Source organism: Salvelinus namaycush, chromosome 29 (assembly GCF_016432855.1).
Source record: "Salvelinus namaycush isolate Seneca chromosome 29, SaNama_1.0, whole genome shotgun sequence".
NCBI classification, from domain to species: Eukaryota; Metazoa; Chordata; class Actinopteri; order Salmoniformes; family Salmonidae; genus Salvelinus; species Salvelinus namaycush.
This window is the reverse complement of record NC_052335.1, coordinates 7,163,539-7,235,627: the sequence shown is the minus strand read 5'-3', so window position 1 is coordinate 7,235,627 and position 72,089 is coordinate 7,163,539.

Genomic DNA, 72,089 nt, shown 5'->3' with positions numbered 1-72,089 from the left:
CCGGAGCTGCCCCTCCGTCCAGTGGCGCCCTATGGGATGGTATTCAGTCCGGGACTCGCCGTTCCAGAGGCGCCACCAAAGCGGGTAGTGACTATGGTGGAGGGGGGTCCACGTCCCGCACCCGAGCCGCCACCATAGGAAGGCCCACCCGGACCCTCCCCTTCTGTGTCAGGTTTTGCGGCCGGAGTCCCCACCTTTGGGGGGGGGGGGGTACTGTCACACCCTGGCCTTTGTTATATATATTTTCTTGATTAGTTTAGTTAGGTCAGGGTGTGACATGGGGGATGTTTGTGTGTTTTGTCTAGTTTAGGGTGTGTGTATTGTTTAGGGGGTTTTGTAGTATGAATGGGGTTGTGTTCAGTGTAGGTGTTTAGGAAAGTCTATGGTTGCCTGATTTGGTTCTCAATCAGAGACAGCTGTTTATTGTTGTCTCTGATTGGGAGCCATATTTAAGGCAGCCATAGGCTTTAGGTGTTTGTGGGTAATTGTCTATGTTGAACGTTTGTAGCTTGTGTATGCACTAACGTTTGTAGCTTCACGGTCGTTTGTTGTTTTGTTTTTTGTAAAAGTGTTCGTTTCGTCATCTCTAATAAAAGAAGATGTCCTCATATCCCGCTGCGCCTTGGTCCGCTTATTATGACGATCGTGACAGCCATAGATTTTCAAGAAGACTTAAGTCAAAACTGTAACTCGGCAACTCGGGAACATTCACTGTCTTCTTGGTAAGCAACTCCAGTGTAGATTTGGCCTGGTGTTTTAGGTTAGTGTTCTGCTGAAAGGAATGCAGACTGAACCAGGTTTTAGTCTAGGATTTTGCCTGTGCTTAGCTCCATTCCATGTATTTTTTATCCTGAAAAACTCCCCACTCCTTAACAATGATAAGCATACCCATAACATGTGCATCCACCGCTATGCTTGAAAATATGGAGAGTGGTACTCAGTAATGTGTTGTATTGGATTTTCCCGAAACATAACACTTTGTATTCAGGACAAAAGCCAGCCTACACGGTGTGTGCTCCCGAGGCTATGCTCTCAGTCCCAGGGCACACAGCTTGAAAACTCTTAGTTTTTTTAGGGAAACAAATTTTTTCCAAATTAGGCTACAACAACACAATGCAATTGTTTTCAAGTGAGTAGTCCATGAACCCTGCCAATGCCACTCCGACATTGCTCAATCTAATATTTATATATTTTTTAATTCCATTCTTTTACTTGTAGATTTTTGTGTATTGTTGTGAGTTGTTTTTAGATACTACTGCATTGTTTGATACTACTGCACCGCCCGAGCTAGTAACACAAGCATTTTGCTACACCCGCAATAACATCTGCTTAATATGTGTATGTGGCCAATAACATTTTATTTTACTTGGAAGTGTGATTGTGGGTAATGTCAACATATCCATCCTTGCGCGTGTCATTGGGAGGGAGGGTCTTGGTGGACTGGCCATGATTTTAAGAATGTAATTTTATACAACTGTTGATATGTTTTTTTGTTTTGTTATCAAGGTTTGAAATGATTGTGTTTTAGTCAAATATTACATCTGTTTGGGCTTCTCTTGCGGTCAATTTGCAGTGTACAAATTATTTGTAATTATGTTCCAAGTCCCCCGACCATCCGCAAAATAAAAAATTGTCGCGTGGCTGAATGTAGTTTGGGGACCCCTGCTCTAGCCGCTTGGTCAGTGATCGCTTCGCTAATCACTTTTGCATGGAAAGAGCTTAACTATGGTCATTTCACTTCGCAAATGAAAACATGTGGTGGGCCCATGGCCAACCCCACCACGTTTCATGTGCTGCAGCGAGGGATTTCTTGGCTGCCTTACAATTGTATACTGAATCAACGTCTTTTTTTGGTGGTTTTGCTAACTTTCTAAGTTTGGTATAAAGTAGACTGGGCCACAGAGATGTGAAGATCACAGGGTGGCCCATACCATATTATCTGTGATTAGTGTTTTGAGAGATCACAAGACTACCCTGGAACATCCAGAGCCCAGGAAATATGAAGTGAGACTTCCGAAAATGTATTTTAAGCTTTCAGATGGAAGAATTCAATTATGTGGTCTTCGACTTCATTATGTCTGGCAATGGCATTTAGAGATTTCAAAAAGAGGAGAACTTGGTCTGCGTCTCAAATGGCACCCAATTCCCTATATAGTGCAATACTTTAAATCAGAAGTGTACTAAATAGGTAATGCCATTTGGGACAAAGCCTTGGAGACGCAGAGAACAAAGCAGGTCAACGTTCTGAAAGTGACAGGATAGAACGCAGCATAACAAAAGGAAAAACAACAACAAAGGGCAATACATTCGGTTTGTATCTTCCTCAAATTATCCCCAGCCCCAAATCTCGTCTCTTTGACATGATACACTGAATGCACAAACTGGTTTAGGCGACAAATGTTATTTTCACGCCACCCACTGTATCTGGTCTGTTTCCTTTAAAGGCTGTGGCTTATGGATTGAACTAGAACTAAACTTTGAATCCAGGCATATTTATAAGATGCGAAAGAAGAGGCGCCTACCCACACACTTGCAAATGTTTCAACAAGCAAAAGGCAAACGAGGATAAACAGTATCTACAGTTGCAGTTTAAAGTCCAGGTAGAAGGATAGGATAGTGTATGCAGAGGCATTCTAGTTCATCTTGCACAATATCTTTCATATGCTGGTCAAATATGACCGGGCCTGCCAGGTGGATGCCCGGAGGGGGACAAGTTTTTCGCTGCTCAGCACAGAACTACAGGACACTGGGCTTATTGACAGAGAACCTTTGTGTTCTTTTGGAAAACAGCATCAGGTCATCACCTTACCCACCAAGCCCAGGGCTCTACTGTCAGCTTCTGTATATCTGGTGCAGACTACGACTTAACCATACACACATGCACACACACACACACACACACACACACACACACACACACACAGTTTCCCCATCGCCACACTACTCAGATTGGATAGACATAGGCACATTCCTGAAGGTTAATCTAAAAGTCAAATTAGTCATTTTAGCCCTAAAAGCACCAACAGGGGTCAATTTTGACATTAAGAGGTCAAAAACGTTTTTTTTTTTATCCTTCGTAATTTTTAGGACTTTGTCAAGCAACTACTTACTGACAAAATACAACAATTAACCATGATTTCTGTGTTAATATGGAGGAATGAAAAATAATCTATTTTGTGTGCTAGTGGTGTGTTGCTAAACTGAAAATATTGACCCAATAGTAAACTTTGTGATTAATGCACCAAATTTGGCACAGAGGTAGATGTATGTACTCTGTAAAGATATATATATGGAGCCACCCCACATTTTGCCCCTGGGGGCGTGGCAGCGACTGTAACAAAACAAAATAACGCACAAAAACCTTCAAAAATACAATAAAAAATAACAAAAACATTTAAATACATATTTAGATGTTGATGCCTCTATACCAAGTTGAGAGTCTCATCTTTCAGATGCAATTGGAACTGAGTTGATAGCCCCAACTAGCTCTCACAGTCTCGCGTCAGAATTAGACGTTCATCCATGTTTCTCAAATGTCAAATTTATAAGTTGTTGCAAACGTCAAATTCCAAAGTGTTTAAGGTTAAGTTTAGGCATTAGCTCAGAATTTTTAAGGTTAGGATTAAGTTTAGACATTTACTCCGAAATCTTAAGGTTAGGCATTAACTCCGAATGGTTAACCCTTAGTTTCATGTTAATTATTTCTGTGTTCCCGGTCCAAAATGACCGCCCCATTATAGCTGATTATAAATCCATAATAATGCATATATTATCACCTAATGTTGTGTTAGATCTTTTTATCAACTTAAGTTCTTGTGAACATTACAAGTTTTGAACTTCTATTTGCTATTTATGGCCTGTAGACCTCATTGACCTGAGCTCATACAACTCGTTTTTGAGTTTAAAAAAGCATAATGTATGGATTATTTTGACTATAAGAAATACTCAGACGAAACATATTGTGCTATTTATTACAGACTATTTTGTGTCAAAGTTTAACAAGGACTCTCTCCTCATGATCAAAGAAATGATCAAGAGCCTCACATACAGTATATCGTTTGGTCATTGTGCTGCCACAGAACGAATTGTGAGCAAGGCCTCAAAAAAGATTTATATACCAGAGCTGCATGGAAAAGTTCTATATATTATTGAAACAATGTTGCGATTGTTTGTGAGAATGCCAACAGGTGTGGTTCCCATGGGGGAAAGATTCTATTGGGGAAAGGTTCCCGTGGGGGTTGCCATGGAAGCCAAGAAGGGGAGTGACGTGTGTGTGTGTGTGTGTGTGTGTGTGTGTGTGTGTGTGTGTGTGTGTGTGTGTGTGTGTGTGTGTGTGTGTGTGTGTGTGTGTGTGTGTGTGTGTGTGTGTGTGTGTGTGTGTGTGTGTGTGCTCAAACATACATGAATGTGGGGGTCTGGGAGTGGAAGTGTGTCCATCAGATGAATGGGCATGTGCCTGGATTCAATTTTATACACTAATTGTAGTCTCACCCATTCATTTCTAATGACCAGTCATTTTTGACCTGGAACACCACAAAATGTATTTTTCAAACATCAAATTGTACTATAAATATATTAATTTTTTAAAATATATGCTTATTTTGAAGAATTTAAACAGTTTACTTGTGCTACAAAAGGTTAATTATAGAAAAAAGCATTTGATAGTGAGTGTCATTTTGACATTATTTCCAATTTAGGGTAGAAAAAGGACCCCTGTTGGTGCTTTTATGGGTCAAAATACACTATGTTGGTGCTCTTAGGGTTAGTTAAACACTATTATTATTATTTATTTTCAATATATTTTTTTGATTCGTTTATGAAATTAGTGTTTGTGCGCATGTGTTGTGTGTGCGTGTTTGTGTGTGTGTGCTTGTGTTCATGTGTGTGCCTGCTTGTGCACATGTGCATGCATACGCGCATGCGTGCAGTTGAAGTCGGAAGTTTACATACACCTTAGCCAAATACATTTTAACTCAGTTTTTCACAATTCCTGACATTTATTCCCAGTAAAAAATTCCCTGTCTCAGGTCAGTTAGGAGCACTACTTTATTTTAAGAATGTGAAATTTCAGAATAATAGTTGAGAGAATGATTTATTTCAGATTTTATTTCTTTCATCACATTCCCAGTGGGTCAGAAGTTTACATACATTCATTTAGTATTTGGTAGCATTGCCTTTAAATTGTTTAACTTGCTGCGCCACCAGAGACTCTGGATTCGCGCCCAGGCTCTGTCGCAGCCGGCCGTGACCGGGAGGTCCCGTGGGGCGACGCACTATTGACCTAGCGTCGTCCGGGTTAGGGAGGGTTTGGCCGGTAGGGATATCCTTGTCTCATCGCGCACCAGCGACTCCTGTGGCAGGCCGGGCGCAGTGCGCGCTAACCAAGGGAGCCAGGTGCATGGTGTTTCCTCCGACATATTGGTGCGGCTGGCTTCCGGGTTGGAGGCGCGCTGTGTTAAGAAGCAGTACGGCTTGGTTGGGTTGTGTTTCGGAGGACGCATGGCTTTCGACCTTCGTCTCTCCCGAGCCCGTACGGGAGTTGTAGCGATGAGACAAGATAGTAATTACTAACAATTGGATACCACGAAATTGGGGAGAAAAGGGGGTAAATTTTTTTTAAAATAATGGTTTAACTTGGGTCAAACGTTTCAGGTAAACTTCCACAAGCTTCCAACAATAAGTTGGGTGAATTTTGGCCCATTCCTCCTGACAGAACTGGTGTAACTGAGTCAGGTTTGTAGGCCTCCTTGCTCGCATACGCTTTTTCAGTTCTGCCAACACATTTTCTATAGGATTGAGGTCAGGGCTTTGTGATGGCCTCTCCAATACCTTGACTTTGTTGTCCTTAAGCCATTTTGCCACAATTTGGAAGTATGCTTGGGGCCATTGTCCATTTGGAAGACCCATTTGCGACCAAGCTTTAACTTCCTGACTGATGTCTTGAGATATTGCTTCAATATAGCCACATAATTTTCCTCCTTCATGATGCCATCTATTTTGTGAAGTGCACCAGTCCTCCTGCAGCAAAGCACCCCCACAACATGATGCTGCCACCGCCGTGCTTCACAGTTGGGATGGTGGTATTCGGCTTGCAAACCTCCCCCTATTTCCTCCAAACATAACGATGGTCATTATGGCCAAACAGTTCTATTTTTGTTTCATCAGACCAGAGGACATTTCTACAAAAAGTACGATCTTTGTCCCCATGTGCAGTTGCAAACCGTAGTCTGGCTTTTTAATGGCGAATTTGGAGCAGTGGCTTCTTCCTTGCTGAGCGATATAGGACTCGTTTTACTGTGGATATAGATACTTTTGTACCTGTTTCCTCCAGCATCTTCACAAGGTCCGTTGCTGTTGTTTTTGGATTGATTTGCACTTTTCACACCAAAGTACGTTCATCTCTAGGAGACAGAACACGTCTCCTTCCTGAGCGGTATGACGGCTGCGTGGTCCCATGGTGCTTATATTTGTGTACTATTGTGTGTACAGATGAACGTGGTACCTTCAGGCGTTTGGAAATTGCTCCCAAGGATGAACCAGACTTGTGGAGGTCTACCATTTTTTTTCTGAGGTCTTGGCTGATTTCTTTTGATTTTACCATGATGTCAAGCAAAGAGGCACTGAGTTTGAAGGTAGGCCTTGAAAAACATCCACAGGTACACCTCCAATTGACTCAAATGATGTCAATTAGCCTATCAGAAGCTTCTAAAGCCATGACATAATTTCTGGAATTTTCCAATCTGTTTAAAGGCACAGTCAACTTAATGTATGTAAACTTCTGACCCACTGGAATTGTGATACAGTGAATTATATGTGAAATAATCCGTCTGTAAACAATTGTTGGAAAAATTACTTGTCATGCACAAAGTAGATCTCCTAACCGACTTGCCAAAACTATAGTTTGTTAACAAGAAATGTGTGTAGTAGTTGAAAAATGAGTTTTAATGATTCCAACCTAAGTGTATGTTAACTTCCGACTTCAACTGTATGTGTGTGTTTGTGTGTCAGTGGGTATCATACCAACAGTATTTGTATTAGAGTGGAACACACAGCGCTGGAGGATTTCCCAGCCTTGTGGGAAGTAATGAGCTTGTAATTGTTTTGGTGGCATCTGATGACACACTCACACATGCAAAATAATGTGTTATTGACTATTGATGTTAGTTATGAAATACTCTTTTGTCATTGAAAAAGGTAACCTTCAGACTTTAAATTTAGAACTGCACCTCTATGCCACTGTGTGTCAAAAAGGTACCTTTTTAATGTTAATGTGATGGCACATAGTTCTCAGCAGAGTTGGCCTTCTCTGACACAGGGTTCAGGCAAGTTCAGTCGTCTGCCGTAACCTGAAATTGCGTAACAGCATATTAAAGGAAGACCATGGAAGAGAGTCTAAAGGACAAGGTATTGAAGAGTATATTTTCAAAGCATCCATTATACACTGTAGATTAGATTGCCAAATTCAGAATTCTTGCTTATATAATAGTTTAGGAGGCTCATCTATTTCCAATATATATCATGGCTGATTTAACCATTATAAGAAATAGCAAGAAACATCCTGAATTACTCCAGTTGTTCCCTTATGCCCATTTCTACTGGCTGATCAAAGACCTTCCACAAAACAGACATCGTAAACAGCATTACTCTTTGTCATCATTGTGCTTGTATGTGCTCCTAAAACAATTTCCCCTTCCTCTCCCACAACAATTAATAATGAGAGAAAAGGGTCCAATTATTTGATCCCTGTCAAGTTGTACAATAAACCTCTGTCATTAGAGGCTGCATGTTCCAGGTGGAGGACTGTGCTTGGAGGGCAGTGGGGGGTGGACAGTCTCTGGGTGACTGTTAGGGATGGGGTGGAAATTGATACAGTATCGCAATATTATTTTTGAGGATATTATGTTGATTCTATGACTCCAAGTTTGTCTGACGACTCATACTGAATTGAATTCCGCTGCTCTATCTATCGGTACATACTGTACATACTGAGACCGCCATCATAGAAGCAATTTTGGCTGAGTGGTGTTGTAAAAATGTTTTTGTCAGCGATTGGATCATCTCCAACTAATCAGAGTATCTGTCACGGATCCCTCCGGAACTTTCATTACGCACATCTGTTCCCTATTCCCAATGATTAGTACTTGTATAAGTGTGCCGTTTGGTTTCCATTGGGCTGTCGATTATTGTTAAAATGTCCGTTGGAGTACCTGTGCTAGTGTGTTTTGGCTTTCATGCCCTTGTGGATTGCGCAGATGATTACGGGTCTCGTCCCGTGTGTTAATCATTGTGCGCGTGTGTTATTTATTTAAGGTACTCCTCGCTCTTTAACCCTGTGTTTTTGTATAAAGTTTGTTTGGTCTTCGTCCCCGTGCCTTTACATGGCACGCCGTAATTTGGGCTTAATAAAAAACCCTATTACACATTCCTGCGCCTGTCTCCCGATCCTTCATACCAGCGTGAGTGAGTAATTGACCATTAAGGGAGACAGCGGGACTGGCCCATCCCACGACGCTGCGACTGGGTTGCCCATCCGCAACTTCGGCAGCTGCAACTGGGTCGTCCGACGTCGCCACAACGGGTCCGTCCGACGATGCAATTTTAACAGCTACAACCGGCCCGTCCGACGCCACTGCTACTGGTCCGTCAGATGCCGCCGCAACTTGATCGACCCGCTCTGCGTTCCTGCGATCGTCCTCGAGGCGAGAAGTTGTCAGGGACGAGATCAAGTCCAGACTCATCGTGGAGAAGAAACCTTAGTGAAGGTGGTTTCAGGGTTTTCCTCTCAAAATCACGCTTTTGTAATAGAAAAATAACAAAATTGGATGTTCTAACAATGCTTAAACCACATCACGAGATCACTTTTAGGTCTGGGAAAAATCGAATAACTTAAATTTTAGGGTGTGCACCTGCAAGAGACTTGCTTGGTTAGCAGTGTTTCTGTAGCACACGTGATTGCAGAGTTTGCTAAACAAATCACCACTGGATTGTTGCAAATAATCATGATATCATTCTGCTAGGTAGGGATAGACTACTTTGTAGTTAACATTTAATTGAGGAGATTTTTGGGAAAGCATTTCCATCTACCAGAAAACAGTTTTGTTTAGTATCATCACTAATGACTCCACAAAGTGGTAGACAAATGCTCACACACAGAAAGGGTTATTTGTCACGTTCGTCGTTTGGATGAAGAGAGGAGGACCAAGGCGCAGCGTGATAAGAAATCATTCTTCTATTTATTTAACGAAACGAAGAACACTTATACAAACTATGCAAAACAACAAACGAACGTGAAGCTATATATTAAACAAGTGCAGACACAGGCAACTTACATATAGACAATAACCCATGAAATACCCAACGGAATATGGCTGCCTAAATATGGTTCCCAATCAGAGACAACGATTAACAGCTGCCTCTAATTGAGAACCAATCTAGGCAACCATAGACATACAAACACCTAGACTAGAAACACCCCATAAACATACAAAACCCCTAGACAAGAGAAAACACATACATACCCCATGTCACACCCTGACCTAACCAAAATAATAAAGAAAACAAAGATAACTAAGGTCAGGGCGTGACATTATTCCCACTCTGTTGCCTCTATAGAGAGTTTAAGGAAAATACGAATCACTTATGCATTTTGTTCATGTCTTATCATAATCTTGTGCAAATTAATTAGTTCTAATAAATTCAATACATTTAGCTGATTTCCTACGTAGTTGATTACATTTTAGAATATTGTTGAATTCTGTTTTAGTGTCTGGATTCCTTGATTCCGTCCGCGTTCTCCACATCACAGATTTTATGTGGCCCTATACTCCACTCACAATAGTTCTGTGCTGGATGGGCCAAAGCAGAGCAGCAGCCCTCTAATTTCACTGACTCACAGGAATGTCCTATCTGGGTTTTGCATGTGGAAAATGTACACAATAGATGCTTACATTTTTAAAGCCACTGTGCTCTAGTTCCTCTGCACTGACCCTCGGGTCCATGGGCATTCCGAGGCCTCTATTCAAATCAAATCAAATGTTATTTGTCACAGGTGCCGAATACAACAGGTGTAAACTTTACCGTGAAATGCTTACTCTACCGTGAAATGTTTACTCTATTGCCAGCCAGCCCAGGTTCAAGGCAATCCAACATCTAACGACCGGCTGGCTCTTTTTCTGCCACTGAATGCCACTTTTAGAGGGACGTGAGAGAGAACACAGGAGCCTGATTAGAAGAGATGAACTCAGGCGCTCGAGGGACAGGCCAATCCATGCACAAATAGCAAGGCTGATTGACTCTGAATGAGCTTATGCTTTTTGGGGGGTGGGGTAAGAGACCCAGCTGAGTGAACTCAGGGGGCGTTGGAGTCTCGCTGACCTGATTCAACCGCACAGATTTGCTACTCGGTTAGGTTGCCTCTTCAATTCTTCTCAATTTGCCTGTTTTTCCCAATGGCATTCTCACATGCAGAGATTTATTTTGTAAACAGAGCGCCCTGCCAGCAACAAGCTAGGCATTTTCCAGAGGAACCGGTGGGAGGAACTATAGGAAGACTGGCTCATTGTAATGGCTGGAATGGAATAAGTTGAACAGCGTTAAACATGTGGTTTCCATATGTTTGATGTGTTTCATACCGTTCCATTTATACCGTTCCATTTATTCCATTCTAGCCATTACAATGAGCCCGTCCTCCTACAGTTCCTCCCTCCAGCCTCCTCTGGCGCCTTCATATTTCATCGGGAGAAAAGAGCCGCTACCCTGGTCTCATTATGGCAGAAACATGCGGAGCCCGTGAATAGCACAGAGGAGAGGAGGAACAGGACATCAACTGAATAACCTTCCACTTCCTTGTTCCTTCTCATCCTCTCTCCAACCATCCCTCACTCCCTACCTCTGTCAAAAAACAATAACAACAACAGGATGGTAGGAAAAGATATAGAACAGTTTACAGACATGCTCTTCCACAATCAAGTGCAGTGAGAGGATTTGCTTTTCTTAACTTGTGAATGTTGATGTCAAGAGCTGTTGCTGAAGTGATTTCCCTACAGGGTTATAAATAAAACGCAGCCGCTGCTCCACAAACATCTCCCACTAGCCTCTTTTTCTCAGTTTATGACCGAGTTAAGTTTTATTTGCACTTTTACAGGCCGCCAAACACAGAGTTCTCCGTCTGGAGGGCCAAAACGGGGACCTGTGCATCCATGACACACACACATGCATGCACGCACACAGACACATACACCACAATCAGTCCACAGGAAGAAGCAGCAGGCAGATGTATTGGTGACCACCGAACTGTTAACATCTTCGTAAGTCTCCCGACAGACATTCAAGGGCATATGTTTTCTTGGAATCGTGTCCAACATTCAACATGGGATTGGTTAAAGTATAGGCTTACCTCCAGGGCTGTGAGAACACCGGCCAACTGGGTGAAAGATATTGTGTATTACATTCTTCATGGTTTCCAGCAATTCCTGCTAAAAATAAGATAAACTCTATTCCAATATAAGTCAAACCAGGAGTCCTCTTTGGTGTAGCCTACAACTTGAACTGGAAAATATCCCAAATGTAAATGTGTAAATTTATTATTTTGTGTCTTTTTGTTTCCATACGAGAGGGACAGGTGAACAAAAGTTAAAGGTCAACTTGAATGTAATCATCGATGTACTTCGTGTAGGCCAACATACACAATTACATACGCTTAAGGTCACCATGATTGCTTTCTGATCTCAGGGTCCACAAAAGCCAATTCTGAAAGAGAAAGAGCCACTCCTTGAGCCTTGCTTTCTTGTGAAGACCAAGGACTAACAGCAGCATGATTAGAGCTTGAGACCCCTGTTTGTCTGTTAAAAACCTCCTCTAGTTCAGACGGTTCAAACTGAATATTAGACATCAAAGATAAACGTAAGTCCATAGTCTCAGATTAGAAATGAGAAAGTGCTGCTTGCACCCATAGATACAAACATCAGAGGCAGTGGGGCAGAGCGGGCAGACTGACTGATGGAGAGGCTTTTGAAGTGGAGTAGTACTCTGCGCAGTCATGAGTCTCTCTAGTACACACTCAGACTAGGGTTGTAAAATTTGGGTAACTTTCACAAAATTACCAGGTTTTACTGGTTGGAGGATTCTGGATTTCCTGACTATTCCCTCCTGATTCTGGGAAGCTTTCATCCAAGATTTCTGGAAAACCTGGACATTTTTGGAAAAGTTACCGGAATTTTGCAAACATACGTAAGTCAGAAACCACTGTCACTGTCGGGAGACAGCACTTCTATGGTTATAAAGAATCTGTAACTGTATTGCTGTTACATACAGTGCATTTGGAAAGTACTCAGACCCCTTGACTTTTTCCCATTTTGTTACTTCACAGCCTTATTCGAAAATGTATTTATTTAATGTTTTTCCATGAATCTACAAACAATACCTCTTAAAAACAAAGTGAATTAAAAAAAAAAACATTTTTGCAAATGTATTAAAAATAAAAAAGTGAAATACCTCATTTACATAAATATTCAGACCCTTTGCTATGAGACTCGAAATGTAGCTCAGGTGCATCCTGTTTCCATTGATCATCCTTGAAATGTTTTTACAACTTGATTCGAGTCCACCTGCAGTATATTGAATTGATTTGACATGATTTGAAAAGGCACACACCTGTCTATATAAGGTCCCACAGTTGACAGTGCACGTCAGAGCAAAAACCAAGCCATGAGGTCGAAGGAGTTGTCAGTAGTGCTCAGAGACAGGAATGTGTCAAGGCACAGATCTGGGGAAGGGTATCAAAAAATGTCTGCAGCATTGACGGTCCCCAAGAACATCCTTATTAAATGGAAGAAATTTGGAACCACCAAGACTCTTCCTAGAGCTGGCCGCCTGGCCAAACTGAGCAATCAGGGGAGAAGGGCCTTGGTCAGGAAGGTGACCAATAACCCGATGATCACTCTGACAGAGCTCCAGAATTTCTCTGTGGAGATGGGAGAACCATCCAGAAGGACAACCATCTCTGCAGCACTCCACCAATCAGGCCTTTATGGTAGTGGCCAGATGGAAACCACTCTTCAGTAAAAGGCACACGACATCCCGCTTGGAATTTGCCAAAAGGCACCTAAAGGACTCTCAGACCATGAGAAACAAGATTTTCTGGTCTGATGAAACTCTTTGGCCTGAAAGCCAAGCATCACGTCTGGAGGAAACCTGACACCATCCCTACGGTGAAGCATGGTGGTGGAAGCATCATGCTGTGGGGATGTTTTTCAGAAGCAGGGACTGGGAGACTAGTGAGGATCGAGGGAAAGAGATCCTTGAAGAAAACCTGCTCCAGAGCGCTCGGGACATCACACTGGGGTGAAGGTTCACCTTCCAACAGGACAACAACCCTAAGCACACAGGAGTGGCTTCGGGACAAATCTCTGAATGTCCTTGAGTGGCCCAACCAGAGCCCAGTCTTGAACCTGATCGAACAACTCTGGTGACCTGAAAATAGCTGTGCAGCGACGCTCCCCATCCAACCGGACAGAGCTTGAGAGGATCTGCAGAGAAGAATGGGAGAAACTCCCCAAATACAAGTGTAGCTTGTAGCGTCATACCCAAGAAGACTGGACGCTGGAATCGCTACCAAAGCTACTTCAACAAAGTACTGAGTAAAGTGTCTGAATACTTATGTAAATGTCATATTTACATTTTTTTTTAAAAATACATTTGCAACGGTTTTTGCTCTGTCATTATAGGGTATTGTGTGTAGATTGATGAAGAAAAAAATATAATTTAATCCATTTGAGAGTAAGGCTGTAACGTAACAAAATGTGGAAAAAGTCAAGGGATCTGAATACTTTCTAAATGCATTGTATACATTGCAATGTACTGAGCATTGAAGAAGGTAGTTAGAGTCGTGTTCTTGCTTTTAGCAAGTGTGCTAATACCTCTTTAATGATGTTCAATTAAGTGGGTCAAATTTAGCAACTTCTGCCCAGAAATTGATTGGTGAGGATTCTGTAACTATACTTTGGCCACCCAATTTGATGAACTGGTTAAAATAACACATTAATACAACTGTGGATATATGAAGCACTAACATTACACCTAATGGTTATTCCAGCACCTGTTTTATTTATGATGAATATTGAATCGTGTAATGAGATTCATTTTTTGTAAAAGTAATTTATTCTGGAGAGAAGGATATTATTGTTTATAGTCAGGGTTCTGTTTATGTGTCTCTTTGCACCTGTGTTTCATAAATCCCTTTTGTAGTGTAACACATTATGTATGTATGTATATATATACTGTATATATATATATATATATATATATATATATATATATATATATATATATATATATATATATATATATATATATATACAGTTGAAGTCAGAAGTTTACATACACTTAGGTTGGAGTCATTAAACCTCGTTTTTCAACTACTCCACACATTTCTCGTTTACTAACTATAGCTTTGGCAAGTCGGTTAGGACATCTACTTTGTGCGTGACAAGTAATTTTTACAACAGTTGTTAACAGACTGATTATTTTACTTATAATTCACTGCATCACAATTCCAGTGTGTCAGAAGTTTACACTAAGTTTACACTAATTTGACTGTGCCTTTAAACAGATTGGAAAATTCCAGAAAATTGTCTTGGCTTTAGAAGCTTCTGATAGGATTATTGACATAATTTGAGTCAATTGGAGGTGTACCTGTGGATGTATTTCAAGGCCTACCTTCAAACTCAGTGCCTCTTTGCTTGACATCATGGGAAAATCAAAAGAAATCAGCCAAGACCTCAGAAAAAAAATTGTAGACCTCCACAAGTCTGGTTCATCCTTGGGAGCAATTTCCAAGCGGCTGAAGGTACCACATTCATCTGTACAAACAATAGTACACAAGTATAAACACCATGGGACCACACAGCAGTCATACCGCTCAGGAAGGAGACGCGTTCTGTCTCCTAGAGATGAACGTACTTGGTGTGAAAAGTGCAAATCAATCCCAGAACAACAGCAAAGGACCTTGTGAAGATGCTGGAGGAAACAGGTACAAAATAATCTATATCCACAGTAAAACGAGTCCAATATCGACATAACCTGAAAGGCCGCTCAGCAAGGAAGAAGCCACTGCTCAAAAACCGCCATAAAAAAGCCAGACTACGGTTTGCAACTGCACATGAGGACAAATATCATACTTTTTGGAGAAATGTCCTCTGGTCTGATGAAACAAAAATAGAACTGTTTGGCCATAATGACCATTGTTATGGTTAGAGTAAAAAGGGGGAGACTTGCAAGCCGAAAAACACCATCCCAACCGTGGAGCACGGGGGTGGCAGCATCATGTTGTGGGGGTGCTTTGCTGCAGGAGGGACTGGTGCACTTCACAAAATAGATGGCATCATGTGAAAGGAAAATTATGTGTGTATATTGAAGCAACATCTCAAGACATCAGTCAGGAAGTTAAATCTTGGTCGCAAATGGATCTTCCAAATGGATAATGACCCTAAGCATACTTCCAAATTGTGGCAATATGGCTTAAGGACAACAAAGTCAAGGTATTGGAGTGGCCATGACAAAGCCCTGACCTCAATCCCATAGAAAATGTGTGGGCAGAACAGAAAAAGTGTGTACGACCAAGGAGGCCTACAAACCTGACTCAGTTGCACAGCTCTGTCAGGAGGAATTGGCCAAAATTCACTCAAGTTATTGTGGGAAGCTTGTGACCCAAGTTAAATAATTTAAAGGCAATGCTACCAAATACTAATTGAGTGTATGTTAACTTCAGACCCACTGGGAATGTGATGAAAGAAATAAAAGCTGAAAGAAATCATTCTCTCTACTATTATTCTGACATTTCACATTCTTAAAATAAAGTGGTGATCCTAACTGACCTAAGACAGGGAATTTTTACTAAGATTAAATGTCAGGAATTGTGAAAAACGTAGTTTAAATGTATTTGGCTAAGTTGTATGTAAACTTACAACTTCAACTGTGTGTATATGTCACGCCCTGGCCTTAGTTATCTTTGTTTTCTTTATTATTTTTAGTTAGGTCAGGGTGTGACATAGGGGATGTATGTGTTTTGTATTGTCTAGGGGTTTTGTATGTTTATGGGGTTTTGTTCAGTGTAGGTGTATGTAGGTCTATGGTTGCCTAGATTGGTTCTCAATTAGAGACAGCTGTCTATCGTTGTCTCTGATTGGGAACCATATTTAGGCAGCCATATTCATTAGGTAGTTCGTGGGTGATTGTCTATGTCTATGTGTAAGTTGCCTGTGTCTGCACTTGTCATTATATAGCTTCACGTTCGTCGGTTTGTTGTTTTGTTTAGTTTGTAAGTGTTCTTTGTCTTCGTTGATTAAATATGTGTTCATTTCATGCTGCGCCTTGGTCCTCCTCTCTTTCACGTAACGACGATCGTGACAGTATATATATACACACACAGTGGCAAGCTATGTGAACCCTTTTGAAATACCTGGATTTCTGCATAAATTGGTCATAAATTTTGATCTGATCTTCATCTAGGTTATAACAATAGACAAACAGTCTGCTTAAGCTAATAACACACAACCAATTATACGTTTTCATGTCTTTATTGAACACACTGTGTAAACATTCACAGTGCAGGGTGGGAAAAGTATGTGAACCCTTGAATTTAATAACTGGTTGACCCTCCTTTGGCAGCAATAACCTCAACCAAACGTTTTCTGTAGTTGCGGATCAGACCTGCACATGGGTAAGGAGGAATTTTGGACCATTCCTCTTTACAAAACTGTTTCAGTTCAGCAATATTCTTGGAATGTCTGATGTGAACTGCTCTCCTGAGGTCATGCCACACCATCTCAAATCAGGCTGAGGTCACTCTAGAAGCCGTATTTTCTTCTGTTGAAGCCCTTCTGTTGTTGATTTACTTTTGTGTTTTGGGTCGTTGTCCTGTTGCATCACCCAACTTCTGTTGAGCTTCAATTGGCAGACAGATAGCCTAACATTCTCCTGCAAAATGTCTTGATAAACTTGGGAATTCATTTTTCCATCGATGATAGCAAGCTGTCTAGGCCCTGAGGCAGCAAATCAGCCCTAAACCATGATGCTCCCTCCACCATACCTTACAGTTGGGATGAGGTTTTGATGTTGGTGTGCTGTGCCTTTTTTTCTCCACACATAGTGTTGTGTGTTCCTTCCAAACAACTCAACTGTAGTTTCATCTGTCCACAAAATATTTTGCCAGTAGCGCTGTGGAACATCCAGGTGCACTTTTGCAAACTTTAGACGTGCAGCAATGTTTTGTTTGGAGAGCACTGGCTTCTTCCGTGGTGTCCTCCCATTACCACCATTCTCGTTTAGTGTTTTACGTATCGTAGACTCGTCAACAGAGATTCTAGCATGTTCCAGAGATTTTTGTAAGTCTTTAGCTGACATTCTAGGATTCTTCTTAACCTCATTGAGAATTCTGCGCTGTGCTCTGCAGTCATTTTTGCAGGACGGAGCAACAGTACTGAACTTTCTCCATTCATAGACAATTTGTCTTACCGTGGACTGATAAGCATCAAGGCTTTTAGAGATACTTTTGTAACCCTTTCCAGCTTTATGCAAGGCAACAATTCTTAATCTTGAGATCTCTTTTGTTCAAGGCATGGTTCACATCAGGTAATGCTTCTTGTGAATAGCAAACTCAAATTTTGTGAGTGTTTTTTATAGGGCAAGGCAGCTCTAACCAACATCTCCAATTTTGTAATTTTTGTAATTTGTAATTTTGTAATTTTTATTAGGATCCCCATTAGCTAACGCTGTAACGCTAGCTAATCTTCCTGGGGTGCAACACCAATTAACAAGACATTACAAACAACCACAATCAAGACTTCACAAACATTCAACAAGTAGACAATACAGATAATTAAAATACCTGAGAGGAAACACATTTAACGTTCAGTTGATGCTTTCTATTTGCTGTCCAGTCATATGGTCTATCTCATTAGATGTTCTTTTATTTTTTTCTTGAAGGTTGATTTACATTTTGCATGAGAAATATGGATTGGTAAAGAGTTCCATTCAGCTATGGCTCTATATAAAACTGTAGATTTAAGGTGATTTGTCCTTGGCTTGGGTTGCTTTAGCTACCCTGAATTTGCCTGTCTGGTTTGGTGGTTATGCGTGTTTCTAGTATGTACAAACCGGACTGAAAAATACTGTGGTTTTTTGAAAAATCTAATATTCCTAAAGACAATCGGAAGACTAGATAGTAATTTGTTTTTAACGTGAAGCCATGAGAGATTCTGATGCATTTGGATAATATTCATACGCTTAGAGCAATGAAGAGCTAATCTGCCAGCCCTGTTTTGAGCCATTTGGAGCTTTTTTATATCTTTCTTTGCTGCAGATGTCCGTATAACTGGACAGTACTCTAAGTGTGATAGGACCAGGGATTGAATCACCTGATTCAGAGTGCTAGATGTCACATACTCTGAACATTTTCTTGTGACAGCAATTCCCTTACCCATCTTAATAATAATAGTGTCTATGTGTTCTGACCATGATTAAGCTGCGTTCAACATGACGACTAGTAGTTTCGTTTTTTCCCACTTACTCTACATGCGTTCTAATCATCGACAAATTCAATTGGGGATCATCAGCAAGCATATATCTTGAACCAAATACAATACATTTAGTTTTAGAAATGTTCAACACCAATTTGTTTCATATCAACCCACTCAGACACCATTCAGTTCACTGCTCAGTACATCTGTTAGCTCATTACATTCTGATGCTGCGCTATACATTGTAGTCATCAGCATACATGACCTCTCTTGCTTTGTTCATTACTGAAGGTAAATCATTAGTAAAGATAGGGTAGAGAAAGGGGCCTAGGCAACTTCCTTGAGGAACACTACAGTGTATATCTTTACTGTTTGAAAAGCTACCATAAAATAACACTTTTTTGCCTTCTCATGGATAGATAGCTTTCCATCCTGGATAGAGCTGCGGACATAAAACCATAACATTTGAGTTTACCTAGTAACAGTTCATGATCAATTACATCAAAAGCAGCACTGAAATCTAGCAACACTGCACCAACTGACTTCCTGTCATCCATCCTCTTTAACCAATCATCTGTCATTCGTGCTAAGGCCGTACTCATAGAATGCCCTTCTTTGTATGCATGCTGGAAACACGTTATCAGACCGTTACATGAGAAACAATCCTTGATTTGTACAGATAGAAATTTTTCCAATTTTCCAAATCCAAGCTTATAGGATGACTATTAGGACCAGTGAATGCGTGGAATAACCTTTGACTCTTTCCAGACTTCTGGGAACACCCCATACATCAAGCACTTATTAAAAATATGAGAGATTGGTGTAGATATTTGGTTAGCTGTAACTCTAAACAATTTGGCGTCAAGATTTTCTGTACCAGGCGACTTGTCATCCAAAAGAGACAACAGCATCCTCTCTACTTCTTCCCGTTCTACTTGATGAAATTCGAACATGCATTGCCTCTCCTTCATGATACAATATTTTATAAGGGCATATGACATGGAGCCATCAGTTGGAATCATAGCATTCCTCAACAAGTCCACTTTGCCTGTAAAATATTAATTAAAGTAGTTTGCGATGTCATGTGGTTTTGTAATAAATATACCCTATGATTCAACAAAAGAGGCGAACATGTTTGAATTCCTACCCATAATAGCGTTCAACGTTCTCCACAGCTTTTTCCCATCACCCATCACCCATCCCATCACTTCATCAATTTTGTGCTGATAGAATCCCTTCTTCTTTCCTTTGTTTAGCTTGGTCACAAGATTTCTTAATTTACAATAACTTTGCTTATCAAACAGAGTGCCAGATTTATCTGCTACTTTTTTTGGCATCAGCACGTTGAATCATTAAATTTCTCAGATCATCATCAATCCATGGGGCACCGTTTCACCTCACAGTGCATTTTCTTAAAAGGGTCATGCTTAATAGCTATACTCATAAATAATTTCTTAAACAAACTTAGTGACATTTCAGGATCATCCTTACTACACACTTCTAACCATTGCACATTCTCATCCACAGATGAGTCCTGATTGAACCCGCTGTAGGACCTGCAGTAGATTATTTTAGGGCCAGCCTGTGGTATTTTAGTTTTCCTAGTGAGTGCAACCATGTTATGATCACTGTAACCTAGTGCCACTGATACAGCTTTAGAACAATGTTCAGCCATGTTAGTAAAAATGTGATCGATACAAGTTGATGATGTGATACCCGGACCTATTAGTGAACGTTCTGTTTGGTGATGTCATAACTTAGGTCAGGTTACATACATTGGCAACAGAAATACGTTTCTTTCTCATTGGACAGTTGGTGTTCAAAACATTTTTGATTCATATCTCCCAAAAAATATATTCCCATATTTTCATCCGATACCTTATCCAACATTTCGCAAATTACATCAAGATATTTCACATCAGCACTAGGTGGCCTATAGCAGCAACCAACTAGTATAGGTTTCATATGTGGTCAATGCACCTGTACCCATAGTGCCTCTAATCCATTCAACATTAAGTCCTTACGTTGTTTTGCAGGAATATGATTCTGGATGTAAACTGCAACTCCACCCCCATATCTATTTCTGTTCCTCCTGAACATATTGTATCCATGTATAGAGATCTCAGCATCCTCAAAAAAGAGTCCAAGTGAGTCTCTGATATTGCCAGTACATGAATATTGTTTGACTGCACTAGACAGCATATTTCATGAATTTTGTTCCTTAAACTACATATATTCAAGTGAGCAATTAACAGACCTTTCTTTGGTAGATTTACAGTATTTATATGTCCAAACATGAATCAGCAGTTGGAATTTGAGAGAGAGATACTTAGTCAGTGTGTAACGTCCTGACCAGAGTTCTTATGTGTTTTGCTTGTTTAGTGTTGGTCAGGACGTGAGCTGGGTGGGAATTCTATGTTGTGTGTCTAGTTCGTCTGTTTCTGTGTCCAGCCTAATATGGTTCTCAATCAGAGGCAGCTGTCAATCGTTGTCCCTGATTGAGAATCATATATAGGTGGCTTGTTTTGTGTTGGGGATTGTGGGTGGTTGTTTCCTGTCTCTGTGTTTGTGTTCTGCACCAGATAGGACTGTCTCGGCTTTCACGTTTGTTATTTTTGTTATTTGTTGATGTTCACCATTTATCGTCTTATTAAACATGTTGAACACTAACCGCGCTGCAGTTTGGTCCTCTCCTTCATCCCAGGAAGAAAGCCGTGACAGAACCACCCACCAAACTAGGACCAAGCAGCGTTGCAACGGGCAGCAGCGACAGCAGCAGCAGCAGCGGGACCAGGAGAAATGGACATGGGAGGACGAGCTGGACGGAAAAGGACCCTGGGAAGAGCCAGAGGAGTATCGCCGCCCCAAAGCAGAGCTGGAGGCAGCAAAAGCAGAGAGGCGGCGTTTCGAGGAGCTAGCTCGGCAGCAGGAGCCGGATCTGGGTTACACCACTTGGGAGGAAATAGACAGGTGGTCGGTTGACCCAGGGAGAGTGCCGGAGCCCGCCTGGGATTCGATGGAGCAATGTGCAGAGGGATACCGGCGAATGAGGTTAGCATGACGACGCGGTAAGAAGCCCGTGAAGAAACCCCAAAAATCTCTTGGGGGGAGGCTAAAGGATAGTGTGGCGAAGTCAGGTAGGAGACCTGCGCCCACTTCCCATTCTTACCGTGGAGAGCGGGAGTACGGGCAGACACCGTGTTATGCGGAAGAGCGCACGGTGTCTCCTGTACGTGTGCATAGCCCGGTGCGGGTTATTCCACCTCCCCGCACTGGCCGGGCTAGATTGGGCATTGAGCCAAGTGCCATGAAGCCGGCTCAACATATCTGGCCTCCAGTACGTCTCTTCGGGCCGGTGTACATGGCACCAGCCTTACGCATGGTGTCCCCGGTTCGCCAACACAGCCCAGTGCGGGTTATTCCACCTCCCCGCACTGGACGGGCTACGGGGAGCATTCAACCAGGTAAGGTTGGGCAGGCTCGGTGCTCAAGGGAGCCTGCACGGTCCGGTATATCCGGCGCCACCTTCCCGCCCCAGCCCGGTACCACCAGTTCCGGCACCACGCACCAAGCCTCCTGTGCGTCTCCAGAGCCCTGTACGCACTGTTCCTTCTCCCCGCACTCGCCCTGAGGTGCGTGCCCTCAGTCCGGTACCACCAGTTCCGGTACCACGCACCAGGCCTACTGTGCGCCTCAGCAGGTCAGAGTCGGCCGTCTGCCCAACGCCGCCTGCACTGCTCGTCTGCCCAGCACCGTCTGTACTGCCTGCCTGCCTAACGCCGCCTGCACTGCTCGTCTGCCCAGCGCCGTCTGAGCTGCCTGCACTGCTCGTCTGCCCAGCGCCCTCTGAGCCATCCGTCTGCCTAGCGCCGTCTGAGCCATCCGTCTGCCCAGCGCCGTCTGAGCCATCCGTCTGCCCAGCGCCGTCTGAGCCATCTGTCTGCCCAGCGCCATCTGAGCCATCCGTCTGCCCAGCGCCATCTGAGCCATCCGTCTGCCCAGCGCCATCTGAGCCATCCGTCTGCCCAGCGCCATCTGAGCCATCCTTCTGCCCAGCGCCATCTGAGCCATCCGTCAGTCAGGAGCTGCCAGAGCCGCCAGCCAGTCAGGAGCCGCCCTCCAGTCATGAGCCGCCTTCCAGTCATGAGCCGCCTTCCAGTCATGAGCCGCCCTACAGTCATGAGCCGCCCTACAGTCATGAGCCGCCCTACAGTCATGAGCCGCCCTACAGTCATGAGCCGCCCTACAGTCATGAGCTGCCTTCCAGTCATGAGCTGCCTTCCAGTCATGAGCTGCCCTCCAGTCATGAGCTGCCCTCCAGTCATGAGCTGCCCTCCAGTCATGAGCTGCCCTCCAGTCATGAGCTGCCCTCCAGTCATGAGCTGCCACTCAGTCCGGAGCTGCCACTCAGTCCGGAGCTGCCACTCAGTCCGGAGCTGCCACTCAGTCCGGAGCTGCCCTTCAGTCCGGAGCTGCTTTTCAGTCCGGAGTTGCCCCTCTGTCGTGAGCTACCTCTCTGTCGTGAGCTACCTCTCTGTCTTGAGCTACCTCTCTGTCTTGAGCTACCTCTCTGTCTTGAGCTACCTCTCTGTCCTGAGCTACCTCTCTGTCCTGAGCTATCTCCTCTATCTAGGGGGGGCCTTGGTGAAGATTCTTAGGCCAAGGTCGTGGGCGAGGGTCGCCACTCAAAGGACGCTAAGGAGGGGGACAAAGACAGTGGTGGAGTGGTGTCCTCGTCCTGCGCCGGAGCCGCCACCGCGGACAGATGCCCACCCAGACCCTCCTCTTGAGTTTTAGGGGTGCGTTCGGAGTCCGCACCTCAGGAGGGGGGTACTGTAACGTCCTGACCAGAGTTCTTATGTGTTTTGCTTGTTTAGTGTTGGTCAGGACGTGAGCTGGGTGGGAATTCTATGTTGTGTGTCTAGTTCGTCTGTTTCTGTGTCCAGCCTAATATGGTTCTCAATCAGAGGCAGCTGTCAATCGTTGTCCCTGATTGAGAATCATATATAGGTGGCTTGTTTTGTGTTGGGGATTGTGGGTGGTTGTTTCCTGTCTCTGTGTTTGTGTTCTGCACCAGATAGGACTGTCTCGGCTTTCACGTTTGTTATTTTTGTTATTTGTTGATGTTCACCATTTATCGTCTTATTAAACATGTTGAACACTAACCGCGCTGCAGTTTGGTCCTCTCCTTCATCCCAGGAAGAAAGCCGTGACACAGTGTGTGTGTGTGGGGCTGGAATTACTTGTGTCTGTAGCTCCTCCTAACTCCATGGGAGGGAGGGTGAATAATCAATTTGTCAAACCTCAGATATGCTATGTCACCTCGTTCTCTTGCGGCATTCATGGCTGGTATTAGTTCCTTTCTTCTTTGACGGACTGCATCTGAGAAATCGTCATCGATGAAGATGAAGGACCCTTTAAGGCGTTTGGCTTTTTCAAGGACTGCAAGCTTATCCTTGAACCTGAGGTATTTCACTACAATTGGTCTGTGTCTGGTTCCATTGGCACCACAATTGGCACCACCATTGGCACCATCATTGTCACCACTAGTGGCCCCTGGTTTCCCAGACCGGTGAGCACGTTCCAGCTCTACCTGTTGATCCAGTTGCAGCTCCTCGGAAAACAGCTTTCGAACTTTGTCCTCTGATTCAGCCCATGTCTCACTTTGGCTCTCCTGGATACCATCTATTGCAAAGAGTATTTCTCCTCGATTGTCTGTCCAGGTAATCAGCCTTCCCAGACATGTTCTGGAGGCCCTCCCTGACTGTGGTGATTTCATTCCGCATAGAGGAACAGTTTCTGGAAAGTGTATCCTGTGTGGTCTTCAATACATCCACATCCTTCTGTGAACTGAAGGCTTGTTTTAATGTCTTGTACATCTTTAGTTAGGTCGTCCAGCTGTTTGTTGGTAGACTCCATGATCAGTTGTATGAAGCTTTTAAAGTTATTTTCCTGCTGAAGTATTATTTCCTTATATAAAACGTTCTGCTTCTCCAAGAGTTCACGTACCTGCCCAGCAGAGACCAATCTCGTCTCATTGATTGGACTCCAGGTTAGCTGACTCCTGACTCCAATTAGCTTTTGGAGAAGTCATTAGCCTAGAGTTTCACATACTTTTCCAACCTACACTGTGATTTAAAAAAAAAAAATATTATATAAATGTTTAAATTACACAACTATTTTCAGGTCTCTCCAGAGATGTTCGATCGGGTTCAAGTCCGGGCTCTGGCTGGGCCACTCAAGGACATTCAGACACTTGTCCAGAAGCCACTCCTGCATTGCCCCCTTACACTCAATTGTGTGCCCCATTACACTCAATTGTGTGTCCAAAAAAGCACCTGGATGATCATCAAGACTCTTGGAAGAATGTTCTATGGACAGATGAGTCAAAATTATAACTTTTTGGACAACATGGGTCCCATTATGCCTGGTGAAAAGCAAACACTGTTTTCCACAGTAAGAACCTTAAACCAACAGTCAAGCATAGTGGTGGTAGTGGGATGGTTTGGGGATGCTATCAATTCCCCATTACATATATCACCAGTAGTACATGTATCGTTAATTCATATAATTTCTAATCTACAATGCACACAAATGTAGGCATATGTAGGAATATAAATGTGTCCATTTGGGGATCTGATAGTATTTCTGATTGGCTTAACGCACAACCACCAATTTAGCTGTGGACCTTCTCAAAGTATTGTTTTCTTCACCTCAAACAGCAAGCAAACAAAGTCTGTTTTTACATCCATTGAGACTAACAACAGTTCCTCAATGTATTTGAAAAATCACTCAGCATGAAAGGGAAAAATGGCATGCTCTGATCCAGTGGAAACTTCGTAAAATAGGCCTACATGATGACCTCTTGCGCAAATAGCCTTCAGTTGTGTGCGTCCTAAGCTTACTGGGGGAAATACAGAATATTTTATACAATGTTGCTAGCAGCGGGCCTGACCCAAGTTTATAGTTGATACAATGTTTTAAGTTTGTTGAAGACAGGCCATGCATACATAGCCAATGTGATTCATAGAATTCTTTTTTTTTATTATGATATTTTCTACTTACAGGCTGCAATGTTTTTATTTGTTGGCTTTATGAAGGCTATTTTTCATTTAGATTTGGATAGAATTTAGATTACCAGATGACAATGATTTTGAGATACGAAGACATTATCATAAATTAAATTAGTTTAAAAAATAGTTCCACGGAAATGTGCATATGAAAATGATAACTGGCACACAGATCTGTAGAAATTGTAAGATATATTGGCATTCCACATGAAAACGGTTGCCGACTCCTTGTGTAGCCTATTACCAGCAACTTCAGTAGAGTAACGGCAGAATCTGCAAAAGCCAGCAGGAGCGAGAGGAGGATGGGTGGGTCAGGTTAAGGATTTTTTATTTTGGTTATCTTGATCTCTGGCTCCCTCTTAAGTAATTTGTGTCTTATTTCATCAAACACTGTCCTTAAAGCATCAGACAAGCTTAACACATATAGTTGATTTTATTAAAACACATAGGGTGTGTCTATATATGGAAAAATACACATTTTAAAACTTCGACCAATTGATTGGTCAAAAGAACAGACGACTTTCGGTCTACAAATATTTTTGGGGGTGAGGGACAGTCCTAATTATTTTAGCCCAGCACCTAAGGTTTTAAGGATGTGCATATGACCAAACTTTTCACAGATATAGATATAAAAAAGGAATACTATGTATGAATATATATTTTTTAAGTTATTCAAGTATACATTTTTTATCATTTAACAAAGTTATTAGATTTCTCAGGGCCCTCCCCGATAGCATATTAGCACATCATACGTGCTCTCAGCCTCAAGGCAAAATGTGTAGAATTGCAGGAAATTAGCTGTTTTCCCCCCAAAATTGCAGTATGTCACTGAACATGTCACGTTCCTGACCTTGTTTTCCTTTTGTATAGTTGTGTTTAGTGGGTCAGGACGTGAGCTGGGTGGGCAGTCTGTGTTGTTTGTTCTATGTTAAGTGTCAGGTTTAATTGACCTTGTATGGCTCTCAATCAGAGGCAGGTGTTTTACGTTTTCCTCTGATTGAGAACCATATATAGGTAGGTTGTTTCACATTGTTTGTTGTGGGTGGTTGTCTTCCGTGTCTGTATGTATGTTCGTACCACACGGGACTGTAGCGTTTGTTTGTAGTCTGTACCTGGTCGTGCGTTCTTCGTGTATTTGTAAGTTCTCATGTTTTAGGTCAGTCTACGTCGTTTATTTGTTTTGTAGTTTGTTAAAGAGTTTTCGTGTTTCGTCGTTCTGTTAATAAATATTCATTATGTATTCATCACCCGCTGCGCCTTGGTCCGCTCATTCACCACAAGACGCCCGTAACAGAATCACCCACCAACAAAGGATCAAGCAGCGGTGTAACGGGAGAAAGCAACAGCGCACGAAGGAGGAATGGACATGGGAGGATGTTTTGGACGGCAAGGGTTGCTACACATGGGAGGAGATCCTGGCTGGAAAGGATCGCCTCCCATGGGAACAGCTGGAGGCGATTAGGAGAGCAGAGGCAACCGGAGAGAGGAACCGGCGTTATGAGGGTACGCGACTAGCACGGAAACCTGTGAGTCAAGCCCAAACATTTCTTGGGGGGGGGGGGATACAAGGGAGTGTGGCGAAGTCAGGTAGGAGACCTGCGCCAACTCCCCGAGCTTACCGTGGAGAGCGAGAGTACGGGCAGACACCGTGTTACGCAGTAGAGCGCATGGTGTCTCCTGTACGTGTGCATAGCCCGGTGCGGGTTATTCCACCTCCCGCACTGGCAGGGCTAGATTGGGCATTGAGCCAGGTGCCATGAAGCCAGCTCAACGCGTCTGGTCTCCAGTGCGTCTCCTCGGGCCGGCATACATGGCACCAGCCTTACGCATGGTGTCCCCGGTTCGCCTACACAGCCCAGTGCGGGTTATTCCACCTCCCCGCACTGGTCGGGCTACGGGGAGCATACAACCAGGTAAGGTTGAGCAGGCTCAGTGCTCAAGGGAGCCAGTACGCCTGCACGGTCCGGTATTTCCGGTGCCACCTCCCCGCCCCAGCCCAGTACCACCAGTGCCTACACCACGCACCAGGCTTCCTGTGCGTCTCCAGAGCCCTGTTCCTCCTCCACGCACTAGCCCTGTGGTGCGTGTCTCCAGCCTATTACCACCAGTACCTACACCACGCACCAAGCCTCCTGTGCGTCTCCAGAGTCCTGTGCAGCCTGTTGCTGCTCCCCGCACTAGCCCTGAGATGCGTGTCCCCAGCCCGGTACCACCAGTTCCGGCACCACGCACTAGGCCTAATGTGCGTCTCCAGGGTCCAGTATGCCCTGTTCCTTCTCCCCGCACTAGCCCTGAGATGCGTGTCCCCAGCCCGGTACCACCAGTTCCGGCACCACGCACTAGGCCTAATGTGCGTCTCCAGGGTCCAGTATGCCCTGTTCCTTCTCCCCGCACTAGCCTTCAGGTGCGTGTCCCCAGCCCGGTACCACCAGTTCCGGCACCACGCACCAGGCCTACAGTGCGCCTCAGCCGGCCAGAGTCTGCCGTCTGCCCAGCGCCATCTGAGCCATCCGTCTGCCCAGCGCCATCTGAGCCATCCGTCTGCCCAGCGCCATCTGAGTCATCCGTCTGCCCAGCGCCATCTGAGCCATCCGTCTGCCCAGCGCCATCTGAGCCATTCGTCTGCCCAGCGCCATCTGAGCCATCCGTCTGCCCAGCGCCATCTGAGCCGTCTGTCCCGAGCCGTCAGAGCCGTCCGTCAGTCAGGAGCCGCCAGAGCCGCCAGTCAGCCAGGATCCGCCAGAGCCGCCAGTCAGCCAGGATCTGCCAGAGCCGCCAGTCAGCCAGGATCTGCCAGAGCCGCCAGTCAGCCAGGATCTGCCAGAGCCGCCAGTCAGCCAGGATCTGCCAGAGCAGCCAGGATCTGCCAGAGCCGCCAGTCAGCCAGGATCTGCCAGAGCCGCCAGTCAGCCAGGATCTGCCAGAGCCGCCAGTCAGCCAGGATCTGCCAGAGCCGCCAGTCAGCCAGGATCTGCCAGAGCCGCCAGTCAGCCAGGATCCGCCAGAGCCGCCAGTCAGCCAGGATCCGCCAGAGCCGTCCAGCCAGGATCCGCCAGAGCCGGCCAGCCAGGATCCGCCAGAGCCGGCCAGTCCGGAGCTCCCGTCCCTCAGTCCGGAGCTCCCGTCCCTCAGTCCGGAGCTCCCGTCCCTCAGTCCGGAGCTCCCGTCCCTCAGTCCGGAGCTGCCGTCCCTCAGTCCGGAGCTGCCCCTTAATTTAGGTGGGTTTATTTGGAGGGTGGTCATTGGGAGGGGGATACGGAAGCGGGGAGTGACTATGGTGGTGTGGGGACAGCGTCCGGAGCCGGAGCCGCCACCGTGGATAGATGCCCACCCAAACCCTCCCCTTGAGGTTGAGTTTTGCGGCCGGAGTCCGCATCTTGGGGGGGGGGGGGGGGGGGGGGGGTAATGTCACGTTCCTGACCTTGTTTTCCTTTTGTATAGTTGTGTTTAGTGGGTCAGGACGTGAGCTGGGTGGGCAGTCTGTGTTGTTTGTTCTATGTTAAGTGTCAGGTTTAATTGACCTTGTATGGCTCTCAATCAGAGGCAGGTGTTTTACGTTTTCCTCTGATTGAGAACCATATATAGGTAGGTTGTTTCAAATTGTTTGTTGTGGGTGGTTGTCTTCCGTGTCTGTATGTATATTCGTACCACACGGGACTGTAGCGTTTGTTTGTAGTCTGTACCTGGTCGTGCGTTCTTCGTGTATTTGTAAGTTCTCATGTTTTAGGTCAGTCTACGTCGTTTATTTGTTTTGTAGTTTGTTAAAAAGTTTTCGTGTTTCGTCGTTCTGTTAATAAATATTCATTATGTATTCATCACCCGCTGCGCCTTGGTCCGCTCATTCACCACAAGACGCCCGTTACAGAACAACACTCAGATATACAGTACCAGTCAAAAGTTTGGACACACCTACTCATTCCAGGGTTTTACTTTATTTTTACTATTTTATACATTATGTAATAATAGTGAAGACATCAAAACTATGAAATAACACATATGGAATCATGTAGTAACCAAAAAAGTGTTAAACAAATGTAAATATATTTTTTATTTGAGATTCTTCAAAGTACCACCCTTTGCCTTGATAACAGCTTTGCACACTCTGATGAGGGTGCACATGGACCTATTTATATAATGAATATGAATTCGGAGGGCAGAAATTAAGTATTAAAGATTACAACCGCTTACTTTCGGTTATTTGAACATGAAATCCTCTCCCAAATGTCATTATTTTTTTAAACAAGGACTTGAAAATGAGATTGTGAACTCTGCAAAAAACGTTTCCAGTCCGAGAATGAGAATGGTAAATGACTGTAATTAATACATTCATTCAATACATTGGAATACAAAATAAGCCATCCATCCACCATTATGGGCTATTAGCAGGACAATAGACTCTTGCCAAGAAGGAGGGTATGGGGCGAATTGTGTCGTTACGGATGAATGTTTTCAGTTGACGCCAAACAAGTTAGATTGGGTTTAAATCAGGAGACCTACATGTAGAGATGAGGGGGGGAAATTGTATATACTGTAGGCCTACCGTAGATGTTGTAGGTCTTTTATTTATTTATTTTTATTTAACCTTTATTTTACTACATAAAGGTCTACTTACTCTGCTGATGTCTTGACCTTGTTTATGCTCTCATTTGCAATGCAAACCCGGGTGTCAGGGCAACTACCCGTTCCAGGGTTAGGACTGTAACCACCAGAGGACTTGAAAATGAGCCGGAGCTGAGAGGATCACCAAAACTAAAGGTATTTTGGTTTCAGTACATTTTCTTGAAAAAAATGTATATAGCCTATATATGTGTAGGCAAACTGTGTAATAAAATCGATAATTGGGTACTAAAAACGTGAATGTGTTTTCACAGAGCATACAACCATGCCGACAACCATCTGTGAAGTGGACAAAGGGCTGGACAACGGGCCGCACTGAAAAAAACGCATGCTTCCCAAGAAAGCGGTTAGTTTTGCTAGATTCTTAAAATGTGTTTCTGTACGCAGCATTTGTGTGTTGGAGTCACTTTTAATTCTTAATTGTTCTACCATTTCTATTATAGGCCACTGTAATCGATGAGGGCTCAGGGCGATACCATTCTGCTCACCTGATGAAAGTGCACATGGATCAGATTCAAACTTTGAAGACCGAGTCAATGAAGGCAGACCAGCAAAAAGAGAAACATTCTCTGAGGGCAGAGATACGGGCGACAGCTGATGCATTGGTCCAGAGCCAGGCGTTATTGGCGGAGAGTCAGGCACACCTGTGAGCTCTGGAACTCCACCTCCGATAGGCAGAGTCAACTTATGTGGCGGGTTCGTCAGGTCGTCGGTTCACCCTAACATTTCCATTCCTCTTTTGACAACAGAATTTGACGAACTGCTCACCAGGCACAACAAGGGCCGTCCAGACCGTTATGCTGTTTTGCTATTCCAAGGATGTGCAACCGAAGAGAGATACCACGAGTGGACACAGAATACCAACTGGGATGGATCCTGGGGCAAATGTGGCTTACCAGTGATCCTCCGGGTGGTAATCAATATATAATTATTATATATATATATTTATATATATTTTTTTCTTCCCCAGAACATTAACCATATGTGTTATTTTGTTTTGTACTGTTCTGTAGTTTCACCCCAATGATTTGTCTGACAAACAAAGACCTTTGTGTGCTGCAGGCCCAGGCATGTAGCTCAGGACCTGAAACAAGGATAGGCATATTCTTGATACCATTTGAAAGGAAACACTTTGAAGTTTGTGGAAATGTGAAATGAATGTAGGAGAATATAACACATTAGATTTGGTAAAAGATATGCGTTTTGTTGTATTTTTGTTTGTACCACCATCTTTGAAATGCAAGAGAAAGGCCAGGTATTATTCCAGACAAGGCGCAATTTAGATTTTGGCCACTAGATGGCAGCAGTGTGTTTGCAAAGTTTTAGGCTGATCCAATGAACCATTGCAATTCTGTTCAAAATGTTGTGTCAAGACTGCCCAAATGTGCCTAATTGGTTTATTAATACACTTTCAAGTTCATAACTGTGCACTCTCCTCAAACAATAGCATGGTATTCTTTCACTGTAATAGCTACTGTGAATTGGACAGTGCATTTAGATTAACAAGAATATAAGCTTTCTGCCAATATCAGATATGTCTATGTCATGGGAAATTTTCTTGTTACTTACAACCTCATGCTAATCACATTAGCCTTCGTTAGCTCAACCGTCCCGCAGGGGACCCACCAATCCTGTAGAGAATATATATATATATATATATAGAGAGAGAGGTTGAAACACACACAGAGACGTGTGCAATATAGCAATAAGAATGTCAGTTTAATATGCAGTGCAGATCAGCTCCTATTAGTCTTCTCAGAGTTTTAAGAATTGTGTGTGTTCAATTATTTGTGACATTGTGGCATTTAAAGCATATTGAAGATAGAAGCAATAGGATTTTAAGCAATAGCCAACCTGCGTGTGGTCAACTATTTCAGCACCGTTTCACGCTGCTCTGAGACAAGCATAGGGACTGGTCTTGATAAATCAACGAGACTTTTATTTTCACTGAATCTCCGTTTGAATATTGGTTAGACTACAATTAGGGGGAAATGTTAAGATTATTTTGCTACTGCCTACTCCCGACCAGTCACGTTGTACTGCAGCATATTTTCTTGGAATTTTTCTTGGAATAGAAACACCATAATATTAATCAAATTAATGAAGCTACATTTCTTAAAATCAATCCCATATACTGTGTTACAAGAAGAACCACTGTATGTGTTATTCATAGTTTTGATGTCTTCACTATTATTCTACAATTAAGAAAATAGTAAAAATAAAGAAAAACCCTTGAATGTGTAGGTGTGTCCAAACTTTTCACTGGTACTATATATATACACACACACACACACACGTTGAGAGGCACAGTGCAGCGCAATTGGATTGTGGAGGATTAACTGCCTTGCTCAAGTGCACAGTGGCAGGAGATGGTACATGGAATCTGAGACCAGCAGCTTTCCAGCTCCCAGTTCAGATCCATTCCCATTTTTGTGTCGCCCGGTACAGGACTTGAACCAGCAACCTTCCACCCCTATCTGTGTTTATATTGTGCATGAGTTTCTAGTGGATAGACCATATGGTTCAGGAGAAAATAGCTTAATAAAAAAACATTGGCTCAACAATAATGTCATTTGAAAGCAGGATCTTCTACTAATGTCTATTTTCACAACAGCCACTCACACAATCACCCTTTCCATGCAAATTGATAACATTAAATGTCCTTTAAAAAACAGAAATACCTTATTTACGTAAGTATTCAGACCTTTTGCCATGAGACTTGAAATTGAGCTCAGGATTGATCATCCTTGAGATGTGTCCACCTGTGGTAAATTCAATTGATTGGATGTGATTTGGAAAGGCACACACCTGTCTATATAAGGTCCCACAGTTGACAGTGCATGTCAGAGCAAAAACCAAGCCATGAGGTCGAAGGAATTGTCTGTAGAGCTTTGAGACAGGATTGTGTCGAGGCACAGATCTGGGGAAGGGTACCAAAACATTTCTGCAGCATTGAAGGTCCAGAAGAACACAGTGGCCTCCATCATTCTTAAATGGGAAAAGTCCTCGAGCTGGCCGCCCAGCCAAACTGATCAATAGGGGGAGAAGGGGCTTTGTCAGGGAGGTGACCAAGAGCGGTGAAGCATGGTGGTGGCAGCATCATGCTGTGGGGATATTTTTCAGCAGCAGGGACTGGGAGACTAGTCAGGATCGATGGAAAGATGAACGTAGTAAAGTACAGAGAGATCCTTGATGAAAACCTGCTCCAGAGCACTCAGGACATCAGACTGGGGCGAAAGTTCACCTTCCAAAAGGACAACGACCCTAAGCACACAGCCAAGACAACGCAGGAGTGGCTTCTGGACAAGTCTCTGAATGTCCTTAAGTGGCCCAGCCAGAGCCCGGACTTGAACCCAATCAAACATCTCTGGAGAGAGCTGAAAATAGCTGTGCAGCAATGCTCCCCATCCAACCGGACAAAGCTTGAGAGGATCTGCAGAGAAGAATGGGAGAAACTCCCCAAATACAGGTGTGCCAAGCTTGTAGCATCATACACAAGAAGACTCAATGCTGTAATCGCTGCTAAAGATGCTTCAACAAAGTACTGAGTAAATGGTAAATGTGATATTTCAGTTTTTTATGTTTTATAAATTAGCAACAAATTCTAAAAACCTGTTTTTGCTTTGTCATTATAGGGTATTGTGTGTAGATTGATGAGAAAAAAAACGATTTCATCAATTTTAAAATAAGGCAGATTTCTTTTGTGGAAAAAGTCAAGGGGTCTAAATACTTTTCGAAGGCACTGTATCCATCCATTACAGTAGAGCTGAGTCTGCCCCTTCCTGGAAGAGAGAAACACTGTAAATCAGCAAACATAGTGGAATAAAGAACAGGATGGGGATCAGAAAGCGTTAAACCCAGCATATAGATCTGCTGGGGGACAAAAAAGTGTTTCAAGGACAAAGACCCTCGAGGACCAAGGACCAAAAACTAAGCAGCACTTCAAAGACCAAGACCCTCAAGGACCAAGGACCAAAGACTAAGAAGTGCTTCAAGGACCAAGACCCTCCTCAAGAGGTGTGACATCAAGCCTTTAAATCTGGAGATCCTGGCAACCAACCCTCCATACCTGGCGTTCCACCTGCCACTTGGGTGTCACATACCTCCAGAACACAATCACAGAGAGGAGAACCGAACAGTGTTTGCAATGACACCAGCTTGCAGCAGGGGCACCCCTCTCTGGTGGAGAATTCTCCTGCCCCTCATGTGGCAAACCATGTGCGTCTCACATTGGCCTGTACAGTCACATGCAATGACATAAACAGAACCCCCCACAATAACCTCATTTGGGAGCAACGACATCATCGACTTCGATGGACGGGCATAAACATATTTTTGGAAATCCCAACATGCCTTTCGAATTTAGGTTAAGCCGATGGAAGGCTATAATAGTGTATGCTGAGAAAATGTTGCAAATGCTTATAAGTTGAGAGAATTATTAAAGATGCTTCTACTTAGGGATATGGAGTTGTCCTCATATACCGTACTTGGTATGCTGAAATAAAGATTCTGCTACTAGCTTTTTATAGGGGCAACCTGGGATTCAAAGAACAACAAAGCGGGCACCCCACCACATTTTGTTAACACTCGAAAGTCTGAGCGAGTCATTTTGACTCAAAATGTATTTCAAATTGAAATATCTCTGTCATTTTGAAAGTCAGGACCCCATCCATCCTTGACTTTTCTTAATAAGTCTATTGAACACACGTATTCTGTTAGAATGTCAATATCACAAACAGAATTTGTGTTCTAAGCAGTTTTAAAGAGAACATAATTATTTTCCCGGAGCGGCAAAAAGTAACTTTCAATTCCGTCTACAGAGTCACATGAAGGTAATACATTTAGATGTCTATATAGTATTAGAAAGAGCAGATTGAGGTTTCCAAAACACTTACCGTTGCCAAATAACTCAAAATTGAAGAGATGTTTCAAATATTTCAAAATATCACGTTTCCAAGAATAACTACTGTTCCATGCGCTCCACACATTAACACGTAGCAACCGATAGCCTACAATGAAATAAAGTCACGAAAAAGCTTTTGTGTTATTTGAAATAATAACCTTTTTTGTATTCTAATGATACCCAAGACCTTCCTAAATGTAACCAAATGAGTATTTGTTCAATAGCATATATTAAATATATTTATTAGACTGTTAGAATGTTGGAGTCAAAATGACTCTTCATTGGCTTTTCCAGGCATTTCTACAACTGAGGGATGGAGCTGAAGAAATGTTACCACTCAAATTCATAGACAGAGCATTGGATGCAAGGACTGACATCCATGAGATCGAAATTATTTTTGGAGTTTTAAGCAAGCTTGGAAGCAATACAGTGTTTGTTAACAATTACATTGTTTACATAAAAGTATGCAAAACAAACGTATAGTTTGGCTTGTGATGGAGTAAGACAGTTGAACTAAGCTCATAAGGCATTTTTGAGTTGTATTCTTCAAGAATCAATGGCTATATAGTATGACTTAAAATGTTTTTAAAATGATGGGTGTATCAATCCCAGTTTGCCACTTTAAAGCAGAGAAAAGAATGTTTTAAAAAAAACTCAAAGACCATTTCTTTTTTTTGTTGTCTGGTAATTAATTGTGCTCAGGAGTACTGTGTCCTCAGATGCCCTTGTCCTTGAACATTCTTTTAAGCGAGTTTGTAAGTTCTCATGTGACCAACTTGAGTATCTTTACTTCTGTTCATGTTGTGAAGATAAACTTTTTAAGAGAGACATCATTGCTCCACTCATTGCAGCTGCAACAAAGGCTTGGTAAAGGCACAGGTGCTCTCGCCCTCTCTCTCTCTCTCTCTCTCTCGCTCTCTCTATCCCTTACATGCGCACTTTTGTGCGTTCGCATGTGTCTGTGTTGGTGTGTGTGTTAACAACTTTAGAGCGAGAGCACATCATTTGCGTTTTTGTGCAAACGTTGAGCAACCATTATTAAGCAGCAAAACATACCCACTGTTTGACATAACCTCTTCTGGCACCATTACGTCGATGCTGTGACCAAAACAATTCTCTCAATCTGTTGACAATCTGGGATGATATCAGACCATGTTCTAATCACAATGGCCTGTCATTGTTGGGTGTACCACTAGTTTATCGTGTCATCGTGGTGTGATGGCTTTGTTTACTGTTTTCAGGGACACACACACAAACACACACAGTAGATTAACATCCATATTAGAACTGAGCTGGCACTGTGTCATGTGTGGAATCTCCTCAAAGAGAACTGTGCTCGATCCCTTTAACAGTTGCCAGACAAACATCCGTTCTGTCAGATTTGATAGAAGTCGTTAATGGATGACGGTTTCCAGGGTTCAAGAGGAGAGTTGCTTTACATCGAAGCTGGGGTTTCTTGCTGTGAGGCCATTCCAGTCAGACAGGTGTTTTCCATCCAAACCAAATCGAAACTGTGTAGAAATGGTAATGGGCCTATAATCATACAGTTTCTCGACTGTCCAGCTTGCTAATAATCAATATAATGATAGTTAGGGTCAGACTGTGGAAATGGGTCTGAAAGTAATAGTATTCTATTAAAGGTGTACTGTTGAACTAGATTGTACACTGAGTGTACAAAACATTAGGAACACCAGCTCTTTCCATGACATAGACTGACCAGGTGAATCCAGGTGAAACCTATGATCCCTTATTGATGTCACCTGTTAAATCCACTTCAATTAGTGTAGATGAAGGGGAGGAGACAGGTTAAAGAAGGATACTTAAGCCTCGGGACAATTGAGACATGGATTGCGCACGTGTGCCATTCAGAGGGTGAATGGGCAAGACAAAATATCTAAGTGCTTTTAAACAGAGTATGGTAGTAGGTGCCAGGTGCACCGCTTTATGTGTATCAATATCGGCAACGCTGCTGGGGTTTTCACGCTCAACAGTTTCCTGTGTGTATCAAAAAATGGTCCACCACCCAAAGGACATCCAGCCAACTTGACACAACTGTGGGAAGCATTGGAGTCAACATGGGCCAGCATCCCTGTGGAATGCTTGAGACCTTGTGAAGTCCATGCCCTGACGAATTGAGGCTCTTCTGAGGAGGTGCAACTCAACATTAGGAAGTTGTTCCTAATGTTTTGTACACTACTGTGTGTGTGTGTGTGTGTGTGTGTGTGTGTGTGTTTTTACTATCCTTGTGGGGACTAGAAGAAGTCCTCACAAGGATAGTAAAACAAGGAAAATTCGGACAAGTTGGGACATTTTGCCGGCTCTTTTAGGCTTAGGGGTTAGAGTTACAATTAGGGTTAGAATTGGGGTTAGGGGTTAGATGTAGGATTTGGGTTAGGGGTTTGGTGTTAAGGTAAAGGTTAGGTCAAGGGTTAGGGAAAATAGGACTTTGAATGGGAATTAATTGTTTGGTCCCCACATGGATACTAAAAGAAACATGTGTGTGTGTGTCCATGTGTGTGTGTGTGGCAGCAAGACACCGGGCAGGTGTCTGTATGTTAGGTGACTTAGTGTTGACCTTAAGGTCAGTATGGCCCACCAATTAGACCTGTGGGAAGATTTGGGAGTCCAGATAGAGAGAGGTAATTGGTACAAGTTAGAAAATGAAAAGGAGAGCCACACACAGCTCTCCTTGTCTTTTCCAAGTGTTCTACTCCGCTAGCCAGCACCTCGCCTAAACAGGTGTGCGTTTCTTTCGCCTCCAGATTAATTGTTACAGGATACCAGAACAGTAGAAAACATGTTTTTCTAAATGTTCCCCCCGCCCTCTTCCTGTCCTTCTCTCTGTGTATTTGTGTGTCTCGTCTGGCTTAATGGAGCTATTTACATTTACAAGAGCCTGGCAGAGGGAGTGGTGCTGGGAGAGAACAGAGGAGAGGAAAATAACAGAGGGGAGAGGAGAAGAGGAAAGTGAATGCCCAGAGGAGAGAAAGGGGCTCACTGTCTCATAACCAACTGCAGCCTCCTCTTGGACTCTTTCGCAACACCTCCCTCCCTCCACCATCCCTTCTTCCCTCCCTCCCTCCCTCCCTCCCTCCCTCCCTCCCTCCCTCCCTCCACCATCCCTCCCTCCAGCCATCACCAGTGCTGTTGCAGTTAGTTATTTTCCAGTGAGTTGGCAGAGCTCTGGCTTAACATCCTCTCTCTCAAGGATCATTTCATATTATCAAAGAGTTGACAATGGCATTCAAAACAGCTCACTGGCATTTTGCCACAGCTCAAAATACCTCCATCAACCAGACAGGCTGTGTGATCACTAAACTATTTTATTAGGCTCTTAAAAAGGTGTCTGTTTTTGTTTCAGATTGTTGTACGTGCCAGGGTATTTATTTGAGGGTTACTGCTCTGAACCCCGAAGTTCAGGGACTTGCTGTACGGTAACATAAGACAGTTGGTGTCTGGGTCTGGCTGAGAAAGACATATTTGATTGATGTTTCTCTGAAGAGTCACTGAATGTGGGCCAGACATCTTGAAGACCATAAAGTCTATAGGAGGGGATTTATGTGCTGGACAGTGCTTTTTTTCAATTCAAATCAATTCAATTGACTTTATTGACATGGCAAGTTCATTATTACTTACATTGTCAAAGTATACATATCGAAAAATAAAAATCAAATATATATGTATATATATACAAAATATATATATATTTATATATAAATAAATGGTGGGACCAACAGCAATAATAATAGTAGTAGTGGACATGGGATTACCATTAACAACAACTACAACAACAATATTAATCAGAACAACAATACATTAAAGCAACAGTAGTAGACCAGTCTCAACATGACTGAGAAGACACATGACCTGGTATGGAAAAAAAAAAAAAAGGGAAATATTTTTAACATTACTTTGCACTTTTCACTGGCTGTCCCTCAGGTTCTGGCAGGAGGACACATATTTGGCTGACAAAACTGCACATTTTGGCTTTTCACCCAATAAATATTTGATTTTTTCTTCATCTTTTATAGTTTCAAATTCTTTGTATTGAATTATAATTTTGGGAAAGAAATATTCTCTTAGGTCTGAGTATTTGTCACAGTGTAATAGGAAATGCAGCTCTGTCTCTACCTCTCCCCTGGAGCAGAGTGAGCACAGCCTGTCCTCTTTGGGCAGCCAGGTTTGTCTGTGACGACCGGTTTCTATAGCCAGACTGTCCTCACTGAGTCTGTACCTAGTCAATGTTTTCCTCAGTTTTCTATCAGTCACAGTGGTCAGATAGTCTGCCACCATGTACTGTCTGTTTAGAGCCAAATAGCATTGAAGTTTACTTTGATTTTTTGTGGTGTCTTTCCAATAGGTGATATATTTTTCTTTTTGTTTTGTGATGATTTGGTTGGGCCAGATTTTCTGAGGGCTGTCCTGAGGCTCTATGGGGTTGGTTTGGGTTGGTGAACTGAGCCTCAGAACCAGCTGTCTGAGGGGACTCTTCTCTGGTTTCATCTCTTGACATTGTAGAGCTGTGTGATGGAATGTTTTCGGGTCACTTGTTTTTAGATGGTTGTAAAATTTGATTGCTCTTTTTTCTATGCGAATGAGGAGGGGGTATTGGCCCAATTCTGCTCTACATGTGTTATTTTGAGTTTTTCTTTGTACTTGCAATACAGTCTTGCACAACTCTGCATGCAATATTTCAATTGGATGTTTGTCCCATTTAGTAAATTCATTATTAGAGAGTGGACCCCATACTTCACTGCCATATAGAGCAATTGGTTCTATAACTGATTGAAAAATTTTGAGCCAGATTCTAATTGGAATTTCGATTTTGATGTTCCTTTTAATGGCATAGAATGCTCTTCTTGCTTTGTCTCTCAGCTCATTCACAGCCATGTGAAAGCTACCTGTGTTGCTGATATTTAGTCCTAGATATGTGTAGTTTTTGGTGTGTTCTAATATAACTTTGTCCAAATAGAATTTATATTTGTCATCCTTATTTCCGGACCTTTTTTGGAATATCATTATATTAGTTTTTTTTAGGTTAACGGTCAGAGCCCAGGTCTGACAGAACCTGTGAAGACGATCTAGGTGCTGCTGTAACCCCTCTTTAGTGGGAGACAGCAGCACCAGGTCATCTGTGTACAGCAGACACTTGATTTCAGTGTTGTGTAGGGTGATACCAGGTGCTGCCGATTCTTCTAATGTTTTTGCCAATTCATTAATGTAGATGTTAAACAATGTTGGACTTATTGGGCAGCCCTGTTTCACTCCCAGCCCCTGAGAGAAGAAGTCTGTTTGCTTGTTGCCAATTTTAACCGCACATTTGTTTTTAGTGTACATTGATTTAATAAAATCATATGTCTTCCCTCCAATACCACTTTCTATTAGTTTATAAAAAAGACCTTCGTGCCAAATTGAATCAAATGCTTTCTTGAAATCTACAGAACACGAGTAGATTTTGCCTTTGTTTTGGTTAACTTGTTTATCAATTAGAGTGTGGAGGGTGTAAATGTGGTCTGTTGTACGAAAAAAAAATTGAAATCCAATCTGGCTTCTGCTCTGGACGTTGTGTTCGTCAAGGAAATTATGTAGTCTGCTATTTATAATACTGCAGAGAATTTCCCCCAAGTTGCTGTTAACACAAATTCCTTTGTAATTATTTGGGTCAAATTTGTCTCCATTTTTATAGATTGGTGTGATCAATCCCTGGTTCCAAATATCGGGGAAAATACCTGCAGTGAGGATAATGTTGAAGAGTTTGAGTATAGCCAATGTGAATTTGTGGTCTGTATATTTGATCATTTCATTTAAAATACCATCAGCACCACAGGCCTTTTTGGGTTGGAGAGTGCATCGTTTTCCCAATAATTCTTCTTCTGTAATTGGGGTATCCACAGGATTCTGATAGTCTTTGACTGCTAATTCAAGGATTTGTAATTTTTCTTGTATATCTTTTTGTTCTGGGCTCTTTGTTATATTGCTGTAGAGGTTTGCAAAGTGATTTCTCCACATATCCCCATTTTGGATAGCCAATTCCTCATGATGAGGTTTGTTTAATTTATTCCAATTCTCCCAGAAGTGGTTTGATTCTATGGATTCCTCAATTCCATCCAGCTGATTTCTAATGTGCTGTTCCTTTTTATCAAACCATTTTTCATTATCTGTTATTTTTGATTTGCTCTCTCTCTCTCTCTCTCTCTCTCTCATTTACAAAAGTGATATTATTAATCAATTGAATTACAATGCAATTTCATTTCAATTGAGTAACAGACACAGCAAATGCTGGAATCCTCATATTTATTACATACTAAAAGGAAGTTATTAGCTAATCATTTCCTGAAAACATTAAACACAAAACCTCATCTTCAAGCACTATTTACATAACCTCTGACTCCTCTCGCAAAATGAAACATTCGCCTCAAAACAGTTTTACCTGTGTTCAAAATCAAAAACTGCTCTCAAATCATAAACAAAGTGATCAAAATTATATACACTCTCAAGCAGTCAGTAAACAATACACCGAAAAATAGAAAACACATTGTTCAAAACATACAATTCTCAGGGAGAAGTACATTTTTAATCTAAAAAAATATTCATATTTTTCCGTCATTGTCCGTCACGAAAACATGTTCTATCATAGTAGCTCAAAATTGATCAGAAATTACTACTCTGCTTTGCTCTTTGGTTTTTTATTCTTCCTCCTCCTTGTACCCCTATTTTTACAGTACTGTACCCTGCATCTCACAAACGTGTCCTTTGTCTCTGTGAAAATACAGTAGTATACTGTACATGTTCTCTTCTCTGAATGTCTTTACTATGGTGGACACAGAAAATTGGCTCAAATTGGGTTGCACTCTAAGTCCTGCTTCCCTCATTGTCAGTCCATGGACAAGAACATGGTCTATAACTGTTGCTTGAATTTCATCAGATATTTCCAATCTTTGTCTTCCTCTTCCTCTTTGTCCTCCTCTTCCTCTTTCTTGCCCTCCTCCTCGCCGCCCACCTCGCATACGTCCTCGTCCTCTCACATTGTTTCTTCTATCCATTCTCAGACTTTCTCCTTCCCACCTTCAACAACCTGTTTGCTCTCTGAACTGGCTTATATTGGTTGTGTCGCATCATTTGAAACAGGTTAAATCAATTTTGAGTGGTTGTGTTCAATCAATGACATGTGTTCTCTATTTGTATTTGATTGTTGCCACTTGTGTTTACCAGTATGGATGACATGTGCATTAGAGTGCAGAATGTGTTTTGAGAACGAGAATGTGTTTAGAGTTTTGCTGAAAAGTCTAAGTGAGATCTGCAAATTGTGTTTTACCATGTGAAATGGTTTAAGGTATTGACAACAGACTGCATAATTAGCTAAATGAGTCCAGGCAACTGAGAACTTTGTTCAGCCAATGGGTTTTAGTGTTTTAGCAATTGAGAGAAACTGTAATATAGACCCTCCCCCTATAACAGTTGCCAATGAAGAGAATGCTCAAGGTCATTGTATATCTTTAAGGGCAAGGGTTTCATGTCCAACCTACATGGGCAAACATTGATCAATGTCCGTCCTCAGTTCACCCCCTGACATGGGCCTACTTCAACAGGTGTGGGCTATAAGTCATATATTTGATATAATAAGTAACTAACTGTCCTCAGGACTGACAGTTGAGACTGAAAGGTATTGTTATGTTGCATACTTAAATATAATAATTGTTTTATATTCAGTACCAGTCAAATTTTTGGACACACCTACTCTTTAAAGGGTTTTTCTTTATTTTGACTATTTCCTACATTGTACAATAATAGTAAAGACATCAAAACTATGAAATAATACATATGGAATCATGTAGTAACCAAAAAAGTGTTAAACAAATCTAAATATAATTTATATTTGAGATTCTTCAAAGTAGCCACCCTCTGCCCTGATGACAGCTTTGCACACTCTTGGCATTCTTTCAAGCAGCTTCACCTGGAATGCTTTTCCAACCGTCTTGAAGGAGTTCCCACACATGCTGAGCACCTGTTGGCTGCTTTTCCTTCACTCTGCGGTCCAACTCATCCAAAACCTGTCACACTCCCCTTCGCTTTGGCTCCCCCTCCTGTTCATCTCAGGCGTTCGGCGTCACCGGCCTTCTAGCTGCTGCCGAACCTACTGCTGGCAAACGCCCGTCACTCATCAACCCCGGACTTGTCTCGTCATCATTACACACACCTGGTTCCAATCCTGACTCTATCACTGTATATATACTCCCTCTGCCATTTGTCTTTGTCTGTCATTGCTAATGTTACTTGTTTTCCTGAGAGGAATCTCTTCTACTATTTCCCGAGTACTCCATATTTGGCCCTTTGGGTTCGCCCTGTGCCTTTTGTTTATGAAGATATATTTTGAGCACAACAGCTTTTGGGTTTCGTCCCGCTTTGATCTATGGTGCTTTAATAAACTCAGTAGTTCTAAACCTGCGAGTGCCTCCTGCCTACTCCTCTCTACACCAGTGACAGAATGACTGACCTAAGAAAACAGGAAGCAGCAGGGCATCCCGACCTCTCTGCTGTAGGAGCGAAACTCCACCACCACGACTCGTGCCTGGAGCTCCTAGGGACTACCATGAACGAGGTGCTCCGGGCCGTATGCCAACTGCAGGCTACACCACCACCTTCCCAGCTCCCCGTGGTCGTTCCAGCCACCCCACCACCATCTACATCACCCGGCCCGATCAGCAACGTCCACCTGCCCCTCCCAGAGTGGTTTGAAGGGGGTTTCATTGTAGTGGGTTTCTCCTGCAGTGTTACCTCCACCTGGCCCGTCATGCCAGGACGGCCTCCGAGAGGGACAAGGTGGCCTTAGTGATCTCGGTGCTGACAGGCCGGCCTCTGGAGTGGGCGCACGCCATCTGGGAGAGGGACAGACCAGAAGTGTTGTCCTATCAGCGCTTCAGCCAACTCTTCCGTGCCGTCTTCGACCACCCTACAGAGGGCCAGACCAGACCCTGTTGATGGTTTTCCGCAGCAGGCTACAGGCGGACGTCCAGACCGAACTGGCCTGTCATGATGAGGACCTCACACTGGACCAGCTCATCGCCATGGTCATCCGCCTGGATACTCTCCTGGGTGCCCATCGTCGCCCATCCCGGGGGTTTGGGTCTCCCCCAGGAACCTCCAGCGAGACTGAGCCCATGGAGGTGGGCACGACACACCTTACCCCTGAGGAACATCAATAGGGTCTCTGCTCCTACTGCAGGGAGTCGGACCATCCCTGGAACACCTGTCAAGAAGGAGAACCGGGCGAGGAAGCGACAGGCCGAAGAGCGCTCCTGCACCTTCCCAGGTAGGAGTAGACGTGCCTTGCTCCTCTCTGTCCACCCAGCCCGAAACCCCTCCCTGTCACTTTCCCTGACTATCCTGGCCCCCCACTGAGTCCTGCCCTAGTGGACTCAGGTGCTGCAGAGGCCTTATAATTTACATTTAAGTCATTTAGCAGACGCTCTTATCCAGAGCGACTTACAAATTGGTGCATTCACCTTATGATATCCAGTGGAACAACCACTTTACAATAGTGCATCTAAATCTTTTAAGGGGGGGGGGGGGGGGGGGTTAGAAGGATTACTTTATCCTATCCTAGGTATTCCTTAAAGAGGTGGGGTTTCAGGTGTCTCCGGAAGGTGGTGATTGACTCCGCTGACCTGGCGTCGTGAGGGAGTTTGTTCCACCATTGGGGTGCCAGAGCAGCGAACAGTTTTGACTGGGCTGAGCGGGAACTGTACTTCCTCAGAGGTAGGGAGGCGAGCAGGCCAGAGGTGGATGAACGCAGTGCCCTTGTTTGGGTGTAGGGCCTGATCAGAGCCTGAAGGTACGGAGGTGCCGTTCCCCTCACAGCTCCGTAGGCAAGCACCATGGTCTTGTAGCGGATGCGAGCTTCAACTGGAAGCCAGTGGAGAGAGCGGAGGAGCGGGGTGACGTGAGAGAACTTGGGAAGGTTGAACACCAGACGGGCTGCGGCGTTCTGGATGAGTTGTAGGGGTTTAATGGCACAGGCAGGGAGCCCAGCCAACAGCGAGTTGCAGTAATCCAGACGGGAGATGACAAGTGCCTGGATTAGGACCTGCGCCGCTTCATGTGTGAGGCAGGGTCGTACTCTGCGAATGTTGTAGAGCATGAACCTACAGGAACGGGCCACCGCCTTGATGTTAGTTGAGAACGACAGGGTGTTGTCCAGGATCACGCCAAGGTTCTTAGCGCTCTGGGAGGAGGACACAATGGAGTTGTCAACCGTGATGGCGAGATCATGGAACAGGCAGTCCTTCCCCGGGAGGAAGAGCAGCTCCGTCTTGCCGAGGTTCAGCTTGAGGTGGTGATCCGTCATCCACACTGATATGTCTGCCAGACATGCAGAGATGCGATTCGCCACCTGGTTATCAGAAGGGGGAAAGGAGAAGATTAATTGTGTGTCGTCTGCATAGCAATGATAGGAGAGACCATGTGAGGATATGACAGAGCCAAGTGACTTGGTGTATAGCGAGAATAGGAGAGGGCCTAGAACAGAGCCCTGGGGGACACCAGTGGTGAGAGCACGTGGTGCGGAGACAGATTCTCGCCACGCCACCTGGTAGGAGCGACCTGTCAGGTAGGACGCAATCCAAGCGTGGGCCGCGCCGGAGATGCCCAACTCGGAGAGGGTGGAGAGGAGGATCTGATGGTTCACAGTATCAAAGGCAGCCGATAGGTCTAGAAGGATGAGAGCAGAGGAGAGAGAGTTAGCTTTAGCAGTGCGGAGCGCCTCCGTGACACAGAGAAGAGCAGTCTCAGTTGAATGACTAGTCTTGAAACCTGACTGATTTGGATCAAGAAGGTCATTCTGAGAGAGATAGCAGGAGAGCTGGCCAAGGACGGCACGTTCAAGAGTTTTGGAGAGAAAAGAAAGAAGGGATACTGGTCTGTAGTTGTTGACATCGGAGGGATCGAGTGTAGGTTTTTTCAGAAGGGGTGCAACTCTCGCTCTCTTGAAGACGGAAGGGACGTAGCCAGCGGTCAAGGATGAGTTGATGAGCGAGGTGAGGTAAGGGAGAAGGTCTCCGGAAATGGTCTGGAGAAGAGAGGAGGGGATAGGGTCAAGCGGGCAGGTTGTTGGGCGGCCGGCCGTCACAAGACGCGAGATTTCATCTGGGGAGAGAAGGAAGAAAGAGGTCAAAGCACAGGGTAGGGCAGTGTGAGCAGAACCAGCGGTGTCGTTTGACTTAGCAAACGAGGATCGGATGTCGTCGACCTTCTTTTCAAAATGGTTGACGAAGTCATCCGCAGAGAGGGAGTAGGGGGGAGGGGGAGGGGGAGGAGGATTCAGGAGGGAGGAGAAGGTGGCAAAGAGCTTCCTAGGGTTAGAGGCAGATGCTTGGAATTTAGAGTGGTAGAAAGTGGCTTTAGCAGCAGAGACAGAAGAGGAAAATGTAGAGAGGAGGGAGTGAAAGAATGCCAGGTCCGCAGGGAGGCGAGTTCTCCTCCATTTCCGCTCGGCTGCCCGGAGCCCTGTTCTGTGAGCTCGCAATGAGTCGTCGAGCCACGGAGCAGTAGGGGAGGCCCGAGCCGGCCTGGAGGATAGGGGACATAGAGAGTCAAAGGATGCAGAAAGGGAGGAGAGGAGGGTTGAGGAGGCAGAATCAGGAGATAGGTTGGAGAAGGTTTGAGCAGAGGGAAGAGATGATAGGATGGAAGAGGAGAGAGTAGCGGGGGAGAGAGAGCGAAGGTTGGGACGGCGCGATACCATCCGAGTAGGGGCAGAGTGGGAAGTGTTGGATGAGAGCGAGAGGGAAAAGGATACAAGGTAGTGGTCGGAGACTTGGAGGGGAGTTGCAATGAGATTAGTGGAAGAACAGCATCTAGTAAAGATGAGGTCAAGCGTATTGCCTGCCTTGTGAGTAGGGGGGGAAGGTGAGAGGGTGAGGTCAAAAGAGGAGAGGAGTGGAAAGAAGGAGGCAGAGAGGAATGAGTCAAAGGTAGACGTGGGGAGGTTAAAGTCACCCAGAACTGTGAGAGGTGAGCCATCCTCAGGAAAGGAACTTATCAAGGCGTCAAGCTCATTGATGAACTCTCCAAGGGAACCTGGAGGGCGATAAATGATAAGGATGTTAAGCTTGAAAGGGCTGGTAACTGTGACAGCATGGAATTCAAAGGAGGCGATAGACAGATGGGTCAGGGGAGAAAGAGAGAATGTCCACTTGGGAGAGATGAGGATCCCAGTGCCACCACCCCGCTGACCAGTAGCTCTCGGGGTGTGCGAGAACACGTGGGCAGACGAGGAGAGAGCAGTAGGAGTAGCAGTGTTATCTGTGGTAATCCATGTTTCCGTCAGTGCCAAGAAGTCGAGGGACTGGAGGGAAGCATAGGCTGGGATGAACTCTGCCTTGTTGGCCGCAGATCGGCAGTTCCAGAGGCTGCCGGAGACCTGGAACTCCACGTGGGTCGTGCGCGCTGGGACCACCAGGTTAGAGTGGCAGCGGCCACGCGGTGTGAAGTGTTTGTATGGTCTGTGCAGAGAGGAGAGAACAGGGATAGACAGACACATAGTTGACAGGCTACAGAAGAGGCTACGCTAATGCAAAGGAGATTGGAATGACAAGTGGACTACACGTCTCGAATGTTCAGAAAGTTAAGCTTACGTTGCAAAAATCTTATTGACTAAAATGATTAAAATGATACAGTACTGCTGGCTGGTGAAGTAGGCTAGCTAGCAGTGGCTGCGTTGTTGACTTTGTTTGAAAGTGTTGCTGGCTAGGTAGCCTCGATAACTGGCTAGGTAACCTCGATAACTGGCTAGATAATTACTCTAAACTACACAATTATCTTAGATACAAAGACAGCAAAGACAACTATGTAGCTAGCTAACACTACACTAATCAAATCGTTCCGTTGTAATGTTTCGGTAGAAGTTGGCTAGCTGGCTAGCTAGCAGTGTTGACAACGTTAGGACGGCGAAAATAGCTGGCTAGCTGACTTTGTTTGAAAGTGGAGCTGGCTAGGTAACCTCGATAACTGGCTAGATAATTACTCTAAACTACACAATTATCTTAGATACAAAGACAGCAAAGACAACTATGTAGCTAGCTAACACTACACTAATCAAATCGTTCCGTTGTAATGTTTCGGTAGAAGTTGGCTAGCTGGCTAGCTAGCAGTGTTGACAACGTTAGAAGATTCGATAATTCAATAATAATCTAAACTACACAATTATCTTTGATACAAAGACGGCTATGTAGCTAGCTAAGAAAAAAAGTGCTAAGATCAAACAAATCAAATCGTTGTACTGTAATGAAATGAAATGAAATGAAATGTAATACTACCTGTGGAGCGAAGCGAAATGCGACTACTCGCTCCAACCCGGAAGTGGAGCGAGTAGAATAATTACGTATTCCTCTCGTCCCTTTATAATCTCCTATCCCAGTCCTTGCCCTAGACAACCGTCCCCTAGGAACAGGACTGGTGTGCCAGACCACGATTCCTATTTCCCTCACAGTTACTCCCAACTACCATGAACGCATCACTTTCCTCATCTTAGACTCTCCTGCACACCCCGTAGTTTTAGGTTTTCCCTGGCTACAGTTGCACTTACAGTATATCGTGGACACAGAGAAGGTTGTTGGGTTGGTTGCAGGAGTGTCAGTAGAGGGGTCTCTCTATGTCAACCTGTGCCACCTCTGTGGAAAGTCTGGATCAGGCCACCCACGTCCCTATCCCGGAGGCGTACTGGGACCTACAGACGGCCTTTTCGAAGACTCGTGCCACGTGCCTGCCCCCCCATCACCCATGGGACTGCACTATCAACCTACTGTCTGGTTCTACCCTCCCGCGGTGGCACATCTACCCTCTCTCGCATGCAGAGACTGAAGCCATGGAGGCCTATGTCCAGGAAGTGCTGGCCCAAAGATTCATCCGTCTGTCCACCTCTCCGGCCGCCTCCAGCTTCTTTTTCGAACACCTCTCCGCCCCTGTATCGATTACCTGACACTGAATAAGGCTACTGTTAAATTCAGTTATTCCCTCCCTCTCATACCCACTGTGATCAAACAGATGCACGATGCTAAGTACTTTACTAAATTGGATTTACGCAGTGCCTACAACCTGGTGCGCTTCAGAGAGGGGGATGAATGGAAGACGGCCTTCAGCACCAGCACCAGGCACTATGAATACAGGGTAATGCCCTACGGCCTGACAAATGCACCCTCTGTGTTTCAATCATTCATTAACGAGGTGTTTAAAGACATGTTTGGTCGCTGTGTGGTGGTGTACATAGACGACATCTTGGTGTACTCCACTACATGCGAGCAATATGTCTCTCATGTCAGGTCCATTTTGGAGAGGCAAAACGGAAACTGAAAACATGGCGGCACTGGCTGGAGGGTGCTAAACAACAAATTCCTTGTCTGGACAGACCACAGGAACTTGAAGTACACTGCATTGTGGCTCCTGACATGTGGAATGTGCAAGCGGACATCCGTCGAGCCCTGAGACAGAAGCCCTCACTTGCCCACTGTCCCGAGGGGCATATCTACGTGCCCTCTGATGTGCGGGACCGGCTCCTCGCCTGGGCACACACAGCACCTGTGTCGGGGCACACGGGTATAGCCCTTACTATCAACTGTCATTCCGCCAAGAACTGATGGCCCACCTTGACCCGGGACGTCTCTTCCTGCTCCACCTGCCCACAGAGCAAGACACCTGGACACCTCTCCTATGGCAAACTCCACCCGCTGCCGGATCCACATTGACCCTGGTCCCATCTCTCCGTGGACTTTGTCACAGACCTTCCCCCTCGGAAGGGCACACAAACCAGATGGTATGGCGTATAGCTGCAGAATGATGTGGTAACCATGCTGGTTAACCTGTTTGGGCTGCAAGCCCGACACCGGTACACTTATGACAACAGCCAGCTCAAAGTGCAGGGCGCGAAATTCAAAAGATATTTAAATATTTAACTTTCACACATTAACAAGTCCAATACAGCATATGAAAGGTACACATCTTGTGAATCAAGCCAACATGTCCGATTTTTTAAATGTTTTACAGGGAAGACAAAATATGTAAATCTATTAGCTAACCACGTTAGCAAAAGACACCACTTTTCTAACTCCATCAGTTTCTTACTCCATCACTAGCTATCACATATTCGACCAAATAAAGAAATAAATAGCCACTAACCAAGAAAAAACTTCATCAGATGACAGTCTGATAACATATTTATTGTATAGCATATGTTTTGTTCGAAAAATTTGCATATTTCAGGTATAAATCATAGTTTACATTTCAGCTACAATCAGAAATTGCACCGAAAGCAGCCATAATATTTACAGACACCAACGTCAAATACCTAATTACTCATCATAAAACATTTCTGAAAAATACATAGTGTGCAGCAATTGAAAGACAGGCATCTTGTGATTCCAGACAATATTTCCGATTTATTAAATGTTTTACAGCGAAAACAAAATGTAGCGCTATATTAGCGTAGCCACAATAGCCAGAAACACTTGGGCGCCCACGACCAGTTCACATGCACGACAGATATATGAAATAACATCATAAATTGGGTCTTACTTTTGCTGATCTTTCATCAGAATGTTGAACAAGGTGTCCTTTGTCCAGATGAGTCGTTGTTTGGATTCAGAATGGCAACTTTCTCTCTCCATTTAGCAAGCGTGCTAGCCGGGTTGCACGGATCTCTCCATGTAAACAAACGGAAGAGAACGGAACACGGCAAAACTCCCGAAAAAATTTCAATAATCTGATGAAACTATATTGAAAAAACATACGTTACGATGATATGGTGACATGTATCAAATAAAATCTAAGACGGAGATGTTAGTCGTCCATAACGGGAGCAAAACAGAACGCATATCCATGTCCAAGTCACGCGCTTCAGAGTACCGGAAGTGGACGGTCACGTCAAAGAAATAGCTTTTATTCCACCTCAGACCAAGATAAACACAAAATTTCTTCTCTCACATCCTCTTGACACCCAGAGGAAGGCGTAAGAAGTGTACGTAGACTCCTACGTGTCATGACCATGTATAGGCAGGAAGTTGAACAGAGCATATATTTCTGACATTCCACTTCCTGGTCAGGGAAAGTGCTGCCAAATGAGTTCTGTTTCACTCAGAGAAATAATTCAAACGGTTTTAGAAACTAGAGAGTGTTTTCTATCCAATAGTAATAATAATATGCATATTGTACGAGCAAGAATTGAGTACGAGGCCGTTTGAAATGGGCATCTTTTATCTGGCTACTCAATACTTTCCCTTGCAGCCATAACAGGTTTTAAGAGTGCCTTGAATTCTAAAAAAATCACAGACGGTGTCACCAGCAAAGCACCCCCACACCATCACATCTCCTCCTCCATATTTCACGGTGGTAACCACGCATGCGGAAATAATCCGTTCATCTGCTTTGCATCTCACAAATCTAAAATTTGATTTCCACCGGTCTAATGTCCATTGCTCGTGTTTCTTGGCCTAAGCAAGTCTCTTCCTCTTTTTGGTGTCCTTTAAATCAAATCCAATTTTATTTGTCACATGCCCCCCCGAATACAACACCTTACAGTGAAATGCTTACTTACAAGCCCTTATCCAACAATGCAGTTTTAAGAAAATATCTTAAAAAAGTAAGAGATAAGAATAACAAATAATTAAAGAGCAGCGGTAAAATAACAATAGCTGGGTATATATAGGGGGTACCGGTACAAAGTCAATGTGCGGGGGCACCGGTGTCGAGGTAATTGAGGTATATGTACATGTAGGTAGAGTTATTAAATGGACTATGCATAGATAATAACAGAGAGTAGCAGCAGCGTGGGGGGGGGGGGCAATGCAAACAGTCTGGGTAGACATGTTCAGGAGTCTTATAGTTTGGGATTAGAAGCTGTTTAGAAGCCTCTTGGACCTAGACTTGGCGCTCCGATACCGCTTGCCGTGCTTTAGCAGAGAGAACAGTCTATGACTAGGGTGGCTGGAGTCTTTGACAATTTTTAGGGCCTTCCTCTGACACCTCCTGGTATAGAGGTCCTAGATGGCAGGTAGTAGAGCCTTGCGGTCAGAGGCCGAGCAGTTGCCATACCAGGCAGTGATGCAACCAGTCAGGATGCTCTCGATGGTACATCCGTAAAACCTTTTGAGATCTCAAAATAATACATGGGACGAGACCTGTAAAACAAGTGCACAATCACATGGAAGCCGGCCTCGGGGACAGTCAGGGCGCCGACGGTGAAAATCCCTAGTCAGCAAAGCGTCCAGGATGTTCACCGCAGGAACCCAGCACTGCTCCTCTGGGCCGTACCCCTTCCAGTCGATGAGGTACTGGAGACGCCCTGCCCGACGCCTCGAATCCAGGACTTCACCGACTGAATACGCCGGACCTTCCTCGATGTCCAGAGGAGGAGGTGGGACGTTGCTTGGTCCAGCCTCTGCGAAGGGACCAGGCACCACTGGCCTTGCAAATGGTACGTTACCTCATTAACCCTCCTCAGGACTTTAAACGGCCCCACAAACCACTGGCTCAATTTCCGGCAGCGCTGGTGGAGGGGCAGGTTCCGGGTGGAGAGCAAGACCCAGTCGCCTGGAGAGAAGACAGGCGCCTCACTGCGGTGGCGGTCGGCCTGTTCCTTGTTCTGACGCACGGCCCGCTGGAGACGAGTGTGCGCAGCATTCCAGGTCTCCTCACCGCGCCGAAACCACTCGTCCACCGCAGGGGCCTCAGTCTGGCTCGGATGCCAAAGTGTCTGGGCCTGCTGATACCCCAACACTCACTGGAAATGAGTGAGGTTAGTGGAGGAGTGCTGGAGGGAATTCTGCGCGTACTCAGCCCAAGGTAGAAAATCAGACTACTCCCCCGGCCGGTCCTGACAGTAACACCTCAGGAACCTGCCCACTTCCTGATTGACCCTCTGCACCTGCCCATTAGCTTGAGGACAGTACCCGGAGGTGAGGCTGACTGTGACCCCCAGGCGTTCCATGAACGCTTTCCATACACGTGAGGGCCACGATCTAACACAATGTCCTCTGGGATCCCGTAGTGCTGGAAGACATGCATAAAAAGAGCCTCCGCAGTTTGTATGGCCGACGGGAGCCCAGGCAGAGGAAGGAGGTGACAAGCTTTGGAAAACCGGTCCACAACGACGAGAGCGGTGGTGTTCCCCTGGGAGGGGGGAAGGTCAGTGACAAAGTCCACCGAGAGGTGAGACCAGGGTCGTTGTGGAACTGGCAGGGGAAGGAGCTTTCCATAAGGGAGGTGTCTGGGTGTCTTTGACTGAGCACAGATGGAGCAGGAAGAGACGTAAACCTGGGTGTCTCTAGCCAAGGTGGGTCACCAGTACTTCTCCATCAGGCAGGCGATGGTACGGCTTATCCCAAGATGACCCGACACAGGCGCCGTGTGCGCCCAAGCAAGGAGGCTGTCCCACACACCTCGTGGGCATGTAGACGTGGTTCCCCGGGCACTGCAGGTGCGGGTTCCGTGTGCAGGGCCTGCTGTATGTTGGAGTCCACATCCCACACCACTGGCACGATGATATGGGATGGAGGGAGGATGGGAGTCTCCTCTCCCTCCCTCTCCTCTGTGTCATAGAGGCGAGCCTGGCCTATAAGAAAGCATGAATTGGAACCTGGCGAAGAATAGAGCTCACCTGGCCTGCCTCGGGTTTAGCCTCTTCGCTGCCCTGATGTACTCCAGGTTGCGGTGGTCTGTCCACACCAGTAAAGGGTGGTTGGACCAGCCAGTGCCTCCACGCCTTCAGAGCCTTCTTGACCAGCAATAGTTCCCAGTCCCCTACGTCGTAGTTCCTCTGGGCGGGGCTCAGCTGCTTGGAGTAAAAGGCGCAGGGCCGCAGCTTTGGAGGGGTCTTGGTGCGCTGGGACAGCACTGCCTCGACTCCTACTTCGGATGCATCCATCTTGACGATGAAGGGAAGTGAGTGGTCAAAATGTGCCAGCATGGGAGCAGTGGTGAAGCGTGCTTTCAGTGTCTCAAATGCCCTCTCCGCCTCCTCCGTCCAACTAAGCCGCAGGGGACCTCCTCTCAGCAGGGAGGTAAGAGGCACGACCACCATGCTGAAGCCATGACCTGACTGCGTTGACGGGCCATGGGGATGGGCCATGACCTGACTGCGTTGACACGTTGCTCCGCCATCTCCATTCCCTCCGTGGATATGAGGTAGACCAAAAAGGACACAGGCCGCTGGAAAAACAAACACTTCTCTTGTTTAACATATAGATCATGCTCCAACAGTCTTCCCAGCACAGACCTGACTAATGAGACATGCTGGGTGCGGTCAGCAGAATAGACCAAAATGTCATCAATATAAACCACCACACCCCATCCCAGCATGCCCCGAAACACTTCGTTAATAAAGGCCTGGAAGACTGAAGGAGCATTAGATAGGCCAAAAGGAATTACGAGAAACTCGTAATGGCCCGTGGTCATGGAAAAGGCCATTTCCATTCGTTGCCTTCATGAATGTGCACCAGATTGTAGGCGCTCCTCAAGTCCAGTTTCGTGAAGTATTGCACCCCGTGCATTTGTTCGATGATGGTTGGGATGAGAAGTAAATGATAGAACTTAACGGTTGCTTTATTCAGAGTTCGATAATCTATGCAGGGACGCAGTCCCCCATCTTTCTTTTTCACAAAAAATAAGCTTGATGAGGCTGGTGACATAGAGGGCGGATAAAACCCTGCTGGAGGCTCTCCTGTACATAGATCTCAATGGCCTAGGTCTCCGCATAGGAGAGGGGATAGACGTGTCCTCTCGGGGGGGCAGCGTCAGACAGCAGGTCAATGGCACAGTTCCAGGGGCAATGAGGACGCAGGAATGTAGCCAGTGTCTTAGAGAACCCGGTGCAGATCCTGGTATTCCTCCGGTAACTCCACTTGAGGGGCGTGTTCCGTACTTTCCATCATAGTGGTGTTGACAGACACCACGAGACCAACCCAGCAGTCCCCCCTCGGACTAGGAAATGACAGGGTTATGCCAACTCAACCAGGGGAGATCTAAAACAACGGGGTCTGTGGGGTGTCTATAATCAAAAAGGGGATATGTTCTAAATGAGTCCCAAAGGTCAGCAGAGAAACGGGAACAGTGATGTGATGTACGAGCCCTGTCCCTATTGGATGATTATCCAGTGCTCGAACCGGAATGGGTGACTGTAGGGGAACCAAAGGAATGCGTAATGCAGTGGCGCTGTCTAAAAGATTCCCGGCAGCTCCGGAATCTATCAGAGCTCACGTGAGTGAGGGGCTAGGATATTCAGGTAATTTAATGGGAAAACACACTGGTTGAGTTGACAGAAAAGGAGGGGAGATCTTGCATCCTACCTGGGTTGGAGCAGGAGAATTTATTACATTTTCCCCTGCCACGCCCTCTACTTCTCATCCTGTGTCGCCCTAACCTACCTTCACTCCCCCAGTGCTCTCTCCCTCTTCCTCTGTGTGTCTGTGTGATTGTGTTGGCGGAGACAGGTGTGCTGGAGGCAGAGCAGATCCTCACCAGCTGCAACCTGTTCCATAATCAATACCTCTACAAATACTCAGCCCTGCCACTTCCACGCTGCAAGATCGTAACCTCTGCTCAGTCAGTCTGCGTTTTTTTAGCCATTTGTTCCTGCTGTGATCCTGTTTTCGTGCTATGCTGTTTTCCCTTGCATGACGCTGTTTCCTCTCCGTTACAGTTCTGACTTTCCGCTCTGACTTTGGCCACTGTCTCCAGTCCCAAGTCTCATCAGTCCTGCTACTCTGTCCTGGACCCCCTACTCCACTGTGTCCTTGGATTCCTCTCCGGACCTGCTTACCCAGTCCCATCCCCCCTCGCTCCATGCTCAGCCTCCACACCTGGCTTCCTGCAACCCGCACAAGCTTCCCCTGGCCTGCACCCCATCTTCCACCTGTGTTTCAATAAATACCTTGGTTACCTCATCCCAGTCTCCTTGTCTGAGTCTGCTCTTGGGTTCACCTGTTCCGATCCACGTGACAGTATGATCTGGCCAAGGTATGAACCCAGCAAACTCAGATCCTCTCCACCAAACCCTCACCAGCCAAGGCCCCCCAAGGCTGGTTTTTCTTTTGTAGTCCGTGATTGACTGTAGACCCTGCCACATACCTCTCGTGTCTGAGCCATTGAATTGTGACTCTACTTTGTCTATACTGACGCTTAGCTTGTTTGATTGCCTTGCGGAGGGAATAGCTACACTGTTTGTATTCGGTCATGTTTCCGGTCACCTTGCCCTGATTAAAAGCAGTGGTTCGCGCTTTCAGTTTTGCACGAATGCTGCCATCAATCCACGGTTTCTGGTTTTAATAGACGCTGTGGGTACAACATCACCGATGCACTTGCTAATAAATTAGTTCACCGAATCAGCGTATTCATCAATGTTGTTGTTCGACGCTATGCAGAACATATCCCAGTCCACGTGATCGAAGCAATCTTGAAGCGTGGAATCCGATTGGTCAGACCAGCGTTGAACAGACCTGAGCACGGGTGCTTCCTGTTTTAGTTTCTGTCTATAGGCTGGGAGCAACAAAATGGAGTCGTGGTCAGCTTTTCCGAAAGGAGGGCGTCGCGGAAGTTAGAATAACAATGATCCAGGGTTTTGCCAGCCCGGGTCGCGCAATCGATATCCTGATAAAATTTAGGGAGCCTTGTTTTCAGATTAGCCTTGTTAAAATCCCCAGCTACAATAAATGCAGCCTCAGGATATGTGGTTTCCAGTTTACATAGAGTCAAATGAAGTTCGTTCAGGGCCGTCGATGTGTCTGCTTGTGGGGGAATACACACGACTTTGCTTATGATCGAAGATAATTCTCTTGGTAGATAATGCGGTCGGCATTTGATTGTGAGGAATTCTAAGTCAGGTGAACAAAAGGACTTGAGTTCCTGTATGTTGTTATGATCACTCCACGTCTCGTTAATCATAAGGCATACACCCCTGCCCTTCTTCTTACCAGAGAGATGCTTGTTTCTGTCGGCGCGATGCGTGAAGAAACCAGGTGGCTGTACCTACTCCGATAGCGTATCTCGAGTGAGCCATGTTTCCGTGAAACAAAGAACGTTACAGTCGCTGATGTCTCTCTGGAAGGCAACCCTTGCTCCGATTCCGTCTACCTTGTTGTCAAGAGACTGAACATTGGCGAGTAGTATGCTCGGGAGCGGTGCGCAATGTGCCCGTCTACGGAGCCTGACCAAAAGACCGCTCTGTCTGCCCCTTCTGCGGCGCCGTTGTTTTGGGTCGCCGGCTGGGATCCGATCCATTGTCCTGGGTGGTGGGCCAAACAGAGGATCCGCTTCAGGAAAGTCGTATTTCTGGTCATAATGTTGGTGAGTTGACGTTGCTCTTATATCCAATAGTTCCTCCCGACTGTATGTAATAAAACCTAAGATTTCCTGGGGTAACAATGTAAGAAATAACACATAAAAAAACTAAATACTGCATAGTTTCCTAGGAACGTGAAGCGAGGCGGCCATCTCTGTCGGCGCCGGATGGCTAACTGCCTCCCTTCCTAAGTCTCTTCCAGAACCTGAACCCATGCAGCTCAGCCCGTCTCTCACCTGAGGAGTGGCAGCGGCGAATCAGCACTAGGAACTGCCTATACTGTGGCCAGGTTGATCACTTCGTCTCCACTTGTTCCCTGTGGCCAGCTAAGGGAGGTGGCTCGGCAGTTATACTGTTGAGCCAAATCGCTGGCCCATCTCCCCCCAGACCCTTGCTTGACGACACCCTTGTGTGGCAGAGCCAGGCTTTTCCTCTGCCTGCCCTCATCGACTCGGGCACCGACGAGAGTTTCCTGGACCGAGGTGTTGTTATCCAGTTGGGCCTGGACACTGTTCCACTCGATTCACCCCTCGATGCCAACGCTCTCAATGGACAGCTCCTTGCCCGTGTCTGTGAGAGAACTGTTCCTGTCATCCTGTGTCTCTCTGGGAATCACCAGGAAAGAATCCGTCTCCACATAATCGACTGCCCTCGCTCTGCCCTGGGCCATCCTTGGTTAATAACCTCTTTGGGCTAGGTGGGACGCGTCCCACCACGACAACATCCGGTGAAATTGCAGAGCGCGAAATTCAAAATACAAAAATCGTAATATTAAACATTCATGAAAATACAAGTGTCTTACATCGTTTAAAAGCTTAACTTCTTGTTAATCCAACCGCGTTGTCAGATTTCACCCCAGTCCAGGGCCCGTCCGGTCGGTGTCGAGATGACAGTGGCAACCCTGTCTCTCCCAGAGAAAGCCTCGGCGTAGCGAGCTAGGTACAGGTCGCATTGCAGAAGGAATCCCTTACATCTCTCTGGCGTGCCGTCAAAGCGCTCCGGGAGGGAGAGGTGTATTCCATGGACCGGCTCAGATGGGGTGGAGACAGATAGTGGCGGGGGGTCTGGTGCCGGAACCGGTGAAGGAGACTGGAGGGACTGCACATTCCCCTCCAAACAGAGGATGGTTGCCAGCACGCTGTCCATGGCGCTGCTGAGTCTGGAGAGACAGTCCTCTTGATGCTGGACTGTTTCTATGATGGTCGACAGCTCGGTCTTTCCTGCTGTCTCCATTTTGGAGGTTGGTTATTCTGTCACGTTGTCTAATGATTGGAGACAGGTGCAGGAATACGAAATAGGGGGGTTTATTTTCACCACCTAAACAAAAGAGCAAGGTGTAAACCTCTAAATAATACACGGGACGAGACTCGTAAAACAAGTGCACAATAACACGTAGCATGGAAGCCGATACAATAGCACAGGTACACACAGGACCAACGGACATGGTAACAATAACCGACAAAGACAATGGGGAACAGAGGACACATATATACACCTACTAATCAGGGGGAATGGGAACCAGGTGTGCGTAATGAGACAAGACAGTCCGGTGGTAATGAATCCAGTTCAGTGACGCCTAGAAGGCCGGTGACGTAGACCTCTGGAGCTGGTGAACGGAATGAGCAGCAGTACCGGGAGGATCTGTGACAATTTGTTTAACACTTTTTTGGTTACTACATGATTCCACGTGTTATTTCATAGTTTTGATGTCTTCACTATTATTTTACAATGTAGAAAATAGTATAAATAAAGATAAACCCTTGAATGAGTAGGTGTGTCTAAACATTTGAATGGTACTGTATATATGTGTTTTAGTTGTGAAATATTGTATTCCTACAGCATGAGAATTTAATTATTCAAAAAAAGTGATACTTTCTTACGTGAAATGAGTTTTGATAGGTGAGAGAGCTAGTGAGAAAAAGAGAACTGCAGGTTTTCAGTGAATTTATGTAAATCACGAGGCTCATTTGAATTTCCAGCGGCGTAGATTGATCAAATTAAGATACTACATGTGTAGGCCTACATGCTACTCTTGTATCCAAAGTACAAAATCACTTATTTTGAGATATTTGTACTGCTATAGATTTCATAATGCCAATCAAACTTGATGGCATGAAAAACTACACGTTTTCCAATGTTAGCTTCATTGTGACATGCGCCTCAGTTTGCCAAAGGTCTATAGAGTGAAAAATTGAACTTTTTAACAAGTAAAATATGGTACAGTATAACTCCAGACAAAAAGTGTAATCTGAGGAGTGAAGGTGTTGTTAGGTTAAGCCTAGATTACACGTGCACACCATGCCATACCCTGCCTGAGGTGTGAGGGTTAACCCATAGATAATACAGTGTCTGTCCTATGTGGGTGAACCCATGGTGAAACGTATGTCTCTCTGGGAGTGGGGGCAGAGCAGAGTGCAGTGAACAGCAGGGGTTCAGGAGAATAAGAGGCACACAGGCTTAATGATTAAGGGAATGTACATGGTTTATCTAAGCTTTGTGTGTGTGTGTGTGTGTGTGTGTGTGTGTGTGTGTGTGTGTGTGTGTGTGTGTGTGTGTGTGTGTGTGTGTGTGTGTGTGTCCCATGCCCCGGCGTGCCCCACCTTCTCAATGTCCCCTAACACCCTTTTTGAAGACTACAAACAAATATAACTTTTTAAAGGGTTTCACATATTACTTTCATCATAGAATGTCCTGTAAGTTTGGTTATCAATCGATTAGTTTGTTCCAAAAAAATAGTAAACAAAGGGGCCTCACGAGTGGGTCAGTGGTCTGAGGCTGCAAACCGGTAGACCCATGGGTTGGTGCACAATTGGCCCAGAGTCATCCAGGTTAGGGGAGGGGCCAGGATGCCGGCCAGGATGCCGACTGGGAAGAAAAAGGGGTAAAAAGTACACAAAGAAAATAACAATAAACAAAGCTATCACACCACAATGACATGATGAACTAGTACACAGGCCATTGTGATTAGAACACGGTCTGATATCATCACAGATTGAGAAAAAGTGTTTTGGTCAGGGCATCGACAAAATGGTGCCAGAAGAGGTTATGTCGAACAGTGGGTATGTTTTGCTGCTTAACAATGGTTGCTCAATGCTTGTACAAAAACACAAGACGTGCTCTCACGGAGGTTGATGAAGCATGGCAACTGTTCAAACAGGGTAGCCCTACCAACACAGACACACGCAAACACACCCTGAAATCAAAAACACCCATAATAGGCCTATAGAAACAAATGTACAGTACTGTACTTTTGGAGTCTTTATTAACTCATGAGCCCACTAATCCACCCACCCACCCACTCACACAAGCAAACTAGTACACGCTGTGACATATACTTTTATGAGAACAATCCTAAGCTTAATAATAATAGATAGACCAACACGCATACACATCCCCTGAAACGAGAGACACCCTTGCAAACTGTGACACATTTACAGACCTAAAGAGGAAGAACACACACACACACACACCACACACACACACACACACACACACACACACACACACACACACACACACACATTACAGAGAGTCCAGTGGGGTATCACGACACACACTATAAAGGCTGACATTTTGGCAGTGCTTCAAGAGGAAACTCCGGTGGCATCGTTGGGCACGCTGCCCACTAATCTCACTGTCAAACCATCGCTCGATTTGTTACAAAAACACACCTCAGATGAACCATGCAGAGCTTACGACACACACACACACACACACACTCATTAGGAACCCGTGCTACTGTTACTCATCACACAGAGACTGATAGAAATGCAGAGGTTTGTGCATGAATGCTTATGTAGGCCCACACAATGTGGCTTTGGTTTTGCATTTAGTAGAACAACTGCTGTCTCCACTTCTTGGAATTAGTTTAGATGTGATTTTCTGCTAGTTAGCCGATGAATTGCCTTTCCCATTTCTTGATTGATGCAGTTGCATAATAACTGAACCACAGCGCCAACACAAATCTCTATACAAACATGAGTCTTACATGGCTCCAAATGGGACTCATGATAGCCTGTGGTACTCTGTTGTAACTTCTCTTTCCTTTCACTTCCATGTCCCGACATGTCTTATGGAGGTGGAGTTGACTTGCAGTTAAACGGTAATGAAACGTCTTGACCATGTTCACATCTGGTATCAAATCAAATCAAATCGTATTGGTCACATGCGCCGAAAACATCAGGTGTAGTCCTTACAGTGAAATGCTTACTTACAAGCCCATAACCAACAATGCAGTTTTAAGAAAATACCCCCCCCCCCCTCCAAAAGTAAGAGATAAGAATAACAAGTGATTAAAGAGCAGCAGTAAATAGCAATAGCGAGGCCATATACAGGGGGTACCAGTACAGAGTCTATGTGCGGGGGCACCGGTGTCGAGGTAATTGAGGTAATTTGTACATGTAGGTAGAGTTATTAAAGTGACTATGCATAGATAATAACAGAGAGTAGCAGCAGCGTAGGGGGGGGGGGGGGGGCATGCTGGGACTGGATTTGTTTTTCTCTTTCAAAACAGGTGTAAACAAATCAAAATTAACTTCCAACTGCGTGGTACAGGTGAGACCCACTTAATGGTACACTGCCGTTTTTTTATAAAGTCAGTTAAGAACAAATTCTTATTTACAAATGGTGGCCTAGGAACAGTGGCTTACAGTAACTGCCTTGTTCAGGGGCAGAACAACCGATTTTTACCTTGTCAGCCCAACGCTCTAACCACTAGGCTACCTGCCATCCCCAGGTGAGGTCCACATCTGCTCCCTATCTCCAAAGCATTGTATTAAACCTTTTTATGTTGTCCAATCTCATCTCTGATTCAAGCACTTCACATGTGAGTTATTAAGTTCCCAACAATATTAGGTGTTTCAGTAAGGGGACTTATTTTGTATTTATTTATATTTGTATTTCTTAGTAAGGTCATTTTAGACAGACACCCAGACAGCCACAACCAGATATGCAGCCAGGCAGCTCTAGATGTGCATTTACGTGCCTAACAGTGCTGTTCCGTAGAGTGGTCTGAAAAGTGGGTCAGCGAGGCATCTGTCACACTGCTTTCTTAAATAGATTACACAGGGCCTTAAGGCGTGATACAGTTTTAACTCCCAATTATCACTCAGCAATTACGGGCCCCTTACTTGAGAGGCCGACTACTAGGAACAGCTCTTTAAATGGCCCCTTGTATTCTATTCCCAGACAGTGGGATAATCCCACGCCATTTCTCCGCCTGGCATATTTATAGTTGGCGTGGGTTATTTTCCCAGACCTGATTAAGATTATGTAGTCAGGGAGTTTTATATACAGCTACTGTCTGGGACCTGGTTCTTCTCTCATTGGGTAGCTTAAGCAACTTCCTAGAGGGATTTATCTCTCAGTTTAAGCAATGATATCACGTGCTGCTATAAGGAGTAATACTAAGTAATACTAAGTAATACTTAGTAAACTTAAGTAAGAACCGGTAAACTCAAGTAATTAACCTTTTAAAAACAGTCCTGACCAACTTACTCGTTACAGTTATTAGCAAATAAACACAAGTTACATTCATTCGAATATATTTTCATGAGAAATACGATCAATTCTCTTACGAGACAGGGTAGTAAATGGGCTTACATATAGCCGTATATATGTCAGTAGTGTTGCTACTATTAAACCTGACATGGTTGAAGGCTAGCTCTTTGTTATGGAGGCACTCCACTATATAATATTGACATTCTTCTTACTGTCAATGGCATGGTCTCATAATCTCGGGTGAATCCCAAATGGCACCTTATTCCCTATGTAGTGCACTACTTTTGACCAGAGCCCAATAGGACCTGGTCAAAAGTAGCACACTAAATGTAACCCATCTGCTGCAAAGTCCTTATGAAGAAAATAAATCAATGTGAGAATTCCACAATGGGAAAAACATTGCTGCTGAGCAGTAAAAAACAACTTGACCAATTTTAGATGCTGGATAAACATTAGCCAGAGTGAGTGGTGTACAGAACTCTACCTCTCCTGGAAAAACAGGTGAGTTTGTATCTCAATGTTCAAATCTATCATTAGCAATGTATGAAATTCACTGTTTTCTGTTAAGTTTATATATTAAGAATGGATTGTCTGTATAATATAATAAGAATAGATCACGTCACTTGTCTTCCTAATCGTTTGTATTTCACCCACTGCAGTATATTTCAAACAAATCTGAATATTTACAGGCGGATTTGCGTTCACACAGCCGAAAGCTGCATTCACACATACATCCTATGGAAAAATCCAACGACGATCAGTCCACAAGACCCCTGTGGACGGCAGCCATCTGCCGGCTGTAAATAAGCCATAATGGACTGGAGGACCCTGGAGGCTCTGAGGACATAGTATGAATTAAGATCAGACCTCCTCCTTGACCTGGTATGACCCCTCCTTGCATCTGGTATGACCCCTCATGGTATGACCGCTCCTTCCTTCCTCTCCTCTCTGCAGGTAGCCTAGCGGTTAAGAGTGTTGGGCCAGTAATCGAAAGGTCGCTGATTTGAATCCCAGAGGCGGCAAAAATCTGCCGTTCTGCCCTTGAACAAGGCAGTTAACCCCCAACAACAACTGCTCCCCGGGCGCAGTGGATAATGAATAAGGCAGCCCCTCTCTGATTTAGAGGGGTTGGGTTAACTGCGGAAGACATATTTCAATTGAATGCATTCAGTTGTGCAACTGACTAGATCCCTTTCCTCCCTCCCTCTCCTCTCCTTCTCATGTGTATAAGCCAAAGGGCCTGCTGTCAGATTAAAAGTCTCTTTCCATGCAACTCTTGCTTTATGCTGTGTAACACATTTCCCCCCTTCACTGCTCCATGCAGCTAGGGCCCACTGAGACTCAGAGAGCGGGGTGTGGTGGGTGATTTAGAGAGAGAGAGAGAGGATGAGGGAAAGATAGGGAGGGAGGCAGGATAGGGAGAGGGTGAGAGGGAGGGAGGGAGACAGGAGAGAGAGGGAGCAACCGAGCGAAAGAGAGAACACTCTGCTCGTCCTCATTTAATCTCTTTCAGTTATTTTCTTTCTTTCAGCAGCCGGGAACATGAATCAATCATTCGTTCATTGAAACATTGATGAGTAATTCCTCTTAACCCATTCCCTGCTGACTGAAATATACCAAGCCAGGTCTAATGCTGCTGTGATGGAAACATCAACACAATATCTATCTGTCTTCACTGAAATGACACATTTATGACAATGAATCAAACTGATTTGTTAACAGATAACAACAGATCCTTATTTGAAACAGATTCTGAGGACCTGGAAGGGATTGAGTCTTAAAGGTTGTTTAAATCTCTCCCGAAAACTCGGAGCTCCCTATTCTTTCATCCTCACAAAGATGAATTTTAAAACTTTATTACATAAAGGAGAATGGAGAGGCTCGTCTCTATGGTAACAGCGATATAAACACCCCTAGAGCCGGCATCGTGGGGAGCGAGGCTGTCAGGTTTGTTTCAAGTATCTTCCTTTCTTTCTCTCTTTCTTTTAGACTCTCTTTCTCTCATCTCTCTCTCCCTCTCTCTCTCTGACCTGTCAAAAAGAAACTAAGAGGGTTTTAAAAACAAAGGGAACAGAACACACGTTTTGTAAATACAGAGAGAGTGTAAGATGCCGGCTTTGCCTCTGTGATGTTTATTTGCTCTGGCAGAACATTGCTGTGATGAAGGAGAATAGTTCTGGAACTGCTCAGCGCAAATAAACATTATTGAATAGGAAGCCGTCTTCCAGAAGTCAACGTAATTTTTTTTACCTACTTTAGAGTTTTATTCTATGAGAAAGGTGAAATCTTGTGGCTACTACTTTCTGATTCCATATAACAGAAACACTATAGCATGAAGAGGCTATATTATCTTTAACAAGCTAAACTTAACTTGACTGGGGGAAAACTGGAAAGGATTTTAACGAGACACACTGCAGCTCATAGTCTGAAAACAGGATAAATGATACATTGAAAGGCCATTCAACATGTTTTTTTTTTTTACTGTGACACTACTGCCCTTGAATCCTCATTCCCTGGTCAATGAAGGAACTACAAGCCTCTTGCAACAAACTGACCGCAGATGGTGGTCAGTTTCCCAACGCACTACCATATATATTGTCCCACAGAATGACTTCTTGGATATCAAACCAGTTCCCCATGTCACTAACAAACATAATTGAGGTCAGTCCCTGTTAGGACCACCCCCTTTCCAGGTCAGGTTGAATATTTTGGGCAATACAAGGTAAAGCCTTAATTTTGACAAAACATTTACTTTGGCACCACTTTTCAGTAGCAACCAGATTGATCTTCCACCATTTAAACATCTCTTCAACCACAACAACATTCTATTTCCACTCCTCACCACACTAGAGGTGGCCAAACTTTCTGCGCTGTGACCCACCTAGAGATGTATTAGTTTCCTTGTTGTGACCCGCCAAGCAGAAATAAGCAAAGTCTCTAGCCAACAAGATCGTAGTCAATTCCACTTAATTTCAGAGTCAATTCAGAAAGTGCACTATATAGAAAATAGGTTGTCATTTGAGACACAGGCAGTTGAACTACCATCCAAAACTTTGACTTTTGGTCTTTCTTTACTGAAACATTCTCATTTCATTTCAAACTCGCCACCCCCCCCAAAATAAAAAAACCAAAATATAGCCTGTACTGCATACATGTACCATACTCACCTTTCCATCTACCAAATGATACAAATCACCATACACAAAAACAATACCCTCTCCTACAACCGTATATCCAAAACATCTTCCCCAGCTATACAGACAGCCCCCCCAACACACCATATCTCTTCAAACATCTCCACACATTTTATCATTTTATAGAACTCAAACTCAACCCTAAGGCGCGCAGAGACCATCCCATTAAACAGTAGTAAAGGGTCTGTTATCCCCCCACCTTTGACCCTGTTTCTCCTTGTTAGCCAAATAGCTAACTTTGCCTGAGCAAACAGAAAATTCAACAACACACATTTTGCTTTCTCCTTACTCGAATACCTGTATCCCATTATAAACATCCCAACAGCAAAAACCACCCCCAACCTCTCACACAGACATTCCAACAGAGACATTAATGGCATTAACCTGGTGCACACAGAAAACACATGAATCACAGTTTCTTTCATTTGACAGAAAGGACACCCCTGCCCAATTCCCGGATCAACCCGTGCCAACCAGCTGTTAGTGGCCAGGGCTCCATGAAGAACCCTCCACTGGAGGTCCCCTGACCTCTTTGGTACTGGGGGTTTGTAGAGCGCCCTCCATCTAAACCCCACCATACTCTCCACCCCACATACCCCCTGCCACTGATGTGCCTTCACTCCTGTTAGGCTTCTAATGTTCCTAACCTTAACGCAGAGGTTGTAGAGGGCTTTACCTCCCACCCCCTCAAACTCCCCCAGGCTCGGAGTGTTAAAATCTAATAAGTCCTCCAGACCCCCTTGCCAGTCTCCAGTCTCTGCCGTCACCTGCAGTGGCGGAAACATTGGTGGCCCCTCTCCCTTTGGCCTCTCAAACACCCCCCTTACCTGCTCAGACAGTGCCTCCTGGACCTCCTCCAGGAATCTCTCCAGCAGCCTAAGAGACGTTATTCCTGTTTGTTGAGCCAAGACCTCCGGGGTTTTCCACCCCTCCTCTCCCAGCATTCTCAGGTCACCTAGCCTTTGTACACCCCCTGCCATCAGTTGCCTCTGCAGGGTGGCAGACTGAACCGATCTCAAAGGGATGGCTGGGTTGTGGAAAATAGGCTCCTCCCACACCCACTGCCCAGGCTCCACACCCCCTTCTCGTGTGGGCCTTAATAGCTGCCAGGTCCTCAGCACCGCAGAGTAAAACTCTGAGAGACCTGCTGTACTCAGCCTCTCCAGCTTCATGAGGAACAGCTGCCGGTCCAACCCTAATCCGCCAGCTCTCCTCAGCAGTGCGCATGCTGGTTCCCTCCAGCCAACATCAGTATGGTACAGCAGTCTCTGCACCGCCTTTAGCCGGAAAGCAGCCATCCTGCTCTCCAGTTCCACCAGGCCCTGTCCTCCTTCGTGGACGGTCATGTACAACACTGCTGCCTTCAGCCAGTGATGTCCCGACCAAAAGAAGTCCACCAGCTTGCGTTGCAGGTCTGCAAGCAGACCGGCGGGGGGGTTGAGGACAGCCAGTTTATGCCACAAGGAAGATGCCACCAGGTTGTTAATTATCAGCACCCTCCCTCTATATGACACTTGAGATAGGAGCCACCTCCACCTGGCCAGTCTTGACACCACTGCCTGTGACAGCCCCTCCCAGTTCTTCCTGACCCACCTCTCCGAGCCCAGGTACACCCCCAACACTTTAAGCCCTTCACAACCCCACTGCAAACCCCCTGTAAGGAGAGGAGGAGCCCTATCCCCCCATGCCCCACATAACAGAGCTTTGCTCTTTCCCCAGTTTACCTTAGCTGATGAAGCTCCCTCGTACACCTTCAGACTAGTCTCTAGTTCCTGCATATCTTGCCCATCCCTGACCATCACAGAAACATCATCTGCATATGCTGAGACTGCTATTCCTGTCACCACACCCATGCCTGTCCAGCACACTCCCTGCAGTCTCCTGCGTAGCAGTCCTAAAAAAGGCTCAATGGCTAGTGTGTATAGCTGCCCAGATAGAGGGCATCCTTGTCTAATGCCCCGTCTCACCCAGACTGGCCTACTGAGCCCCCCTCCCACCTTAACCATACATGACGCCCCAGCATACAACAGCTTCACACAGGTCACAAAACTCTTCCCAAACCCAAACACAGACATCACATTAAACAGATACTCATGATCCACTCTATCAAAGGCCTTCTCTTGATCTAAAGAGACCAGTCCAAAGTTCACATTAGAACCTCTCGACAAGTCCAACATGTCCCTAATCAAGAACAAGTTGTCCGTGATTGAGCGTCCCGGTACACAATATGTCTGGTCCTTGTGTATTATAGAGTCCAGATGGGACTTCAGTCTGTTAGAGAGGACCTTGGCAAAAATCTTGTAGTCCGCACAGAGTAATGCCACAGGCCTCCAGTTCTTAAGTTCACACAAGTCCCCTTTTTTGGGCAGGAGAGTCAGAGCCGCCCGACGGCAGCTCATCGGCAACTCTCCTACCCCGACGCATTCACGCAAGACGCAAAAGAAGTCCTGTCCAATTGTTCCCCAGAATTTTTTGTAAAACTCCACTGGGAGTCCATCGACCCCCGGTGCACGACCGGGGGACATCTGGGTTACGGCCTCTGCCAGTTCATGTGACAACAGAGGACTGTCCATTTCATCCCTCTGTGCCCGAGAGAGCTTAGGGAGTCCTGCGAACAGGACCTGAGCACACATAGGATCACACATTTCTGCCCTATACAATTCAGTATAAAACTCCACAGTCCGCTCCCGCATCTCCCCCACCACAGAGGTCACCCGCCCATCAGAGAGCCGTAAACAATGCATACCCTTGGCTTCACTGCTCTGTCTTTCCAAACCAAAGAAGAAGGAGCTGGGAGCATCCATCTCCTTGAGCATGGAGAACCTAGCTCTTACAAGTGCTCCCTTTGCTTTAACCTGGAAAAAACTGCCCAGGTCCCTACGTAATTCGGCTAAATTAGCCTGGAGGCCTACATTGCCTTGCCCCACCCTCTCTACCTCCATCTCACTAATACACCGCTCTAGTTCCCCCAATACTCTCCTAGCCTCTGAGGATGAGAGAGCTGTGTACTGTTGACAGAAAAGCCGAATTTGCACTTTCCCCACATCCCACCATTGACTCAGAGACTCATACTCCTCTCTTCGCTGCCCCCACCTTTCCCAAAAAGTCTGGAAACCTGAGCAAAAAGTGGCATCTTGTAAGAGCTTTACATTGAACTTCCAATAAGATGCCTGCCGGGCCCTGGTGAAATAGACAGCCGAGCCATGGTTATGTGGTGATCCGAAAACCCCACTGGGAGAATGGTAGCGCCCAGCAGCCTATTGCTCTGATTCCTGGACATGTAAAAACGATCAAGTCGGGCTGCACTCACCCTAGCCCCAAAGACCTTCACCCATGTATACTGTCTTGTGTTTGGATGTTTAGTTCTCCAAACATCCACTAGGTCAAACTGATTAATGATGTCCCCTAACACTCCCACTGACACTGAATGAGGCTCTTCCCCATTTCTGTCTTTTGTAAAATCCATTGTACAGTTCCAGTCACCTCCGATCACCAGCGTCTCCTCAGGCGCTACTTGTGAGAGTTCCTGTCTAAGACTCCCAAATAGAACCCCTCTTTCTCTCCCTGTGTTAGGCGCATACACATTTATAAAAACAAAACCCATGCTGTTAATTTCTGCTTTAACAACAAGCAACCTGCCCTTACACACCTCCTTTGAGGAGCAAATTTTTACAGACAGACCCGGTGCAAAAAGGACTGCCACCCCTGCACTAAGATTTGTCCCATGGCTCAACACACTTGCCCCTTTCCACCAGAGCCCCCAATCAACTTCATTCACCACATCACTATGCGTCTCCTGCAGAAACAACACATGTACTGTTTTTTGTTTGACATATTCACCCAACACACTCCTCTTTCCCGCATCTCTGGCGCCATTTATATTAAGCGAGCCTACCCGAAGAGTCTCCATAAGAAGTGGGAGAAAAGCCAGCAGAGAAATAGACCAATAGCAAAGCTCAAAAAGCCCCAGTGTCAGAAAGAAATTAAACATTTAAACAGTGTCTGAAGGTAAACCTTTACGCACTGTTGTGACCCACTTCCTCAACCTAAACCGTTTCCTGGGTGAGAGGACACCATGCCCCTCATTTCTCATAGCATGTTGTACTGATCTTACAAACTTTCTAGGATCAGGAAAAAAAGCCTCAAGATTAACTTTTTTCCCCTTAGTCTCATTCAGGAACCTTGTCAGTTCTCTCAACGTGTACTTAGACCCCTCTGGTTGACTGGCTGTCAGCTCCGGGCCAATTGAAGAGGAGTCTGAAAAAAATAACTCCTCATCCTCTTCCTCAGACTCACTTTCCTCCTCTTCTCTATCTCCCACCCTGACCACCTGCCCTTTCTCTCTGGTTAGGGCCTCACCCACAGCAACAGGCAACATTTCCATGGTGCCTTTGTCCACACCCTTTTTCCTTTTCCGCTTGACACCCTCCTCCTCCCCCCCCTAATCTCTTACACTTCCCCACTATACTCTCCTCATCCTCTAGAATAACCTGACTAGACCCAGTATCATCTACCCCACCATCCGTAGCCTGACTAGACTCAGCCTCTGCTATACCACCATCCATATCCTGCCTAGACCCAGCACCCTTTACACCACCCTCCATAGCATAACTAGGCCCAGCCTCAGCTACCCCACCATCTCTAGCCTGACTAGACCCGGCCTCTGCTTCCCCACCATCTCTAGCCTGACTAGACCCAGCCTCCACTACCCCACCATCTCTAGCCTGACTAGACCCAGCCTCCACTACCCCACCATCTCTAGCCTGACTAAACTCAGCTACAGCTACCCCACCATCTCTAGCCTGACTAGGCCCAGCCTCATCTACACCACCATCTCTAGCCTGACTAGGCCCAGCCTCTGCTGTCTGCATCTCCTTACCCCCTGCACTTTGATCTCGATTTCCCCCACTGGCGCCTGTACCCTCACCTTGTCTACGGCCTTTGTGTGGGCACGCAAAACTCTTGTGCCCCAAATCCCCACATTCAAAACACCGTAGACTATCTGTGCTGGCAAAACCTGCATAGAGCCCCTCCCCATGTCTCACTTTAAAGTGCACATTTAGCTGTTGCTCATTGTTGTTCAGAAACATAAACACTTGCCTCCGGAACGAAACAACGTGCTTAACGGCATCTGCCTGAAACCCTGCTGATAGTACACGGAAACCGCTAGCAAACTTACCAAAATGACTCAGCTCTTTCCTAATTTGATCATCCGTAATAAACGGAGGCAAATTTGCCACTACAACTCTTGTTGAAGGGGTAGAGAGAGGTGAAATTGACACCAACACATCCCTTACAAATATTCCGCTAGCAATTAGCCTACCAACCAAATTAGCCCTTTTCATGAACACAACCACAGCTTTGTTCATTCTAGAAGCAGAATGTATAAACTCAGCTCCTACCTGTTCACCGACCGCGAGCAGAACCTCCTCCACCTTAACTCCATTCTCAGGAACACACCTGAATCCATGCTGTATCGACAGCGTCTCCTCCGCACTAGGCTGAGAAGCCATTGCGCGCACCACACCTTCCAAACCCCAGGAAAGTTACTCTGTCCTCTTCCACCCTAACTTTGAAAAAAAACTTTGGATACCGCTAAAACAAATACTGTATTAACCCTCCACCATAGAAAATAACATGTAAAGAAAATAATCAAGAAAGTTAGTTAGGATAGAGCTTTCCACACCAAACACTCAACCTCCAAAAACACCCAGCATGCACTGAGAGAGAGAGAGAGAGAGAGAGAGAGAGAGAGAGAGAGAGAGAGAGAGAGAGAGAGAGAGAGAGAGAGAGAGAGAGAGAGAGAGAGAGAGAGAGAGAGAGAGAGAGAGAGAGAGAGAGAGAGAGAGAGAGACCTAAAAGTAGAGTGCTGATTTCGGGCCTCTAATTATTTTATTACCTTAAACGGCTCCTTATTTTAAGAGCTCGGTAAGCAGCAGTGCAGCTGGGTCGGAGAGACGGCCGGTTCCT